At 38.5% G+C, this 72,089-nt stretch overlaps 1 long non-coding RNA gene across 1 annotated transcript; it reads right to left on the bottom strand.

The window, feature by feature from the left end:
* Nucleotides 1-15,148: 15,148 nt before the first annotated feature.
* On the bottom strand, nt 15,149-33,249 carry LOC118523598 (uncharacterized). Its single transcript, XR_013447552.1, has 3 exons — nt 32,925-33,249; nt 16,611-16,789; nt 15,149-15,410 (listed from the first exon to the last, which is right to left on the bottom strand). It is a non-coding gene; the product is annotated as an uncharacterized LOC118523598 (long non-coding RNA).
* Nucleotides 33,250-72,089: the final 38,840 nt, after the last annotated feature.

Below are 72,089 nucleotides of genomic sequence, written 5' to 3'. Positions count from 1 at the left end.
GATTATTTGTTCGGACCCCTGTTTCATGTTGCACAAAGAAATAATAAACAAGGGTGCTGGGTTTGCTACATATAATGCATTCTGCTTTATGAATATAGATGCAAATGTGGGTGGTAATCATCAGTGTTCATCATTTTACCAACATGATATAGTCTGTAGCTTGGAGGCAAACTGCCTTAGAAAAATGGGCCTCTCCAGCTTCTCCAGTCTTCCCAAGAGGAACCACAGGACCAAAGCTGGCCTTTTCCTTGAGCCTTCTAGTCAGAGCATCAATAACCAAGCGTCCAATAGTGAGGGGCCCCCAAAGCAAACTCATCATGGCCTGGGCAATGTGAACCTCATCATTTTGGTGATGCTCTTCTGAGGGAGAATTGCTGTGTGCCCATGTTTCATTTCCAGCTGATCTGCTGTGACTCATTTGCACTGGCCAGGGACATTAGTCAGCTCCTGGAATGCAAGCATTTCATCTCATTCATTGAAATGAGGCCTTTAGGAGCTAGAAATTCTACTGTCTCCATCGCTTCCTGGCTGGGAGTGGTGGTTGGGTAGCGTGGAAAGTAGAGTAATGCCAAGGAAACTAGAAGCTGGTTTAGTTACTACCGTTTCTCCCCTCTTGCTCTTCTCTCTTCTGTAATTCCTGAACCAAGGTTTTTCTTATGGTTCAAACCAACCGTAACTCTAACAATTGCTATTTACTGAGCACTTGATCATGCATCAACCAACCTAAACAGTACAGAGACCCTGTATGGTAAGTACTTTACAAATAAACAGCAGCACAGAGGGGTTAAGTAATTTGCCTGAGGTCACACAGCTAATGAATGAAACCCATGCCTTTATAAATCAAAAGCTGTTAATCTCTATGCTATAGTAGATTTTCATGAGCCATATGGATGTTAGCTCCCGGAGTCTTGACTCTCAAATTTATTGTCTCATTCCTACTTCTGCTTATCTATCATCACAACCCCTTTTACCTGCATACCTCTTTTATCTCATTCTGTTCAATGATCCTTTAAAGTAAATTTGTTTTGCTTTCAGAATTATTCTCAGCGTCTTGGTTACACAGTATCAGCTGCCGCTTCTAAGAGAAACTGACGGAAGAGTGTTCAGTGGGCAGAGGCTGACTTTCCAACCCAGGAGCCCATCTATAATTTTGCATCATAATTTAGAATTATTGCTCTCCAAGTGGCACCCCTGATTCTATTCTAGACCCCCAGAGACCTGGAAAGTGGTAGGCAATGGTGGGAGGAAAATATATTATAATGATTCCCCTGAAGTTGAAAGTCAACAAAAAAGAAAAAGAACATGAAAGATAAGGCAAGACTGAAGTGGAGGTCAGAAAGTGCTACAACTCTAAGAATAAAGAGAAGAGAAAACTAGCTAGAACAAAGGAAGTAAAAAACAGAAAATGTCCATATTGAAGATCAATGACAATGAGAAGAATTAAGTGAGGTCCATTCATTATTCCTTCAACAAACATGCACTGGGCACCTACTATCTTCTAGAACAGGGATACAACGGTCAACAAGCAGATAAACTCCTTGTGCTCCCGTGGAGTCCACAGTGTTAGGCGGGGGAGAAGGCAGATAGGGACCCCAAACTATTAAGTTTGAAGAGTGTTTTTAAAGCTCTGCAAAGCACTTTAGAATCTGAAAATGGAGGGTCCAACAGAAGTGGCTTAGGCAAAGACTGGGGGATAAATGATAAAAACATTGCATGAGAAATGTCCCCAAAAGAGCTTCATAACACCCTTTATCTCCTTATGTTGAGGCCAGCCTAGTTCATCGAGAAGTTCGTTGAGTCTCTACTGTATTAGATTGTTCTATTTAATAACCATCTTCTGTAGAGTCCTTTGGAGTCTGTTTAGGGATCACAACCTATGATAACTTAGAAAAGAAGATGATAGTATGTCTGTGTATTTTTTTTTCTTTCGCCATTAAAATGTCAGACATATTTGGGTGCACAATAAGCAAACACAGATGTGAATGAAGCAAAATAACGGAAGGAAGTACTGATGGAAAACTGAAAGTGAAAAGGCCATGCAGCAGATTTCACAAATGATTTGAACACCAAAGGTCAGAGCGTAGCAACCCTACGGTTAGGCTCCCACACAAATATCACATTACAGGAAATATACACTAGAGAAGAATAAAAAAGGTGCACGAGAGGGTAACCAAGATCAAAAAGTCTTGGTATGCAGCCGGGTTAGTGACCGAGCTCTGTGGAAGGAAAAGCTGAATGCAGGGCATCGAGGGGTGTTCCTCATCTGGAGCCTCAGAAGACCTGCAGTTACATGGCTGGGAAAAAAAAAAAAAGATAAATGCAAGACCAAAAATTCAAGGAACTACAGAGGCACTGGACCCATGGAGTAATTTGGGAAGTGATTACCAGAGTCAGCAGGAGCTGCTATCCGAGTCACACACTGAGCAAGAGAAGGGGCTGCTGGGAAGCACTGGAAGTGCATGACCGCAATGAGTACCACCGGGAGGGCAGAGAGAGCGAGCTCGTCTGCCTTGCTCCCTGCGGAATGCCTTTTTTGGTTTTGGGTAGTGCAGTAGAGGATGCATACAGGGCTGTCAGTGACATCATGAACTCTCTGGGCCTGAGGAAAAATGTCACCTGTTGACAAACAGGTGTGGAAGCTGGAGAGAGAGATGGCAACACACACGGAAGGTGAACCAGGGCAGGTCTTCTTAGAAGATCAACAAGAAGCTTATCATGAAACCAACCGAAGTATCTGCTGACTTGGCAAAACCTCCATTTTCTATGTCACAAAAAGAAGAGTTTTACTATGGGTACAGCTAAGAGAACGGCGTAAAAGTCCAGAAGCTCCTGCTCCTTTATGGACTGACCCCGTTACCTCCCCTCTGCTTGTGTTCTCTGTATAAACTGCCCTACTTCTTAGACAGTGGTTGGACGCCTCTTTCCAGTGACTGTCTAGTAGGGAATCCTCCTCCAAATTCTCTGGGCCTCAGGAGCAAGTGCTTCAAGCATCACTGCTCTGGATGATATTCTTTAATATAAAACAGTCTTGTCATTCATTCTTTCATTCGCTGGCCAACTATGGTTTATGTGCTGTCTGCATGCCATGTACAGTGTTTAGAGCTGGTCATAAAATAATAAGTGATAGTCTGGAGAAACTGTTTGGGTTAACATTGATTCAGGAGTGATGCAGTTCTGAAAAAGATGACACCCGTCCCCCATCCCAGCACCACGGGCTTTCTGATTATCAAAAGGACCATTTAATGACTCCCCAAACAAACTTTTTTGGTTTTAAACGTGTACTCAGATCTGACTGCCCCTTAAGGGAAGCAGCAGGTGACGTCATAAAGGAATGGTGTACGACATTCTAAACTTGCACACAGCTTGAGTGGAGGCCAGTTCTTATACCCAGTCTTAGTGGTTTTGTTTTTAACTGGTTTATTACCATAATTTTGGTCCTGATAAATGGATACAGGATAAACCCCCGGGCTGGAAGTCTGAACAGAGTATACAGCTAAAAACTGTGGGGCACCTGGCTGGCTCAGTTCGTAGAGCATTGTACTCTTGATCTTGGGGTTGTGAGTTCGAGCCCCATGTTGGGTATAGGGGTTACTTAAAAATAAAATCTTTAAAAAATGTAGAGAAAAAATCATCATTAATGTATGTCATGCAATTAATAAAAAATATAATGTGATTTTTTTTCTCATTCTAAAGAAATATTTACTTTCTAATTTTGTATTGGTAATGCTGTCTTTCTTTTGTGAAGATGTTCCCCCACCCAAATTGTATATGCTTTAGGCCCCACAAAAGCTGGACCTGCCCCTGGTAGACAGATGTGGATCCTTCTTTCTCTGTTCTGCTGCTGTCTAGCTGTGAAAATTGGGCTGGTCACTTAACTTACCTATCTATTGTTGTTGGTGTTGTTATTTTACCTCATGTTTCCTTAAAGCATACATAGCAATACTTTCAAGGCATAGTAGTGGTGAGTTTTAGAGAGGGTTATCTATGGAAAAGTATATGGCAAATTAAAAATTCTATACTACTTAAGACATTATTTAGAGCACCATTAGACCTTCTTATTTCAGTTTGGATTGCATTTGCTAATTTAGCCTCAAAAGCCACCCATGGGGCTTACATTATTGTTTGGCTCTGGAATTCCTGTTAATTAATTAATTTATTTTTATGTAGTGAAGCTCAGACTCACTATCTAATCCCAAATTCCTACAAGTGGATGTTGAATTATTTACTTCTTTATAGATTTCATTGGACCTAGCACTGAAATACTATATATAAGTGCTTAATAAAATATTTGTGGATTTGTCAAATTGGATTGTATTCTAAGATTTTGCGTTATAATTATCCATCTATCCACCCATCCATCCATTTGTCCATCCATCCATTTAATAAATACCCAATAAGTGCCTAACGTGTGCTGCTGTTGAAGCCCAGAATGCACATCGATGAAAGCCAGGCTACTCGAGTTGAAGTGGGCTGGGGGACCCTGAGCCCAGCCTGGCTGGCTTCCTCCTGGCAGCATTCGAGGCTTACAGCTGTGGATAGGATGTGTGCAGACTGCTATCCCTAGAACATCACTCTGGCCGGTACCATGCAATGTGCTGCAGATATAACAATTGATGCTTTACAGTGTTTCCCCTCCAAAAGTTTCCACTGTCATGGAACACTACATCAAAAACTAATGATGTACTGTATGGTGACTAACATAACATAATAAAAAAACAAACAAACAAAACAACAACAAAAGCTTCCACTGTCATGGGGGAGACCAAGGGGTAAAGAGACAGATCATAATCAACTTGCCTGAAGGAGTTAAGGGAAGCTACACAGAGGAGCTAGGCCTTGAATGACAGAAAAAGCCAGCAGGCTCAAAAAGCAGGAGAGCACTCCTAAGGTAGGCACGAGCATCCACAAAGATGCAGAGATACGCAAGCATTTGCCAGTGAAGAAGAGGGGGGCCTTCTGGCAGCACACATGGAGATGGAGCAGAGACACTGACAGCAGGACATCCTGCAGAGCTTGGTTGACTTTTTTTTTTAAAGGGGGGGAGGGGCAGAGGGAGAGGGACACAGAATCTTACGCAGGCTCCACGCCCAGTGTGTGAGCCCGACACAGGGCTCCGTCTCACAGCCCTGAGATCATGACCTGAGCCAAAATCAAGAGTCGGACACTTAACTGACTGAGCCACCCAGGCGTCCCTGAGCTTGGTTGACTTTTTAATCCTGAATTTTGCTCTTTATTCTGGATGCAGTGAGCAGCCACTGACGGTTTTAAATGGGGTGGCATGATCAGCCTTGCATTTCAAAAACAATACAGAAACCCCCCATGGATTCTGAGCTTCCAAAACTGGAATCCTATATCCAGATTCCAAAATGATTCGCCACTTGATATATGATGATTGTGGATTTTTCAGGAGGATTCACAGAGGTCAGTATCACAGATTCATCCCCTCTGATATTAATCGAATTTAATCCGAAATGGGAAGCTTCAACAGTGTCGAGGAAAAAGAAAGTATATTTGAAATCTAACTCCCTTATTTTAAAAGTCTTCAAAAAAGTGAGAAATATGGGACTATAACGTTTGCTCTCTTTCTCTAACTGTGCATTTCTTCTAAACAAGTTTCTAAGATTTCTCCATTGATTAAAGTTAGGACTTCACTGTGGGAACCCTTGAGTTTTAGCCAAACATAGATTACTCTTTGGATAATACTGTGCACAGTAAAATGGAATATGCCTACTTTTGTGTATCTAAAAATGATTAAGAAGTCTGTCCTGAATGTGAAAACCAGAATAAAATGATACACATTAGGTGCAAAGCAAAGAAGTAAAATACCACCTGGAAGGCAAAAAATATGGGTTTCAACATGGGCATATCTGTAGGTCTATCAAAAATATGATAAGGCAGAAAAAACTGCTTGCATTAAGATCCACATCTCTGAGTTCTCCAGAAGGCAGGCACCAGTCAAGTATGGGGAGAAAGAGCACTTCCCCGGGCAGGTCCTCCGGATAGAATGAGGTCCCGAAAGAGCAGAAATGTTAATTATTAACCTCAATGTGGGGGCCCTGCATTAAGAGTTCATATTTGTAAATGCTTTTGATCCTCAGATAAGCTGTTTTCTGTACCAGCACTCCCTCAGTAACTCCAAACTTTTTTTTTTTCAATTGAGACCTGGGGTGGGGATGGTGGGGGTTGTGTATGGGGAGGAGGAGAGTTAGAGCCCCTCCATACCTGGGAAAATGCTAATTCCTGTTTTTAAGAAAATAGGCTAAGAAAAAGCTCAAGGGAGACTAGGACATCAAAGAACTCTTCTAAAACAACTTTTTGACGATTTAAATGAAAATGAGGCAGACATATATGGATTAAATTTTCCCCTTAAAGCAGCCTGAGGTTTAAAGATTAAGGGGGAGAGAGATGGACATAAAATGTACTGGGGGTTTATTATCAGAGTTCCGACTAACCTGAAACCAAGTGCATTAACCCATGAGGTGTCCGTGCGCATGCCAGCGGGCACGCCCGCGCACGCGCACCTGCACACGCGCCTGCACACGCACGCGCGCCCGGGAAACAGTCCCCTCACAGTGGATGATTTATGCAGCTTGCCAGGAGAGAAGTAGGCCACGCCAGCCTTGAAAGCACTTTAGTTTAGTTGTTTTTACTCATGAAGGACATGTTGTCCTGTAATTATTCTGTCATTTCTTAAAAGGTGAAATCCTTAACAGGTTTGTGCTTTATGTGTTGCTCTCAGTGTTCTTGTCAGAGCACGCCTAACCGAGTCGGAATCCCCATTCCACATCTCTTTTATGAGGAACAAAGGGGAACTGGACATTTTTTTAAAAATGTGTTAAAGAATCTAGAAGAAAGAATATTAGTCAGGGAGGACGGAGATAAGATACAGAAAAATTGCAAACAACATTCCTGTTTCCTCTTTGGACTCTCAAAACACCTACAAAATGCTTTCTGTCATTAACTTTTTTTTTCTTTCTTTCTCTCTCTGTCAACAAACAAGTATAATTTTGTATCTGTATGTGATAACAGAATAGGGTAGGGTAAAAATAGCTAATGTTTAACCCAGAGACAATATGAAAAACATACAACTCCTACCAAGGTAAATGTTAAAGTTATGTTTTAATACTTAGGAGAATCTGAAGGAGATGTTGGCATTGATCGGGTGAGTTATTTGTTCTCTGTACTCCTGATAAAAATTGCAAGGTTAGTGAATTAAAAAAAAAAAAAAGTTTTAGAGCCTCAAATTTTACTGTCTCAAAGATCAAATGCAATAGGAATGCAACTTGTTTTTTTTTTTTTTTCCATATCAGAATTAATCTTTCAGTTCGAAAGGTCTAGCACTGTAAAATGTTATAGGGCATTTCTGGGCCAAGTCAGAATGAACAGTTAGCAGGCTTATCATCAACTTAAGAATGATGTTCTAATTTCATGAATTGTAAAAACTCTTTGTCTTCTCTAACTCCACAGGGAAGTCAGATCAATAGGTGAAATGTCTGTGCACTATATGGTTTTGTATGATTTGGAAAACTCTGTATATGATATAGGCAGTTACTTGCTGGTGAATTCTCAAGGGTAGGCCTCCTCTGGAGGTTCTTAAGCTATGATCATTAAACACAGCTTCATTTAGACCCAATTCATAGCAACACAACCACTGATCATTCTATCAGCTACCTGCCCTCTGCTAAGGCATTTTAATAATTAAAATTTTCTTTTGTCCTCTAACCTCCATCCTAATGCTCAGAAATCTCTGTTAACTTGAACTTTTGAAACCATGACCCAAAATAATCATGGAAGTTAAAGCTGAGATTCATCCAGTGCACAATGACTCATAGCTACAGTGTTGTTTATGTCTGGAGTCTTTTCTGATTTTGTGGCAACAAATTTGTTGGTCAGTATTCTTCCCAAACTGGTTGTTACATGTTTTGAATATTATCCATGAAAGGATGCACAGTGTCCTAAATTCCCCAGGTTAGTGTTACTACGTCTCAATTAACATTGCCATCGACTTGTTTCAGTCCCTAGTCATATCTTGCCAAGAATATTGCCAAAGGCCCTAATAACGGCGTGAGATCACTTGTGTTCACCACAGGATACAAGCATGTGGAGATAGGTCTAGGTTGGCAAGGCTGCTTACAGGGCTCTATTATTATGATAGATTTAGTACATTCAAAAAAAATAAAGAGAAAGGATTTAGGGAAGATAGAAACAAAGAAGGTAGTTTTGGTTCAAGAAAGATGGGCTAACATCAGAGGAAAGAGATGATTCTGAAGACGACAGCACATCTACAGTCCGTGTCCTGCAGCCAGCCTTGCAGACTTTTGTCTGAGTCTCGTGTGGCTGTGGGTGAAAACCACAACTTAATTTCACCTCAATCCCAACAGAACACTGGAAGGGTAGCCCTTGGCAACATTGATTTCAGCATCTTCTGCCTCCAGGGGAAGACGTGTCCTTGGTAAAGACCTCAGTTCCATCAGTGACCTTGGTGTAGATGCCAATGGGCAGCCACAGAAACAGCAGGCTTTGCCCCTTGACTATGCATTAGCAACAGAACAGTCTTTTTGGACATTGACAACAACCAGGGACATGACCACAGCTAGCCAGTGTTCTCATGCATCCATTCACTGATCCCAACCAATATTCATGAATTCCTGCTATATTCCAAGAACTAGGGGTTATGGATAAAGCAGTAAAAATAACATATCTACCTTTCTGATCATTAAGTACAGTGAGAAATGTATTTTCTCTCCCAGTTGAGTACACATACATGCATATGTACACACCTACCCATGTATTCCGAAACGAAGTTTCATGAAACAATGCTGACCCTTGCCATACAATGCATTCTGATATTTTCTACATCCAACTGATACTTTCTATTATATTGTATCCGATTTTCTTTTGTGTTAAAAAATATGCTGCTTGGTCCTACTAAATTGATTTATGGACCATTAATGGATTCTGACCCACAGTATAAAAACACTTTCCTAATAAGAATTACAACTGTTAGATTTAATATCTATTAAACATTTACTATGTGCTAGGCACTGTTCTAAGTACTCTACATATACTAACTTATTTATTCCTTATAACTTGACTGTATTCACTTAGCTAGGAAGTGGAGGAGGCAGGACTTAGTCCCAGGCAGCCTTGCTGGGACACACTTAAACAGGGAAGAGGTGGAATAGTGAATATCACAAAATGGCCAAAGGGACTTGACCATAAGGAGACACCTCTGATGATTCTCAGATCTATTTGTGAAAAAAAAATTAGTGGGAGTGATCTGTGCATGGTCAGGAAAATAATGCCTTGTGAATGTTCCTGCAAACCTATTTTTACCCCTGGGGTGTTAAGGCCTGGAAAATACAAGTGATACTTCACTCCATCTCTGCTTCTGCTAGAGTTAAGTGTTGTCAGTGCAAGTCTGATGTTTTCATCCCCTGATTTCAGAACTTTCAGCGCATCTCCAGGGTCTACTTGATAAAATCCACTTGCCTTAGTGTGGAGTGTGTGTTTCTTCTGCCCCACCCTTGGCTACCAAACTGGAGGTCAGCAGCAGTTCCCTCACCCTCCCAGCCAGCAGTTGTGTGGAATACCATGACAGTGGGTAAAGCATTCTGTACATCCACAGATAGTAGTTTTGACAGAAGCATTGTATACAGGGAAAGCAAATTCATACTCAGGACAAGTGTCCATTCCAGTAAGAATAAAGCATTGCCTCTCCCATGATAAAAGCAGTGCAATGCAATCAACCAGGTAGCTGGTTGATCACCCTAGAGAATGGTGCCATATCAGGGACACTGTGCTGGTCTCTGATGCTGGCATATGATGCATTCAGCAATGGCTGATGCCAGGTTGGTGTTGGTAAATGGAAGTCTATATTGCTGAGCCCGTGTATAACCTGCCTCCCTTCCAGCAGGGCCACAGGGTTCATGAGCCCCTTGGTCAGTGACAGGCGTGGCTGTGGGAAAAGAGGCTGATGGATATCCACAGGATAGTTCATCCTGTCCACTTGATTATTAAAATCCTTCTCTGCTAGAGTTCCCCTTTGGTAATCATCGACATGGGACACAAATATCTTCACATTTTTTTTTTTGCCCATTTAGAGAGGTCTATCCACATACCTCTTCTCCAGATTTCTTTGTTGCCAAATTTCCAATCATGTTCCTTCCAATTCCCTAACCATCTGGCTAAACCATTGGCCACCGCCCATGAATCTATATGAAACCCTACCTCTTGCCATTTACCGTGCAGTGTATCTAGGTGTCCTGCTTGAAGTTCTGTCCACTGGAGGATTTCCCGTTATCGCTGTCTTTCAAGGATGTCCCAGAAAGGGCAGTGTTGTGCTGCAGCTGCTCAGTTTTGGGTGATGCCTGAATATCATGCAGAAACATCTGTAAACTAGGCTTGAGCTTTCTCTTCCTCAGTCAACTGGTAATACAAAATATACATGTGTATATATTTGTGTCTTATATTCAGTCTGATTTGCAAATAAATAAAACCCAAAAAATCAGTTTTTGGTCAAGCTGGATCTCATGAGGTAGGTCAAGCTGGTATGTAAATTAAAAACTGTATATCATCAGAACCCTTAAATTTCAAAAAGTAACAGTAAGTATAGTCTAATTTATCACTAAGTTCCACATAGCCAATTTTCCTCTACCACTGGACTAGATAGTTTCTTTGGTTGAGCATCAGATAATATGGTTAGCTTGCCAGACAAGTAGCTAGAGAGCGTGCTACAAGACTTACATACTCTAATTTTAAACACCAGAGAAACAATGGCAGAGCAAGATGCTTACCACTTGAGAGGCACGTGAGAACTGAGACCCTAAGACAGAATAGAAAATTCAAACCTCTCGGGGCACCTGGGTGGCGCAGTCGTTAAGCATCTGCCTTCAGCTCAGGTCATGATCCCAGGGTCCTGGGATTGAGCCCCGCATTGGGCTCCCTGCTCCGCGGGAAGCCTGCTTCTCCCTCTCCCACTCCCCCTGCTTGTGTTCCCTCTCTCGCTGTGTCTCTCTCTGTCAAATAAATAAATAAAATCTTGGGGCGCCTGGGTGGCTCAGTCGGTTAAGCGTCTGCCTTCGGCTCAGGTCATGATCCCAGCGTCCTGGGATCGAGCCCCGCATCGGGCTCCCTGCTCAGCAGAGAGTCTGCTTCTCCCTCTCCCTCGGCCTGCCTCTCTGCCTACCTGTACTCTCTCTCTATATCTCTGTCAAATAAATAAATAAAATATTAAAAAAAAAAAAAATAAAATCTTAAAAAAAAAGACAATTCACACCTCTCATCTCATACTTAAATAAAAACAGAAATAGGAAACCAACCAGCCAGTCAACCCAGGGTAGGGTTTATTTTCAAAGTCAATATTAAACTCTACTACAATAAAAACAACTATTTATTGGACACCTATTCTCTTCTAGAAACACGCTAAGTTCTGGGGATATATAGCTGCCCATATCTTGTCATTGTTGACATTCTGCATTAAAGACAAAACACATATCTTCACCCTGAAGGGGCTTACATTCTGAAAGATATAAAGGATAATTACCAACAGTGTTAAATGAAATTCATAGAAACACAACTCTCTTTTTCTTTCTCTAGTCACTTAATAGTTACAGAAAAATCTATGGTTATTATCATCATTAAACAGACAATTGTGACTTAAAGAGATCACTTAACCAATGTCCCTAAACTAGTATAAGGTAAAAATGAGATTTCTGTTTGGGTCTAAATCTCTTCACCAAATGAAGCTCTTACAGAAAGATAGCAAATGAACAGTTCAGTTCCTCCTCAGTGAGAACCTTTTGAGTTGACCCCTTTACCTTAGTTACCCATCCACAGTTTATGTGGTGTAAACAATAAAAAGTGCTGGGTTCAAATTCTGACTTCTTTATTGCCTGATTGTGTGACCTTGGCAAAGTCATTTAATTTTGCTCATCCTCATTTGGTTAAATAGTAAGTAGCTTATATTATTGGCAAGTCTTAAATATTCAAGTATTTTGTAATTTGAAGAGTTGAATCCAAATGTAAAATGCCATCCGCATTTCTTGGTAATGTCACAAGAGGCTAAATGGAAGTTAAAAAGAGTAACAATTTTGAAAACTCTCTATATCAGTATTTTACCCAAAAATGATCATCTTCATTATAAAATATAAAATCAAAAGGAATCAAAATAAAATTCAAGAAAATCATTAATTCCTGAAAGAATCAGATGGGAGAATTAGAAGATCTCTATCTGAAAGGCAGGACAGTGAGCACCTATGCAGACCAGCAGAATGGTGTTAGCCTTGTCACTTACCTCTTCAGGCCTCGATTTCCTCCTTTATAAAAGTATGGGGTTGTGCTAAATAATCTTCAGGTGCCCTTACAGGCCTCACGTTTTGTCAGTCAAGACTTTCAGGATCCTCTGTGACTGCCTCCATCTACTTCATTCTGAGCAGACTGGAGAATCTTACAAAATCTTTCACCCAACTGATCGAGTGCATTTTAACCGCAGAAACTCTAAAGATAGTGTGTGTTTGGTCTGCTTCTCCGAACCGAATGACCTCTCAGCTTTGTAAAATGTATCTTTCACTGACTTCAATACCAACCTCTTAATCCCTGGAAATTAATTGAGGGAATTTGAGTTTGAATTTCCTTGGTGTTATTGGTGTATGGAAAATCTTGTTACTTAAATCTCACTGTTGTGTGTTACATTGTAATTTTTAAGAGATCATCATAGCAATCTCCTATTTCTGTTAACTCTCTCTGAAAATCCAAATGGGTTTATTTCTTCAATTGCTAATAACCTTACCCAGTCAGACAAATTATCAAGTATATGGACTATGGTTGAACACAAACTCATTTCATTTGATGAAGGCAAGAAAAATATAAAGATTTCCATTTTGAGAGTAAAACTGCCAGGGTGAATTACTTGGAATGCAGTTCAATGTGATGAAATGCCATAAATTATACTGAAAATTTCTTTGTGTAGGTATTCAGCTCTGTATGCTTTTATTGATAAAACAGCTTTTTTTTTTTTTTTTTTTTTTTTACAAGGAGTAACAATTACTTTTCCCTGGAAGAGGACTTGACTTTTATTAGCTGACTACAGCACTAGTACAAAAACTCTTATTGTCTTATGCTCATTTTAGCAGAAAAAAATATCTCCCTAATAAGGCCGGCCTGGTATCCTCAGTATAATGTCACCTGCCTTGTGTCCTTTTGGTCTCTCCCGTAAGAGCAGCTCAAGAGAGCAAGTCAGTTCACTCAAGTTAAAAGCAGGAACCAAGGTGAAAACAAAGTATTCTCAGATACAACATAACAAATGTACTGCTTCATAAAGATGCTTTTTCAAACAAAAGTCTGGCAGAGCTCAGGAATCCGAACAGAAGGTAATACAGAGTTCTACCAGGCTGCACTTGTAGCTCTTGAAGTATGCTGCATGATTCCCCACATACTTTTCCCCGACTGGGCATGCGTTTTGGCAGTCGGTCTTCTGCTTAGATTCTGCCATTTGATTTTCAAGAACTTGCTAGAGTATACAAAAGTTAAAAAAAAAAAAAAAAAAAAAAACCACACACACACACACACACACACACACACACCCACCAAGGTTTTTATGTTCCATATCCTTGAGCAGAGTCTTCAACAGCGACCAGCTGCATTCCAAAGAGACCTGTCTGAGAACTTGGACGAAACCTCTACGAGTCAGAGAGGAAGGGGCCTCATTCCCTGTGCATTAGTCACTCTGTAAAAGATTAATCCTAATAAGCTACTTTCTCCAGGCAGGCACACCCAGGCTTTGCATTACATACCTATGATTTCTCAATATTTAGGCCAAAATGTGTACACTCAGATGCTCACACATATCGTCTTTCCAGAAACCATTAACCACAGTATTAACTGTAATAACTTAGTGAGGTTCAGGAATGAGGCCAAGCAGGGGGTTGTTTCGAGTTGCTGGGGAAGCACTTGTTAAAGCGTGTAAAAGAACACGTTGATGGAACTTATGTTTCTAAAAACACAGCCCGAAGAAAAGCCGGCTCACTATCTTTTTGTTTCATCTTTTCTACACTGCCCTCCCTTCCTGCGTCTTTGCTAGGTCAGTTTCAGCAGGTAGTGCTGCTCGCTTAATTGATTTCATCAGGTAATGGCAGCCACCATGATGGAGTTTGAAGTTTTATACTCAAGAAATCAGCATGGAGACAGAACTTCCTGATACCTTTGCCAGACCCTGGGAGGACAACTACACACAGGGCCGCTACGCTGACCCGAGCCTTTGCCGCAGTTCACTACCTTTGCACCGTGACACCACCCTACACTGGCCCACCGCTGCGGAGCTGGGGGACAGGCTTGTTGCTGTGGCTAGGAGTTCAGAGTTTATGCCTAGACGCCCTTATTCCAGTGCAGTTCCAAAATTAAATCTCATTTAGATTCCATGACTGCTTTGCCTTATGAAAAGGGTTTTTTAAAATCATTCTTCTCACCTATCTCTTGGGACTTTCATGACTATTGAGATTGAGAAGACAAAAAGGTAAAGAAACCGAAAGAGATTTAAAAAAATCGAGATAAAACAAAGAGGGATGTGAAGCAGAGAGAAGCATAAATCTAGTGGTAGGATCAAATATGAATTTGAACTTAATGAATTTGAGAATAAATGTTAATTTTACTGAGACACACATACACACACGTACACACACACACATGCGCACACACACATATCGCAGTCCTACGTGATGTTGATTTATCAAGCAGATTGTGACACGCTCTCTCACCTTCAAAGGCTTACATTTCAGTGGGGGAAACAGGTCAATGATATTTGCTAACATTACTTTTGTCATCTGTGTCAAGCTTTGAGCAATACACACGGTAGGCTGTTATCACTTTTAATCCTCTGTACACTATATGGCTAAGTACTGTTAGTATTCCCATCTCATAGATTAGGAATCTAAGGCTTGGAAAAATTAAGTAACCTTGCCTAACATCACACAACTGATACAGAGACCACCCAGGAATCAAGCACAGATCTTCTAAACTCAGGAATCATGTTCGTTAGGATCATGATATCGTGTCTCACCAAGAACACAGTGAATAATAATAGAAGCAGATTGGAATAAAGACTAAAGAAAAGGTAGGAAAAAGTTGGTTGGGAGAACAAAGAAAGGGATACTTCATTTTAAGCAGCTTTATTAGGAAGTTACTGTTGATCGCTGTTGATCCATGGCTGTTTCGATGACTTCAAGATGTTACAAAGGGTCTTGAGCGTCAGTTTCAGGTGCTTGGGTGTTGTTGCAGTAACCGACCGAGGTGCCCTTCTCCCCTTTCTGATTCAGAGTAAACACCCCAGGCTCTGTGCACATCAGACCCAGCACACTTTGTTTTGTGGGAAGTAGCAGAGCAATCGATGTGCTCTTGCACCTGAGGTGAACAGCCTGTCAAATCAAAGAACAAGAACCAACAGAATATGGTGTTAGGACCACAAGAATTTGCAGAAGCAGCAGGAACAGCCAGTTTGTGTGCACACAGCCTTCCTTTCCCCATGAGAATGTAGATTCCATGAGGTCTGGGACATTCCATACCTTGCACGTTGCCACAGTGTCAGCAACTAACATGGTGCTCTGTGAATGTAACCAAATAAGTCGATGAGTTGAAGCAATGTTAGCAGGCTCTGCGAGAACTGGGCCTCATCATAGGCTCTCCCAGGTGACGTTACCCATAACTTTGCTCACCATTCCATCTTACGCCTCAGACCTTCCTTCTGGCTTTATGTTTCTTTGACCGGAAGTATATTCTTCAATCCTCATTCCTTCACTGAGATTCTACTTATGATAAACTCAGTATTTTTTAAGAACATTGACTTTATCCCCATTCTTGAGTAATAGTTAATTAATTATATATGTAATAGTCTGGTTCCATACTTGATGTTTGACTGCTGGTCCCTTTCAAGTCTCACCACTTGCCCATCTCCTCCTGCCACTCATCTGTGAAAGCTGTTGAGAAAGCCTGGGTGCTCCCTCTTTTAGAGTCAACAGGAAGTTCAAACCATGCACACATGGTCCACACAAGAGAACTCCTAACCCATATACAGCCCCTAACCCCACCATAAACTCCAATCCATCTGCCTCCCTCTGCTATCAAACCATATATTGGACCCGCTGGAGAACCTGCCCCGTTCTCCCCATATCCTTTCCATATCCTCTTGGTGTATGTGTGGCATTGTTAGTTTCAACATCTGAACCATATTTTGGTTGAGAGTGGATCCATTCTGTCTTTGAGGAGTGACCATGGCAATTGGTGAAAGTATCTGAGCAACGACTTCTTCTCTCACTTTGGCTTGCTAAATGACACTGCTGCCTGCTGACTAGGATGTTCTTTTAGTTGTGTGGCTGCCTCCTGGAAAGTTTGTGCCTTGAACTGTGCTTCTTCATACTGGGTTTGCTGAGTCCTACTAAACCTAAGTTGGAAGCTTTGCTGATTGGCATTTAAGGACGGGGATGTGGGATTGGGACCCTTTACAGGGACCCTGAATTGTGTGCTCAGCACAGACCTAACTGAATGTCTCAGATTGAATTGTTTTTCTTGATTACATCATAAGCCATGACTAATGCTAGTATAATGGGAACAACTCTTACCTTGTGACTGTTGGTTTTGACTCTCAAACAGGTATTGGTTCCCATCCTATAGAGCTCTCGGGAGAAAAACAGATATCTGGTATATGATACAGGCCCATTCGGTGGTCACTCATACGGAGGAAGAACAACATTCACCATGTGGGGAGCTGGCATCCATGCTCCAACAAGCAGATTTCTCACTGGGATCCAACAAAATGCCAGTGTTACTGCTGCTAACTATGCCGCTGTCACCAAAAAAGATTTTGATACTCAGGATTATAGGGCTAACAGCCATGACACCCCTGTGGCACAGCCAAGTCATTATTAATTCAGCCGTTGCCACGGGGGAGGCCCCTAACCCTGTTGAAACTAACATGAAATTCAAAGGAGGAAGAAATGTAAGTATAAATATAAAATATAATATATAAAATATAAAAATAAATAAAAGGGATAAAGTCAAAAACAAACAAACAAACAAACAAAAAACCCCTAAATTTAAAAAAATCCCTGAATACAGGGTAAAGGAAACAAAAATATGAACACAAAAGTCTATACATTGACCCAATTAGAAATCCCAATTTACTAAAAGAAATTATCTTACAAAAAGACAAAACCGATTGGTTTTTGTGCCTTTATAACATAGGTTGTGAATTAACTTTAACATCTACTGAGATATGTCAATGGGCACACTTCATGACCTTAATCAATACTGGGGCTCAAATTACAGTTATCCTTGGAGATTCCACTAAATTCAAATGATATCCCACCTGTAATCTTAGGGGAGTTGTTGAACATAATGTAGAGCACAAACAGATATGATACATCTTAACCGCTGGAACTATTACTTTGCTTTAATTTCCCATAGCCATATTACCCAGTGCCCTAAAATACCCCATAATGAAGACAAATACTCTGCTTCAGTGATAAATAAACTAAAATTAAATTCTTTGGGACTTAGAGTTGGCTTGGCAAAAAAGATCTGATGAACATTTTCACTGCCCTGCCCCCACTTAAAACAGTCAATATGCCCACTATAAATTAAAATAAGGCTTGTAAGGATTGAAACCTATTATATAAGACTGATTTAGAAAAGGGTGAGCATCTTCACCATTTTTCTATTTAAAAATCCGATTTGGTCGTTTTCAACCTGGATAGAATGAATAGCATGATGGATTACTATATCTTATGATGGATTACTACAACCATAACACTGTGGTCCTCATATGCAAAAAGCTTAAACCATGTAAACCCTGGATCATGCAAGGAAATCCTCACTTCAGCCCCGAACTATGTAACCATCATAAGACAGTTCCATACCATACTCTCTCAGGTTCTTTTCAGAACTGCCTGGGAGTCTATTCTCTCCATAAAGCCACATTGTGTGATCAATAAATCTTTTCATACTTTGTTGGTGTTTGTGTGGCACCATCAGTCATGATATTTGACCTGAAATTTGGGTGGAGACTTCATCCATCTCTGCAGGGTGATCACAACAGCATAGTTTCAGTTGATGACTATTTGGGTTCAACATACTGAAAGTACTCTCTTTGATTGTTAGTATTGCTATTGATAATTCTGTTGTCAGTATATTTTTATTCTTTCAAAAGTGTTCTTTCTTTTCTTTGGATACTTTTAGAAGCTTTTTAAAAATTTGATGTTCTGCAGGGCCTGGGTGGCTCAGTCGGTTAAGTGCCTTTGGCTCAGGTCATGATCTCAGGGTCCTGGGATCAGCCCTGCATCAGGCTCCCTGCTCAGTGGGGAGTCTGCTTCTCCTTCTCCCTCTGATCCTTCCCCTGCTCATGGTCTCTCTCTCTCTCAAATAAAAACATAAAACCTTTTTAAAAAAATTTTGTGTTCTGAAGTTTCAGTATGATGTGTCTAGGTGTGGATTCAATTATATTTATTATGTTTGAGATTAGTTGTACTGCCTGAATCTGATAATTCACATTCATATAAATTTGGAACAATTTCTCAATTATCATTTCAATATTGTCTCTTCTCCATTCTCTCTGTTCTCTTCTTCTGGACTCCTTCAGAATATATGTTTGACTTTTTAATTTGATCCTCTATGTCTCTTAAACTCTCTTCCATTTTATCCTTCTCTTTATCTTTCTATACTACATCATGAGAATATTTTCCAGAGATCTATCCTCCTGTTTCCTAATTCTCTCTTTAGCTAGATCTAATCTTGTGTTTAAATGGATCATTAGTTTTATATTTTTAAGGACTATCTTTAAAAATTTTACATGTTCTATTTCCCGTTTCAATAGCTGTCTAGTCTTTTTTATGGTATCTTATTCCTGTATCATGTTCTCACTGCTTTTGAAAGTATTTACTTATTTTAAACATAATTATTTTATAGTATCTAAACTTCTTATGTGAGAGTAGGATGCATATATAAATATAATCCTCTTATTCCTGCGTGTGATCACTCTTGTTCATGGTGAATTATTTTCTCGTATGTTTTGTAAATTCTGAATTGTGAGAGTTGGTTTTGAATAAAGATTTATCTGTGAGAATCGTATTTAGCCTGTTGGGAGGGTCTAACCCTTCATCATTTTTTTGTGTGTGTTTGACTGTATACATCATCCCAGCTTAGACCCATGACATGTAAATTTCTTAGTTTGAGAGGGTTCTTGCTCACACTGCTAGTATAAATTTGAGAGCACACGTGCCTAATGGAAAGAAGAAGATTGTAAATTCTCAAGTGTGTAATTCCTTCCCCCTCCCACTTAGAGCTTATGTTTATACAGAAAAGCATCCTTATTTTTATGTACAGGTGGGTAGGGTTCTTAAACTTATGCTGCCTGGTTTCAGATTTATAAATAAGGTCTCAGTTATTACTCTCTCCCTTACTATGGCTTCTACACCTTGCCTCTTATTCCTTGGTTTCTGAATCTGGTAACCTCTTCCTACTAGCACTGAAGTACCAGCTTCAGCTCACTGCACTTCTTGTCAATCAATTTTCTGGCCTATCCACTTAAAAGGATGTATGTTATATATTTGTTTTGCTAAAATTTCTAGGTGTTTCATTGCTGGGAGAGTTTTTAGGCTATCTGATTTGTCATTGCTTAGAAATGGAAGTTCTCAAAAAAAAAATTTCTTTCCTTTGTTCTCTAGTATGTACCTAGTGTACTTTGAAACTGGAAAGCACAAGAATGTCAAATTTCGTAGGTGTCTGGATGCATTTGGAGTATATAAAGGAGTGGTATTTCTACATATTAGCCTAGACCCTTTATGGCACCAATTTCTCTGATGCAAGATGGAAAGTAGCTGTGTTGTGTTGGTATATGTGCATACTTATCATAAATGCATATTTATTTGTGTACTTAAATGGATACATATATAGCCATAGATATTTTACTTTGGAAATCACTGCTTGTCAGCCTCTGATTCTGTCTTACCCAGCTGTGTTTCTTAATTACTTCTCCTGAGGGGTGACACTCACCATAGTTCCCAAAGCCGTCAATATATTTTTTTCCCTCACAATCCTAGTGCAGCAGAATCTGATCACCTCAGCCCTAACCACTGTGCTCTTACATTTTGTGTGCTATTAATTAGATCAAGGACCCAGTGCTCCTACAATGGCCATTGAGCTCCTGAGTGAATGCCTTTCTTCATGTGCCCAAAGTTCCTCGACTGAGGTTTGTATGCTTTTGTTTTAGTTTCTGCCCACCGTCTGGAAAATCCCTATTCTGAGATACCCTAGCCCTGAATCTGATTCTGCTGGCCAATGTCTTGCCCTAAGAACAAAATACTTCCCCTCAGCTGCTGATATGATGATAGAGGTACTACAACCGTCTTCAAGCCTCTCGAAGGATTCTCCCAAGTATTGTTTACCTTGTGTTCTCTACCTCTATGAGCTTCCTATTGACCTGAGGCCCTGGGGCCTCCTCTTGGGAAACCTAGTATGTCATATTTTCTAAGTTGTTTGTACTAGCCATGTTCTTGAGACACCACAGCCTACATATCTTTTCCCTATTCATGAGAGGTATCGTGAGTGCTTATAACCAAGTTTCCAGAGAAGTTATCTACTACTTATATAAAGCAAATAAAAACTGTAATCCCTATGAGTGACTAAATATATATTTATACATATTCTCTTCATTTTATAAACAAAACACATAAACAGAAGCTGCAGTGCCAAAATATTAATGTGGGCTAGTAATTTTGAAATTTATTTGCAAGGTTGCCTTTGCTATCAATCCTTAAAGTAGACCTAAGACCTCTTTATCTCTGAATTTTTATTTTTACAATATGATTATGCTTTCCATGAGTGTTCTTATTATGAGCATTCAATTCCTATTCTCTCAACAATTAGCTTAGAGTCATGATACAAAATGTGCCATAAAAATTGGCCACTTGAAATGTTCAACCTCAAAACACAGATACTCTCAATCTTTTAGTAATAGGACAAAACTCTTATTTTAGTCCTCGATGAATATGAGAGAGAAAAAGAACTCACAAAATTAGTGGATGAGGGAATAGAACCAATTAGAACAGGAACATAGTGCCAACAAGGGTTTTAAGAGAATGAGGGATGAGCTATGAGAGAACATGGGGATGAGGACAAAATTGCAAGGAAATGAAGAAGGAGCTATTCAAAGAATGAGAAGAAATGGTCTGCAGAGAAGGCCAGAAAGGACTGGGAAACATTTTCAATTACCAAGACAAAGGAACTGGGCAAACACTTCTAAAATGGTAGAAAAGAACAAAGAGCCTGCTGCAGAGAAAAAGGCCCCCCCTTTTTTTTTCCGGGGGGATGGTGTTTGGAGGTAGAATTTGGTGGAGTCCTCTGGCAGACATTTATTCAACTGAATCTTGTAAAATTTATTTCTGGAATTTAGAATTGGAAAGTTGGATGTAACAGAATATTTATGTAAAAAAAAACTATGTAAAATATACCAATAGCAAAAATATGAAGTCTTATATAACTTTTAAAACATTAATCTTATTTTTCCCCAGGAAATGATTATAATTCCATCCACAACCATAAGAAAGATTAATGTGAAATTTAAAAAACCTTCACATGCTCAAATTATTCTTAATAATCTGGAGATAGAATGTGTTTTGTGGGACTCAGAAATAAAAATAAAGTATATAAAAGTACACCATCAAGTAAAAAACCAGCTGAGGCCTATTTTTTTTTTAAAGTCTTAATATCTACTAAGCAGCCTACATAAAAGAACCATGTATCTTAACATATTTGTCATACTCAAACATATTAGTCATATTCAATACATTTTAAAATACCACCATATATATACCTCATAAATGTAATTCAGAAAAACTTTGCTAATTTTCACTTCCCTAATCTGCAAACCCCCAATTCTCACAAAGAACCCCGCAGCCTCATTTCACTTCTCAGCAAAGATTTAATAGCTGAGAGCTCTATCATGTTCTCATATTACTGAAACTTCATTATTTTTACATGCCACACTACAGGACATTTACTAATATACTATTAAGTATTATCATAAATAATTAAAATGCAACCACACTTGACAAAACGAAAGAACAAAGTGTATTTTGTGTTGCAGTCAACTGGTGTGTAGGTTGGCCAGAGTGAGTTAAGCACATATTTTAAAAATAGAAAATCAATTACTAAGAGCAACCTCCGTTGGACTGCAATGGGCCTACCTCTCATTAGTGTGAGTTAGTGAGGTCTTTTCCTAGCTCCTACCTGCCAATTAAATCAAACAGTCATTATATCATTATCACTGTTAAGCTGGAAAAAAAATATGCTTTCCATTCCTTGTTGATTTGGTATATCCAGCTTTTTTACCACTTCTCCCTTGCCTCTCACACTCTGAGGCAAGAATTCACAGTCTTATTAATTGGTCACCATATATTTAGAAGCACGTACCAGGTGGTCAGCACTATATGGACAATGCTCAGGATACGTAAGTGTAAGTAATAGTCTTTGCCTTCAAGGAGTTGACAATATAATTTGGGAAACAAGATTAGCATAGAAGAAGAAGAAAAAAAAAAAAGAGTGACCTGCATCAGAACACATATAATTAAGTTTTCAATTGTGTGGTCTTCATCCCTGGAGCTACGTATTAGAGGACGCTGAATCCAGAAAAACTGCCCAGATACTATGAGCCTGGATTAAGTGTTGGTCACTTGTGCTCTGTCAGCATCCTGCATTTAACTGTGTCAAACGTTGCCTGACGACATAGCAATAATGGAATCCATGTAGCGTAACCTAACATCTCTCACCAGACCGCGTGAGTCTTGAAGACAGAGGCTGGATCTCGTTCACAGCACTGTTCCCCTCCCATGGAGCGCCAGGTACAGAAAGTGGTGGGGAGCACAGGGCCAGAGGAAGTTGGAGACATAAGTGGGGCTGCACGCGGGGCTTCCTCGTGGCCCTGCTGCTGTTTGGCCATGAGCGCGCCTCCCCCCCCCCAGCAACGGGGGCAACCAGTGAAGGCTCTGCTACTGGCAAAATGGCACGAGCAAATTCAAGTTTTGAAAAGAGCCCTCCATCCACAGTGTACTGAAGAGGGGAGGAAAATGAAGGCAGGGAGCTCAGATAATTTGAAATAAACATTTAGTTAAGTAAGGAGGGGCAGCCAAAATTAACATGTGTTTGTGGTGTGATTTACCCAAATTTGGGTAATAGCCAGATTTTCTTGGCCAGTAACATGGAAGTGTGGTTATTGCTCTGTTATTATGAATCAGCTCATTATTTCTGAAGGTAAACATCTTACATTACATTACTATCACTTTTGATAATCTTTGATCGTCTGGAATATGTACTGTGTTAGAAGTTAACTATAGAGATTGAAGTAAATTAAAGGTGATACAGAAATAGTCTCAACAAGTTTTACTTGCTATTCTAGTGGGTGGCTCGGCTGAGGTACTCCAAATGGAATATTTTGTTGTCTAAATCTATTCGTAGTCGCTAATCTTGTGAGGTATGCAGTCCAGATCGCCGCATCTTAAATAATAGTTCACTGTCCCCTTTGTTGGGGAATATGAAATTGCTCAATCAGTGTGCAAGAAAATAAAATGATTTGAGCCTTTAGGGCTCCCACGGTAAACTGTTACTCTGGGTTTCTAGGAGATGTGGCTCTGGGCTGGGATTGGAGTTAGGGGGCAGCATGAAGTTTTCGCGTGTTGCAGCTAATTCTACCTGATCCTAGCAGGACAATGGTTTCCGCCTCATGTTACTCTCTCTCCTTTAAGCCTTTCAATAGCTCTCCATTGCTCTTTGGATCACTTCCAAAGCTTTAATAGGGTCTGCCAAGCCCTGCATGGACTGGCTGCCTCCCACTACACTCCAGCTTCATTTCCCACCTTTCCCTCCAGGTGTTCAGGTACACAGGTCTTCAAGTTCCTGAAATGTGCCCTTCTTTCTTCAACAAAGGATGTGTGACCTCTTTGCGTACTCTGCCTGGGATGTTCTCTCCCCCATTCCAAACCCCACCTCCAACTCTGGCTATTTAATTGAGTCCTACAGTTTCTTTAAATCCTAGTTCATTGATGATTTTTTTCTGGCAAGGCTCCTCTGAGACCCTCTTCCCAGGACCTCCCCCCACCCAGACTAGGTAAAACGGGCTCATTTTATGCCCAAGTAACACTATAGGATTATTGTTCACAGCACTTACACTTTACTTTTAATTACTTAATTTCTATCATTATTTGATGGAGGCTTCCCTCTTATCAGACTGTGAGCTCTGCGAGGATAGTAAGCATGTCTCCTTTTGTGCAACATCATATCCCTAGAGGTAAGCACAGTACCCAGTACATCCTAAGTGCTCAATAAACATTTTCGAATAAATAAATGACTGAGTGAATGAGTACCTAACTCTAATAATAGTATGTTCCTTACCATTTTCCCCTCTCTCTGTGATCTCATAACCATGCGCTGGAACTTGGATTTTTGTCTGTATTCACTTTGGGTCAGTCACTCTTTAGGTGCAATTGGACACGCTCCCATTGTCCTCCACAGAGTGGCAAGCGAGGGTACGATACCCACCATGGCAGAGGCTTAGTTCCAGGAAGTCCAATATAAGTCCATAGGGGGAAACATTTTGATTTCCCATTGTGCTCTCTAGCAGCTGAGAAAAGACAATAAAACAAAAACACAAAAGGGCCAAGAAGCCTTAAAGAGATCTCCGATGTACTAGACCTTTTGGCTTATCCTCTGTCATTTAAAAGAGATACTCTGGATGTTATGAGTCTGTATATTTTATTTTTCTAGATAAAAAGGTAAGATTTAAACAGAGTTGGCCTCAAGTAAAAAATAGCAATGGCACTAAAATTCGTGGATAATTAGACCCTCATAAATTCACTTAAAAGTTCATCTTTCAGGCTCTTCCGGTGGGATTTCTAGAAGCATAAATAGCGTGGATGTTCCTCACAACTTGGGAGAAGCACGGTTTGTTTCTCTCCTTTCCTGTCATGTGTGTGTGGGAATCCTACCATCCCCATAAAGAGAAACTACTGAAGGGCAACCATAACTTTTGCCTAATTGTGCATGCCTTTCATTCCATCCTTACTGTTCTTTGCACAAAAGCAGCCATCATGGCAGTGGGGACAGAAAGCTTTGGGGCAGATGGTCGCCGGGAGATGGAGAAAGGCAACAGGTCATTATGAAGTAGGGACAACCAAAGTCACAATTCGTCTCACTGTTGGCTCTGCAGGCCAGAGTTCCCGCAATTTGCTCCGGCTTCTGGTTGTCACAGGCACAGCCCTGGAAGGCGCCACCGAGCGCCGCCCCCATGGGAATGGACAGGGACTGACTCCAGCAGCATCAGCTGTAGGAATGCAAACATGCTCTCAGGGGTGCAAGCAGCAAAGCCTGCCAGGGGCCTTCTGGGAGACTTGTTTTTAGACCTCTTTAAAGTTGCAGTAAAACGGCAGAAAGTAGTTTTGAATCCTCTTTTGAATAATTTTATCGTCTGTTCCCTTTGCCACAGGGGGGGTAATGTTGATAAACTGCTAAATAATCAACTTTTGTATATTTCATTTGAAAACTTTAAAATTTTAAATACTCACTTTATGGCCCTGATAAAGCATGACAGGGACTCAGTGCTGGCCTCCATGCACTCCTCTGGTGGGTGGATTTGAGATGCTTGGTTTAATAGCACACTAAGGGATTGTCACTGGCCCGAATCCCACCCCCAGCCCATGACTCACTGATTGGAGAGGGTTACTATGCCTGGGAAGCAAGTTTCACATATTTCCAGGGAAGAGGCTGGGCCCGAGATAGAAGTAGAATCTAGTCTTCCAATGTTGATTAGGGGAATACATCATATTTATTGGGAAAGAACCACACAGATGGAAGTGGATCACAGATTGGGGTGGGAGGAACCCAACATCATTATTTAATGCTTTGGTATATTCATGTATTTTTTGAGGTGAGGGATTGGGTCTTATTCATCTTTGTATCTCCACTGTTTTGTGCAGTGCTTGGCACATAGTAGGTGCTCAATAAATAGATGTTTGATGAATGAAAAGCAAACTGAGTAAGCCTAAAATACAATTGGCTTCTGTCTCAGTTTCCTAGGCTTCTTGTAAGGAAGTGCCAGAAAGTATGTGACTTGAACAACAGAAATTAATTGTCTCACCATCCTGGAGGCTAAAAGTCTGAGATCAAGGTATCTATAGGTTCATGCTCTCTCTGAAGGCATGAGGGAAGATCTGTTCCAAGCCTCTCTCCTAACTTCCTGGTAGTTCCTTGGTTTGTGAAAGTATAATACCAATTTTTACATGGCCTCTTCCCAGTGAACATGTCAGTTTCCAAATTTCTCCTTTTGACAAGGACACCAATCATATTAGAGGAGAGGTCCAACCCATGCCCATATGACTTCATCTTAATTTAGCTAATTACATCTGCAATGATTCTACTTCCAAATAATATCACATTCTAACATACTGGAGGGTAGGACTCCAACATATGAATTTTGGGGGAGGGAGGATACAATTCAACCCACTACACTTTCCTGTGCAATGAATACATTTGAATTTGAATTTATCACACAACAATTCAAAGAGCACTGATTGGTTAGGTACTTTCCTAGATGTCAAGTGATGTGTGTTATGGACTCAACTCAGCCATCAACCACTGTGTTAACATAAACAAGAAATTCATTCTTCCAACAAGGAGGCTGGGATATAAGATCTTTAAGGTGCTTTTTAGCTCAAATGCTCTATGATTTTCTTAGCCATCCATTTGAAACACACCGCTTATATGGCCTTTCCTTAGTGCTCTTTGCTTACTGCTGCACACTTAAATTAGACTTTCAGAACTCTATAGCAATTGAGTCCAGTGATGTTTCTCTAAAGAACTTAAGAGCTTGGTGCTCCTGTTTCGAAGAAGTCAATGTCCAGAATTCAGGAAGTCGGGGACCATGTCTGTTTCTCTTACTGGTGAATTACAATAGCTAACACAGGGCCTGGCTCTCAATAGCAGTAAACACTCAATGAATAAGTGCTGGATAAATGTTGAGTGAATGAATGTACTTATTCCAATATGATTTCCATAAATGTGCTAGTTGTGCTCATATATGTTGAAACCTTTCTTCCTCACTGTTCATATTTACCTCTGACAACCAATGCCAACATATCTTAGAACTCAGAAATCTCACATTGAATGTCCACAAGTCAATGGCTATCTATAGATAAAATCATTTCAAGGTATCTAAGGGATTATATGAACTATTGGGGGGCATTTTGAAGAAATCAAGATAGACGAAATAGTCATTGTATGAAAAGTGGCAGGAAATGGCATTTGTCAATATCCTCCAGTGCTCTCTTGCAGAGGAAATCAGCACCTCTCCATGGACTTTTCTCAATAAATCTTACTGTCTATATTTCTGTACATATTTTAGATCATTTTAGGTAATGGGAGACCCATGTATACACGAAAGAGAGAGCACAGCAGAAAGCTGAGAATATAGGAAGCATTAGTTTCTGTGTTAACTCGATGTTTGGGTGCGATAGATCACACACGGTACTCAACAGGAGGTACATGTCAAGAGTCAGGAATAGTTGACTCCGTGAAGAGTAAAAATTATAGGGCGCCTGGGTGGCTCAGTTGGTTAAGCGACTGCCTTCGGCTCAGGTCATGATCCTGGAGTCCCTGGATCGAGTCCCGCATCAGGCTCCCTGCTTGGCGGGGAGTCTGCTTCTCCCTCTGACCCTAACCCCTCTCATGTGCTCTCTCTCTCGCATTCTCTCTCTCTCAAATAAATAAATAAAATCTTTAAAAAAAAAAAGAACTTTAAAAAAAAAAAAAAGAGTAAAAATCATAAAGATTTTTGTTGACTTATTATTATTTAAAACCCCCAAAGAGTCAGTCTCTTTTCAGGGCTTTGACATTATTTCTTGATTCACCAGTTCCGGGATTTAAACTTGTCCTAGGGAAACGGAAGAAGTATTATTTCTGAAGCTGTTGTGTCACTGTCCCTTCTGTCTAAGCCCAGAGGCCTCGGTACCACCGATCCATCCCACCCATAGCAGGACTGTCAGAGGAGGACATAATCTACTAGAGCAATAGATAGCAAACTTTGTGACATAACTTGATTCTAAAAACATTTTCATAATTGGAGGGAGAATTTGAAGTTAGAGGAATAGAATCTAAGGAGTATTTCATTTCCCCCTTCTATTTCTACCTAACCCAAGTAACCCCTTGCTAGTCAAACTGCAACAAGCCATTAACCTAGAATGGGGAAACTGTTTGAAAAATCTTACAGGGTCCAGAGGTGCCTTCGTCTTCTCTAACAGTAAATGGAACAGGTCTCTTCCAACGACAACGCTAGAAAATTATATCTAGTTTAATTTTTCTCCTACATCCTGGCTTCTTTTATGAGACTGTTCAGTTCTCCAGGGCTGTAGTCAAAATCAGGAAAGCTTTTCTGCCAAAGAGGAAAAGGTTTCCATTTGACAGAAATACTGTTCAGAGTGATTGATTTAGAAGTGCTGAACTCATATTCAGAGCCTGGAATCCAGGAACCGCCAGCTGGGCTGGGATTCAGAATTGCAAGGATGGAGTGAGTTTCTGAGTTGTGATGCATTAAGCAGTGGGGGCAATTGCTTTTCTCACCTATCTCACAAGGAATGGAGGAAGGGAAACATTTAAGAATTAAGCAAGAACTTTTAGAACTGTTGAGTTACTGCATCTTGCTCTGCTAGAGGCAGAATCACAGTTTGCATTCAGTAGGCAAACTTTGGTGAGGAATTTAATACATCTTTGGGTAACTAAGAATTGTTTGAAGGGAGAGTTGGGGAAGACAAAATAAATAATAGAGAAGGAAAACCATATAGCTAGTTTTACTAAAGCCGGACTTTAGTAAATATATGGGTGTTTGAGAGCATAATGGACCTATTTAAAACCAGCAAAGCATTTTCAGGGTGTGAACTAAAAGGAATTGGTCTACTGGAAAAAATATCTTTTGAATATTCCACAAGAAACAGTAAGCATGAACCATGGCGCTAGGGGATTAAGACATATAATGTTAACTTACTCTTTTAATTTGTGTACTGTGGTTTTTAACAGATGGATTTATCAGTCGTTTGTTGTTTCTTCTTCTTTATTTCCCCTAATGCATGCTGAGCTATTTCCTTGCATGCCATTTTAAATAAAAATATTTTTAAAGGGGACACAGTGTTAAGGGAGATGTATAAATAAGACAAGTGCTAATTACAGTGTCTAAAAAGAATGTCTTTACCCTGTAAATCGCGGCACAACTGCTTACACAGGGAATGAGGGAGCTCCATGCTGGGGCTGCACTTTCCTTCCATCAAGTCATGGAGCATAAATCTGGGCAATAAATGATCAGAAGGTACTGTACTGTGTAACTTGTACAATGTTCATAAAACAAATTAATGAACAAATAAATATTCTCTGATGGACGAGCTGGCAAAAATAGATCTCACAAAAATGCCTTCCTCTTCGGTTGGGGGAGAACGGTACGGACGTGACATCTCTTGGAAGAGTGTGCCTGGTCTCAAAGAGATTAACACTCAGAAAGGAATCTCGGTGTCTGATCCGAGAGCCCCAGACATAGGCCAAACCCCCATGGCTGTCAGTGGGGAATCTGCCTGTGGCGACCAGTTAAGATCAAGCTATTCTCTCACCTTCTGGTCACCAAGCCACCAACCCACTTGAAATTCTTGGGGACCCAAGTATTTATTTGTATCCACAGAGAGAAGTCTTCATTTGGAATAGAAGTAACCCTACAAGCTTGGAAATCTGTTAAAAAAAAAAAAAAAAGACTTTTCTTGAAGAAATACGCAAAGAATGATAATGTCAGTGGCTGTCCTCTGAGTTTCTGTTGGCTAGGATAGAAGTGTTTGGAGTCGGTTTTGTTGACCTGACTTAACAATGAATGCCACCAGAAACGCCACTCTCCTGATGCCCGTTTCTTGGGCAGGCATATATGATGGCTCCATACAGCCCGTGACAGCGAGCTTACATTCTATGCTGTGAATGTAATTCTCAGCTTTACAGTCCTGATCAATGGGACTGCTTCCTGTTCATGATCAAGTGCCATGATTTTCAAACAGAAGGATTTCTACTTTTTCCTTGCGTTCTGTGTCACCACTGGCTTCTCCTACCCTCGTTCTTGTTTTTGTTTGTTTGTTTGTTTGTTTGTTTTGGTCCAAAGTTTTACGCATGCTGCTTCTCGTTGGCCTTAAATTCACCCTCCTATCCAAGTATGCATTTGCAACCCATTCTACAAGGCACACATTAAACCCCCATTTCTCTGAGAAGCTTTCCCAACCGTTCCATCACACGATTTCTCTATGCTTTAAATTTTTGGTTTTAGAACTTGATAGCACACTGAATCCATTTTCTTGTAATTGTTCCACTTTTGCTCATATTACCCTTCCAAAGGAGGCCTAAGCCTTCTGAGGTCAGAGACCGTTATCAAGAGAATTATCATTTCCTTAAGTTATCTCTCATAATGATGTAGTTTCCAAAGCCTTTACTAGTTTTAGTAATTATTCTCAGATATCATTATGATTTGACATTGTATAGCCTTTGAAGAATACTGTTGGATAAGAATCTCTTTCCCTCTCTCTGTCCCTGTCTCTGGCCCTTTCCCTCTCCTTCTCCTCCCTGCCCTACCACCACTGACCTGGACACATAGTAGATATATCAATCATATTTCCTAAGACCTTCATGAAACTTCCAGCTAGAATCACTCTATCTGTTATCTGTGTCCAAATGCATTTTGTGCTTTTCCTTGGACACAGATTCTTATATTCAACAAATGTTTATTCAACACCTACTGTGAGCCAGACACTCTTCTAGGTTTGGGAAACTTGTGAGGAGTAAAGGAGACAAAGGTCCTGCTTTCATGGACTTCCCATTCAAGTGGCAGAAGGCAAGACATAACCCCCAAATTACATAGTTTATCTGCTGGTGATACATAATCTGGAGACAAATAGAGCAGGATAAAGGGGATGGAGGTAGCAGTGGGTAATCGGAGCTGTTCTGCAGAAGGTAGTCAGGGAAGGCCACTTTGATAGAGTCACATTTTAGCAGACACCTCTAGAAGTAAGAATAGAAGCCACTCAGATATCTAGGGTAATAATATACATGCAGATAAAAGGAATCACGAAGATAACAACCTGAGGTGGGAGCATGCTTAGTGTGAGCAGCAAGAAAGCCACTATACCTAGAATGGAGAGAGCAAGGTGGGAAGGAAGGAAGAGGAGAAGAAGGAGGTATCCTGGGGCTGCATTCAGGTTATTTCTGAGCAAGTCATACCTGGAATGTGAAACGATGAACTCTTAGGGCAAGGACTGTCAGGAGAATGTGGGCAATACTCTTTGAATATGAGGGTGATCTGCCTGGGCCATTTATTTCTCTGTGGATTACAGCTCTGATTTGGCAGGAGAAAGAGCTGGGGTTGTTTTTCTTTCCCTCACTGCCCTACTTGCTTTCCTCCTAAAGATGAAAGCTTGAATGATTACAGTGGGCTTCCTACATCTGAGGGAGATGTCCTTTGGCTGAAGCCACATCAGCAGGTGCATTTTCTGGCTAGAGCAGCCAAGGGAATTCTTGCCCCAGTGTCAGTTTTTGTTTCTTCAAGAGTACTCAGAATTCTGCCTAACACATGGTAAGTCAGAAATAAATGTTCACTAAACTGAGCTGTCAAACCACTTGATCTATGTTTCTTTACCTCTGTTCATTAGGTTGATGCTATTGGCAACTTCAAAAGTCTCATCAATTTGGTAAGGATGGCAGTTTCCTAACTTGTCCTATTTCACATGATTCATTTGTTGACCTGTTCTTCTCCCAGATGTAACACTTTCCCGAAGATTCTTCCAATTTTTTAATTCAAATTGCATCAAGTGGTCATCATGAATGGCCACTAGTGATGCTTTCTTTAATCTAATTCCTTTCTTACCTCACTGCTATCATGGCAGATGACACTGCTATTAATAGGTACCCCTGCTATATTCATTTGTTCTGCTGTCTTCTGTCTGTCACCATTAGGTACATCTTGACTGAAGAAACAAACAATATCTTGGCCCCATCTGGCATTTATTTTGTGCATGGTTACAAAATCCCAAGTTCTGAATGCCTATAGCAAGGTAACTATCCTTGACCCACTGGTGAGCTTCCTTTTCTCTCCTCAAGACACCAATCAATTCCTGTAAATTCCAATCTCCTTAACCTCTGAACTGGAAGCCTCTAGAATATCCCATAACTTTCCTCTGTCACCCCACTCACTCTTATCTAGTAAAATTTCTTTTAATGTCTCTCTTCTACAGGATTCCATTTCTTCTCTGTATATTGTCAGAATGCAGTAAATGAGGATTGAGTGACTAGTTTGTATGTGTCACACTGTCTTACTTTCTTTATTTAAAATTTTCTCAAGCACCACTTCCTGGCAGACACCTATTTTGATGAGCTATCTCCCCAAAACTATCATCATTAACACACTTGGTCTTCATTGGCAAATATGCTGAAAGTTATAAACAGAGAGATGAGGTGGGGTTTGGAGGATGAGAGAGTTAATTATCAGAAAATACTCCATTTGGTGAGGCCAATGAATGTCCCATTTAAGTTTAAATTCACATTGTGAGTCACAAAATCTCTACTTCCTAAAAGGTTCCTGGTCTGTCCCACATGACAGATGTTCAGCAGATACATTTTAAAAAGCTACCATGTCTATAATCCACAAAGCTCTTTCTCTTTTGGTAACATTAGTCAAAGAAAAACACATTTATTCTCCTTGCTAAGCTTAAAACAACAACAGGCAAAGCAAGCTAAGGTTTCTTCCTGCCCTGCCCTGACTGTCTTTCTCTTTCAGCCGAATTATAGTCTTACTCATGCTCTGATTCAAAATTAGGATGAACAGTTACCTGCAAGTACAAATGAAGAGGACCAGGTTGGGACTTGGGGGGCTCACAATTGTTCCCCAGTGGCCAGTTCTTTCATTTCTGGAAACATGGTCTTCATATGTATTTATTCTTCTGCCCCGCATGGATGTTCACGGAAAACCATTCTGTGGGTCTCCTCCTTTCTGTGTTTCTCCCTGAATTCTACTATGGCAGTCTGGGCACGCATCCAACATCAGTAAATGAAAACCTCTTCATGCAGCCCAGCTTCAGCATTGCATACCAGCAGTTAAATGCTGTCTTTCTTGTCCCACATCCAAACGTTAGCATATACAATATCAATAAGCGATTCCTTTCATCTTCCCAACACTGTAGAGGTGTTTATATTTGTGTGGGACATTTAAGCAATCCCAGCCAATGGACTTGTACATCAGGCTAGGCCCCAGGCAGAGAGCAGGCTCAATTGGAAACAGGAACTGTAAGTGTTCTTGGTAAAACCCTGCCTCTGCCCAAATGTAGCTGTCTCATTCAATGCCTGACCTTCTTTAAAGAGGTCATCCTCAGAATTATGGGGCAGTTTGATAAGCTGGAATATACTAATTTATTGGCCATTAAAAAAAGAGGAAACTTTATTTGGATTACTCTGCTTTCTTAAAAACTTTTTTTTCATAATTAAAAACATCTGGAAGGCATTTTAATATATCATAAACAAGAGGAAATCCAAAGCACGTGACTTCTAAGAAAATGATGCAAATAGAACTCCTTGCCAAAATTTACTGTAATCTGTTTTTCTTTTTTTCCGGGGTGGGAGTTGGAGGTGGGGGATTCGAGAAAGGAGGGCAGATGAGAATAACATTGAGAATTCTACAGAGAAAACAGTTATTTCAAAATTAGTCTACTGCTATTTTTGGCCAGTGTTAGAAGACATTACACATTGGCAGAGCCTCTGAAATCTATTTGGTTTCTTCTTAAAAATTAGTCATTTTACTGGTAAATTTCTTTCTGAAATGGATAAATAATTAAATAAACACAAACTAAATTAAGAGGTTAGAATAAAAAGTAGAACCAGAAACGAGACATCTTCCAGGATGAACTTGGGTAAGGAACAAGCTATTTGCTTAGCATTATATTCTTCCCTTCTATATCCATCTTTTCTTTGGATAATAGTATAATAAGGTTACATGCAGCTCTACTAGATATCACCCAAAATTGATGCCTGCATACAACCTTTCAAATGTTTCTCAATTTGTCTTTCATCAGGTAGAGCATAGGCTACTTACTATATAAATGATGTGTTTTGAGGACCTTCCTCCTTTCTTAACCCTAGAGATAAATGAGAAATAATCACTGATCTCAAGAATTGAGCTCTCTTAGTATTGTGGGTAACACACCACACACACACACGCACACACACGCACACACTCACACATTCATCGCCCCCCTCCATAAAACAGACCTAAAAATATCAGTGTGCCCAATGGTTGCCTTACTTGGCTTCCAATTCTTGGATGCACTCTTAATAATTTCATGAAAATAACAATGTACTTGATGTACTTGGTGCACACTATATTTTTAAGTATATAAATAGTTTATAAAAACTCATTGAACTGCTGTAAGTCTGTAATTATACAAAGCACACGTGAAAGTATCAATGCTATTTTATAAGATGCAGGAACATCTTATTTTCCTGGATAAATTCCAGATTCAGTATTGTGGAAAAGCTTGTGAACTAAAGGAAGACAAACCTGGGTTCAAATTGTAGCTTGGTACTTCATAGCAGCGACTTCTCTGCATTTCAAGTTCTTCACCTCTAAAACAGAAAAATACGATCTATTTTTTTCTAAGAATTAAACAAGGTAATATATATAAAGAATCTGGCACAGTTTCAGGGATATAATAGGACATTGAGTGAGAGCTATTATTATTATTATTGGTATTAGTTTATTGTTATCCAAAATATTCCATAAAAAAACCAGCTGGTGGCAAAACTTTTTGCTGGTTTGTTTACCGTTCTCCTTGTAGTTTTAGGAGGGCTGCTATTCTGCTTTGCCTCTTACTGCCCAAGAAGTTGATCATTTGATTGAGTGATGAACTCATCCTTTCCTTACATTCTCCCATGTGGGTGTGGGCGCTGGCTCTATCCCTCTAGGCCCTGAGGCAGACACATTAGAACCCTTAGATGTGGTCCTGACACTGGAGGAGCTCTAGGTCTATGTAGGGAAACAATTAGCTACAAAACACCCATTCATTTAGTGCCAGACATTGTGAGAGATGCTGCAGATAAGAAATGAGCGAGACAAGCTTCCCACTTGGCCAGAGGAACTGGAGGCTGCATCTGTCTCTCCAAGCACAGGTAGAGATATAAACAACTGGCCCACTGAGAAAGAGGTCATCCGTGTTCACTGTGGGAATTGAGGGATGGGTCAGAGGTCAAGATATACTTTGATGGAATGTGGAAGACTGAAATAAGATCCAAAAAAATGAGGATTTAAGGTCCTATTTAAAAATATCTGTAAGAGGGGTGCCTGGGTGGCTCAGTCGGTTAAGCGTCTGCCTTCGGCTCAGGTCATGATCCCAGGGTCCTGGGATCGAGCCCCGCATCGGGCTCCCTGCTCTGCGGGAAGCCTGCTTCTCCCTCTCCCACTCCCCCTGCTTGTGTTCCCTCTCTCACTCTGTGTCTCTCTCTGTCAAATAAATAAATAAAATATTAAAAAAATATATCTGTAAGAAAAAGACTGGTTTATAGAAAAAGACTTACTTTTTTTTTAAAGATTTTATTTATTTATTTGAGAGAGAGTGAGAGCTACAGAGAGAGAGAGCACACACAGAGGGGGAGGGAGAGGGAGAGAAGCAGACTCCCCGCTGAGTAGGGAGCCTGAGGATTCCAGGACCCTGGGATCATGACCTGAGCTGAAGGCAGAAGCTTAACTGACTGAGCCACCCAGGCACCCTGGAAAAGACTTATTTATAAGTGAACTAGGGAGCATATAAACTCCATTAGGAATTTTACATTTTCCAAATTATGGGAGCTGGCTGTATGGAAGGGTTTAGGGGTGGGGGTCAAGATATTCAAAGAGGATGGGCATTGAAGCCAGAGAGACATGGCTCTTATATTCCACCCTCAGCAACTTTCCAAGATGAAGTATTGAATACGTTATATAGCCTTTCCTCTCTTTGATTTCCTCACCTGCAAAACAGGAATAATATGTATTCAGAGTTGTGAGGATTAGTGTTAATTTATGTTAAGAATTTGGCAGATGGGTAGCACTCAATAAATGGTGTCTATTATTATTGGTCATTATTATTAATCATCATTAAGAAGGCTGAAGGACTCAACTAATTTACAATCACTTTCTTTGCAATGAAAATTAATTCATATCATTTATAGATTTACATGTTTTTCCTGTATAGGTAGTATGAACATTAGCTAGTGTTTGGTCATTGGCCATAGAAATAAATGTCTCCTATATTTTAAAAAGTACCTTATCTACCATGATATGTGTTGGAAGTTTTGATTATTTTACCATCTTCCAAGAAATTTATTAAAATAAATGTACAGTGTCGCTCTTTCAAAGATGAGAGCCAACCTTTTATAAAGTTTATGTTAAACTAAAAATAAATCATTTAAAACCCATATCTGAAGTAGATGATAATGGGTTCTATTTACCATTCTTCTGATTCCTCTGTCTTTAATAGAAACACAAAGCAATAGTCTGAATAATCCTCAGCTACAGATTAGGTGAACAAGAGCAGACTTTTATTACAAAGGAAATCACAAGGCTAATTTGCACTGACCTGTTTAAGCAACAGTCTACCAACCACACTAATCTGAGAAGATATTACCCAGAGACAGAAAAGGAAGGGACTAGGCTAAGATAATGCTTTTGCTTTTTACATTCATATTTTACAATCATGATATCTTGAAGTAGGTTGCCAGATGGGTTAATGGACCTTACTATTTCATTTTAACACTAAATATAAAAAAAAAAAAATGTTTATGGAATCTACACTTTGAAACAAGCTTCCATAAGCCATAATCCAATAATTATTAGCTACACAAGAGGCATTAAGGACATTAAAACCTTCCATCAGGAGGTATGTTCAGTAGACTAGAGCTTTCAACATAAATATTGCTATGGGGGTATAATATAACAAAAATTAAAATAATCAACTGCAGGGGACAATATTAATATTATAAAAACATATGCTGTATTGAGAGAAGGATATGGGTAAGCAAAATAATACATACTAGTATATATAGAGAGAATATGAATAGCTGGTTCACCAATTCTGGCTAGGCCTGGCATGTTATCTCTTACCGTCATGAGTTTCAGAAATTTCTTTTTCTCATTTTGGATCTTGGCCTATGGTGATATTCTTTAGATTGCAATATCTACTCATATGGTTTACCAATTTGTATTGTCAACCAGTCTGTGTACACACATTTTGAAGAGATATTTAGCTTTTGCTAGTGGAACCATTTCCAGATCAGAGAGGAAAACAAAGGGGAAACCTCTCAGTCTAATGTTAAGAAATAAACAAACAAAACAAAAGCTAGCAAACAAACCCCAAACTCCTGACTTAGAGCAAGGTAAATGTATTTAGAACAAGATAAATATGCTCAATGATCATTAACTATAACCTTATGCACTTAAGGATGTCAGCCATCATCTAATAGATAAGTAAGGGTAAAAAATATTTAGAGATGTTATTCACACTGCCTATGTTAAAGTGTTACTGCTGTAGGAGGTCATCAGTAAATTTTAAAACAGTGTCCGATTACTCTTCCTCTGTGCTCAGTTACTGATGCTATCTGCCAAGCTATAGTCAAACTCTGTAAATAAATAAACCAATAAAGCCCTTGGGGAAAAGTCCTTAATCTACAACACAGTGAATTTGTAGCTTGGAAAAAAAACTTTGGAAAATAAACTTTTGCAAAATAATACTAGGAATGGTATTCAACCTTCTACTTATAGTGTTGAAAAAACACAGGCAGTGGGGTTCATTAATTTAACCGAATAATGTTGAGCCAAACTGGGTACTGGTGTTATTCTAGAGAATAAAACAGACTAGGTCTCTGTCCTCATAGAGCTTATAGTCCAGTATAATATTTCCTTAAAATCCTTAATACCTTTCCTTTCACATCCAAGGAAGATATTAACCAACCCATCATCCAAGCATATCAACACCACCTAGAATGTAAAGGGTGTGCATGGTAGGAAATGATGTTGGAGAGGTAGGAAATCTGAAGTCTTGGGCATAAACTCATCTTAGTAGTAATCCTCAAGTTCCCAGTGAGTAATATTACAAATGAGATACATTTCTAATTTCTTCTTTAATTAAAATATTGTAAAAAATGAGAAAGTACAAGATAATTTTTGAGATGAAATATGTTACGTAAATCCTAGGTGTTTTCATTCATACCCATTTATTCGACACATTTTGGTTGTATGCCCATTAGACTCAAGAATAAGCTCACCACGGTCCTGCCCACTTAAAAAAATAGAATGTAGTATATTCACTTACTAAAAGGCAGAAAATGTTAATGATAATGTGATTATAAAAGTAAAATGCTCAGAGATCGGGTCCTCAGATGATGGAAAAAGATAATTTCCACTTGAAAAGTGGGCATTCAGCTGAATCTTAACATATAGGTAAGATTTAGGTCTGTGGAAATGGCAAAGGAGGAATTCAGGAGGAACAAAATAGGCACAGAGTCAACAAGGCTCCCTCATTTGGTCAGTTAGGCAATGTCATCTTCTGGGGTTTCCTAAGTACTTATGATCTAGGCACAAACTAGGAGCTCAGCATCCTGAAGTATGTGACGTTCTGGAGTACTGACTTGACTGAAAATTAGTGACTAAACTTTAGTAAGCAAGGAACATCACTGGTAACTTTTGACTATGATCACAGCCTTTCCTTAGAAAGATTAACTTTGCAGAATTTTGCTAAGTTGGTTAGAGATAAGAGAAGGCCTGGGAGAAAAGTCTAGCAAGAAATTGGTCAGGAACCATGAAAACAGTAAAGTTTGGAGTGATCTAAGCTTTAGAAGACTTGACAGTTGAATGGATTTAGGGTATGAGGAAAAGAAAATTGTCCAAAATTACCCCTATGTGTCAAGCTTAGGTGATTGGGAGAATGGTATGACAATAATCAGTGGTGTGCTAGAAAATGTTCTCAGAAAAAGAAAGGAGGGAAGGAAGGAAGGAAGGAAGGAAGGAAGGAAGAGAGAGAGGGAGGGAGGGAGGGAAGAGAAAGAGGGAGGGAGGGAAGGAAGGGAGAGAGGGAGGGAGGGAAGGAAGGAAGGGAGAGAGAGAGAGAGGGAGGGATGGAGGGAAGAAGGAAGGAAGGATGGATGGATGGAAGGAAGGAAGGATGGATGGATACCTGGGTGGCTCAGTCGGTTAAGAGTCTGCCTTTGGCTCAGGTCATGATCCCAGGGTCCTGGAATCTAGCCCCACATCTGGCTCCCTGCTCAGCGGGGAGCCTGCTTCTCCCTCTCCCTCTGCCCCTCCCCACCATTCATGCTCTCTCTCGCTCTCTCTCTAATAAATAAAATAAATAAATAAAATCTAGGAAGGAAGGAAGGAAGGAAGAGAGAGAGAGAGAAAGAAAGAAAGAAAGAAAGAAAAAGAAAGAAAGAAAGAAAGAAAGAAAGAAAGAAAGAAAGAAAGAAAAAGAAAGAAAGAGAAAGAAAGAAAGAAAGAAAGAAAGAAAGAAAGAGAAAGAAAGAAAGAAAGAAAGAAAGAAAGAAAGAAAGAAAGAAAGAAAGAAAGAAAAGAAGAAAGGAAGAAAGAAAGAAAAAGAAAAGAGGGGCGCCTGGGTAGCTGGGTAGGTTAAGTGTCTGACTCTTGATTTTGGCTAAGGTCATGATCTCAGGGTTGTGAGAACAAGCCCCAAGTCAGGGTCCACGCTCAGCAGGAATCTGCTTGAGATTCACTCTCTCCCTCACCCTTGCCTCTCCACCCCCATCACACACCCACTTTCTCTCTCTCTGAAATAGATAAATAAATCTTAAAAAAATAAAAAGAAAAGAAAAGAAAGAGAGGAGAGGAAAAGAAAACAAACCTGCAATTTGTAGCATTTGCCTTTATCCGTGGTGTAAATGCTCATAGCATGGCCAAACAGGAGTTGGGAACATGGGCTCACAGTGAGCCCTCATAAGCTGGTAAGAGCCAGCTCCAGCACGTGACTGCCAGTGGTGGATACAGAGGAGCGAAGAGGAGGAGACATGAGAAGGGATGTGAGAGTTTCAGGTTTGGACACATTGAATTTGAAGTGACTAGTATAAGTATCGAAATAGCGATGTTCAGCAAACATTTGGAAATCCTGGATTTTAGTCCAGTTGGAGAAGTCAGTCGGAGGTATCTATCTATATCTATCTATCGATCGATCTAACATATATATATTTATAGGTATATCATAGAAATATATAAATATTATATGTAAATATAGAAATATATATTTAATTATAATACATATTAATTTAAATTATATACATATAATATATTTAAGGGTTGTCTGCATAGAAATATTTTAAAGGTAAACAAGATTACCTAGGTGTAGAATTCAATGGGAGAAAAAGCAGAGATAAGGATGGAATCTTAGAAAATAGTTGCATTTGGGAAGCAAGAGGAGGCAGAAAAGGAATAGTCTGGAAAGGTAGGAAGCAAATCAGAAAAGTGTTCCATTCTAGAAACCAGGATAAAAACATTTTAAGAGGGCTTGGTTAAAGTGCCAAGGGTGGTGGCGAGGGCAAGGGTAATGAAATGGAAATAAAACTCTTTGAGATGGGTCTCCTTAGGCCCCTGGGAATGTGGAGGAGACAGTGTCAGCAGACCTGTGGGTGGGGGGAGAATTTAGCAGTGTATGTCTTCTCATTTTCCCAACATATCTGCCAGGGAAAGGAATGAGAAAAGATGAAAGGGTAGGATCTTTTTTCTTTTTTGGTTTTTTGAGCTATTATTATTTCAATGGAAATTTAGCTGCAACATAAGGAGAAAAACAAACTCTCAGAAGTCTCACTAGTAGCAAAAATAGCTTTCCTCCAAAGTTAAAAGCTTGCAAGCCCCGCCGGGGCTGACCCTTGGGCTGCCCATTATTTGCTACGAGCCTCGCTTAGACAGACCACTTGGGAGAAGAAAGATTCTCGTGGACAGCTGTGACCAAGCAAACAGAAGCAATGGAATGAACGACACCAATTCCATGAAGAGGAAGAATATGTATGACAAAGCGTTTGCTTTATGAAAAATATGGATGTGGGGAAAACAAGGGAGGCAACGCCAAGAACAAATATCTGAAAAAGTACATTCTTCTAGAATGACTTGTGCTGTTCAGTCAATTTAAAGCTTAACACAACAGAACTGTCCTCTGAACCCACAATTCTTTGTCAAGTTGTTCCCCAAGTTGTTTTCTTCTTGCTCAGAACAGAGGATTTCCTCATTTCCACATTTCCAGATTCTACCAAAAATGTGAGGTCTAGCCCATCTCACTTCCTCCTTAATGTCCTCTGTAACTCTCATTATTTGCAAGTTGCCCAGATGGCCTACGCTGTGTTGTCTATACAACACATAATAAAGAACAGTGAATATCTATTAATTACCTATCATAAACAGTTGATGTGTGTTGATACAATTCTTCCTAGTCTTGCATTATATTCTGATTATTTCATGTATGCATCTGGTTCCTTACATTTGAGGAGCTATAAACCTTGTCTTTTCCTTTTGTAAATTTCTCTTTCCTGTATGATGCATAATTATAGGCTGGTTAAAAAATATTAACTGATGCTTGTTGAATTGGATTGAATTTAAAAAAAACAAAGAAGTTTTCATTGAAATCCTTATGGGTAGTACTACATGGGAGCTATTGTGTAGCTGAAGATAAACTATAGTATATCTTTGTTTAAAAATGCTTTGTTTTTAAAAGTAGGTTCTGGAGAAAAGGAATGGTTCCTCTAAAATGAATTTGGAAACAACTGGAAGATAAAAGTAATTTATCAATATCATCAGTTTCAACTATAACAGGGATAAGACTTTTTGAAATAAATTAATTGACCCTCCCCCTATTCAGCCAGAGGCATCCATTATCTCAGGCAGGATTTGGATTATTAAAGCAGGAATACAAAGAGGAAAAAAGGCATTGTTCAAGGAAGGTTGTTGTTTTTTATTTTTTATCAGTGTGTAGTGAGACAAAGGTCTTGAGAATCAGGATTTGTGGCAAAAGAAAGGGAGTTTCTAAATTCCAAGAGCTACTTACATACACAAATTAAACCATAGAGGTATGAAAATATGCCTTAGTATAGAAAGGATAAAGAATTTGATGTAGGGAAAGCTCAATTGTAACTAAAAGAAAGCAAAAGGTGTAGTCTGGGCAGTGACTCTGAAAGAATTGGAAGGAAAGAGGCAGGAATCAAAATTAAGTGTCCTGGCTTTCCCCTCAGGAAGATGTAAGAGGTAAGACAGAAGGTTTGAAAAACTTCTCAGTACTTGATGTTTCAAGTAGATGTAGCTCAGGAAAATTACAGATGTCTGAAGAAAATACCTCACGTCAGCATGATGATAGCCACAGGATGCTACCTAAGATGTGTCTAGGATGTCATTTAGAAATTGCTGACCTAGAAGGATTCAATCAGAGAGAAGTCCTGAGAAGAACCTTCACAAGAGAGCTTGCACTGAAATCGGAGTAACCTCTATAGAGGAGAAAGGGCTGTCTGGCATATTGAAGTAGAAAGTGGGAGTGTGGAAGAGATCTAGAATTTGCCTTATGAATCTAAGAGGCACAAGAAGATAGTTGAGTTGAGAAACAGTGGAAGTACAAAGAGACCACCAAAGTGAGATGAGGAGCAGATGAAAGGACGCTGAACAGAGATTCTGCAGAATCAGTAAGAGCTGAGGTAGGGCTGATAGAGTAGTAAAAACCAAGCTGGACATTTCCTTGAAATTCACCAGCCATAAATGTCAATGGCATTATGTCAACACCTTCCTCCTCCCCCCCAAAAAAAATCAATGGTAACAACGATTCAGGGGGCGCTAGTGCTAAATGCTTGGTGACTAAAAAGGCCAGATTGGCTTTGTCACATCATAAGACCAGCAAAGATGTGAAGGACAGCATGCAGACTTCCTTCCTCTTTGAAAGGAGGATACGGAAGCTTTTCCATGAACCCAGGCACCATCTTGAGATATAGGAAAGGAATGAGAGAAATAGCACTAAGAAGAAGCTATACTCTGAGTTAACTGAATATTTATCCAAAAGATTGTTTAAATGTACAAGTCTGGGATTCCTTTACTTTCCAAAGTTTGTGTTCCCCAATATGCAATGGGATGGAATGCTTGAACATTTCGATGAGTCATGGCAAATGAGTAGCAACATTTCTTTCTTGCACATTTTGAATCACGGACTATACGTTTTGAGATGTAAACTAATAGAAGAAAAACAAAAATGTTGGAAAACGTGGTTTGGGGGAAACCATTTTTAAATTGGCATGATATTTTTTGGCCATTTCTAGTCTTAAGTGAAAAGTAGAGAAAGAAAATAATTGAAGAGAAGGCAATTTTTCCTTTGTACAAGGACATAGAGAGACTAAGAAGTGAGATCTGAGTACCAGTAGTAAAACAAGGCACAACCTCAACATGGGCCTCAAGCTATTAAGGCTAATGCTCCTGCTAGGAAACTGAGCACAATCCACATTTTCAACATCTGAAGCACAAAAATGAAAGGAAAAGTTTGTTTTCTAAAACAAAAAAGTAGGATTAAATAAGTAGATTAGGGTAAAGTTCATTGACAAAGGTATAGTATCTAGAAAGTTGTGTTCATTTAAATCATGCTCTGAAGGTGTGTCCTTTTAATAGACTGTGGAAATGTAAAAATGTAGCAATGTACTTATATTATTTAACAAATGTTCTATTTTATGGGAAAAAGCTTGAGAAAAAAATATGTATCACATTGAATTCAGAAATTTATGACTGCACACTACCTTGCAGAATGGGCTTATGTTCATTTGTAAGACATCACCAATAACCTGTGGGCAGTTACCCAGACAGGTGGTGCAGATAATCTTGATTATCATACAACCTGAAGAAACTTTGTCAAGTTAAGGTTTTGTTTTTTTTTTAAATATAAAAATAAATCTACTTGAAACTAGGTCTTTCTGATTGAAACTGAATTTCAGTTTATTAAAAACAGAATTTTGGTATAGTTACTGGAAAATGTATATTTATTATTGCACAGTATCTTCCAATGCTAATGAAAAAGTCATTCATATATATTGTCATATTATTCTCCTTAAGAAAAAGTTTCCATTTCATAGTTCTGCAGATACTAAATGCCATAATTTTTTTTTAAAAATTAATAATATAAATATTAAAATAACTTGGTAAATGCATCTCCTTCTTTATAAAATTCTCCCTCCCAATCCACATTCTGCCCCCTCCAAAAAAATAGCACTAGGAAGAATTTTGAAGATTAAACTTCCCCACAGTTGGACCCTGGGTGAAGAAATGTTTTAAAAGTAAACTGGAACTGGAGCACCTGGGTGGCTCAGTTGGTGAAGCATCTGCCTTCGGCTCAGGTCATGATCCCGGGGTCCTGGGATCGAGTCCCGCATCGGGCTCCCTGCTAAGCAGGGAGCCGCTTCTCCCTCTCCCACTCCCCCTGCTTGTGTTCCCTCTCTCGCTGTGTCTCTCTCTGTCAAATAGATAAATAAAATCTTAAAAAAAAAAAAAAGCAAACTGGAACATTAAAAGAAGATACAAATGAGTTATATGGATTGGCAAACGTTTTCAACTTAACTGGTAATCAAAGGACAGTAAGTAAAAATGAGATTCAAATTTTTTCCCGTTAAATTCAGTGGAAAAGTTTTGTGTTTTGTTTTTATTGTTAATACTCATGCCTGCCACTGTGTAGTGAAAGATGCACTCTCATCCGTGGTTGGGGGAAGCATAATTTGGTGCAATCTTTCTGCAAAGCACTTTAAAAATATGTATGGAATGTCTACAAAGTTGATAGGATTTGAACTATAATCTCCATACCTGAGAATCTAACCTAAAGATACAGAGGTAACTCAGTGAACCATGTGCAAGCATTTTTATCAAATACTTGTTGTAAGACAAAAAATGGAAATAATCTAAATGTCCAGAGATAAGAAACAAATCAAATAAAAAACAGAATTCTTTTTGCTTGCCTCAGTTTGGAGACAGCCATATGGGCTTTTGAGTTCAGTTCTCCACTAGTCAATATCACACTGGACCCAAGGGACATTTAATTCTGGCATTAATCCATTTGCTAATAGTAGAATAGGCTGTTGATTAAGAATATATTTTCAAAGGCTATGTAAAACAACAGCAAAATTCTCACCCTAAAATTTTTTGCTGGTGTGTGTGTATTTGGAAGGGAGGGGAAGAAAAATAGTCCAAAATGCTAACAGAGGTTCTCTCTCAGTGGTAAAATACTGTGTGGTTTTATCTTATTTTCTTCTTTAACTTTTTAAATTTTATAAATTTTCTACTGTGAAAGTTCATTAGTTTCAAGATCAGAAAAAAGGTAAAATTATTACAACTGAAGACAAAATAAATCCTCAAAACATCAGGCCTGTTATATTTTACAAATAAAATTCAAGTTTCCCAAATTCATCTATTTATATACAATATTCTATTGAATATTTTCATAAAAATAGAAATGAAGTTCAGAAACTTTCAAAAAATGATGTTAGACTTCTGCCCCCAAATCCTGAATCTTAAGAATAGTATTTCACATTTTTATAGTAATCTACATTTTTCAAAGCAGTTACATATACATGAATCATCTGCCTCTACTCCTCCCTCAACCTCTTCATTATAGAATCAGAATTTGAGCTGAAAGGAACCCTAGTAGCCCAGTTGAATCCAGCTTAGGGCAAAGGAATTTATCATAACACCCCTGAGAAAATCTTCAACCATTTGACTATTTCTAAAGCTTATGACACCACAAGACATTTTCATTTTCTGGACAGTTTTAGTTGTTACAAAGTTCTTCTTATACTGAATGAAAACAAAAGAATGTAATGGCGACTTACTCCATATTTCTGGTGTAAAAAGACATTGACCATTCCCAGCCCTGAGCTTCCATGTTTTTAAAAGTATGGTCCTCAGACCACCTGCATGAAACCACCTGAGAACCTCTTTTGGAAAAAAGGGTTTCCAGCCCCCACTGGAGACCTGCTTAACCAGAATATCTGGAGGTGGAGCCCAGGATTATTCATTTTCCCTAACTTCTTAATTGATTCTTGGACATCTCTAGAAGATGTAGAAGGCTCTGCTGGGAAGGAATGAGCCTTTCTTCGTTGTTTGCTTTGATTTGAAGACCACAATAGGGGCTTGGACGTTCAGTCCTCCATTGGTCAACCTGACACATGATGTGAGGGCCACTTCATCCCAGTGTTATTCCCCTCGCTAAACTATTTGGCATTCAACATTCATCATGTATTGTGTCAGGCATGATGCCAGCTTCTGAGGACACAGAAATGAAGTAAGTGTGATCTCTGCTGGTGAGGAGCTCATTGCCAGGCACAGTATTTTGTGATCTATATAACTGAGTGGTTGACCTTTCCTGGTGCCAGAATTTGATTTTTTTTCTGATATCTTGCTCTGGAAGGTAATATCAATTGGAAAGTTCCTGTCATAAGAAATAGACACTAGGATTTATTTTTCTAATATTTAGGCACTGGTGATTAGAATCAGTACTTGTCCCTTCTTTATGTCCCAGTTAAGCCTCTCCACATACTTGGCCTGGATAATTTTCAGGGTCTTTACACATTTTTGTTTTCTTTTTATCCAACGAATGTGGTGTGTGTGTGTGTGTGTGTGTGTGTGTGTGTGTGTGTTTACTAAAGTGAAATTCACATAACATAAAATTAGCCATTTTAAAGTGAGCAAACAATTCAGTGCCATTTAGTACATTCATAATGTGCAACCATTGCCTCTGTTTAGTTCCAAAACATTTTCATAACCCCAAAAGGAATCCCCATACCCATTAAGCAGTCACTCCCCATCCACCCTGCACTCTGTGAATATTTTTGATAATTTCTTTTCTATTTAATTTTTTATACCTTTTCACTTTTTGCCCGTTAAGTCTTTTTAATACCGAGAGATTGTTTCTGGCTCTATCAGCATTTATTCTGTGCAGTGTTCTATATTGTGGGCAGCTGATTATCATCTCATCTTTTTATTTTTTATTTCTATAATGAACACTTAAATCCCAGACTGTCTGATGTGAAAAATCATAGCTATAGCATAAATTATTTTAATTATAAAAGTAATATGTATTTATTGTGAATGGTGAAATAATATATAAATAAAATAAAAATTAAGAGTCTCTCATAAGTCCCCCACATTTACCAGAGTAACTATTAGTTATGATTTACTTGTGTAGCATTCCAGACCTCTCTATTCAATTACATGCATATACTCCTCCCCAAATTATATCACATTACTCATATTAGATCAATAATCAGAGTTTTACCACTTGTTCATTAATTTTATATTTATTTATTCTTTTAACCAATATCTACTGGAAACTTATTAGATGACAAGAATTCTAGGAGATGAGGATACAGGGGTGAATAAACATCCATGTCAGCCTCTGTCAGGTCATTATTTGAAATAAGCATACATCATTCCATCATCTCTATGTACCATAATTTAACACAATTAATGTAACCATTCTTCTACTAATGGGCAGCAAAAATTCTTTTAACCAGCATGTATTGACTACCAGCTACCATAGACTAGTGCAGACTGAAATAAGGAACATATTTATTTCTTGTTTTTGTAAGTAAATACAATTAAGTAGTATTCAGCTTCACTTTTACAATATTAAGATAACCTTTCTTTTGTATTTGAAGTATAGTTAGCTTTTTGAGGGAGTTGTGGGTAAAGCAGACTCAGTGATTCCAACTGTGTGCTCAAGAGTATAGGGAATGTATTTATCCCATCCTAAAAGCCTTACAGCAGAAGAAATAATCACAATAGTTAAAACCTTTCTGGCAAGGGTATCAACCGTTCAAATGGACACCTGACCAATGAGAACAGATATACCATAAAAGATGGATGCCTGCCAGCTTTGGCAGTATATACCTTGGTATACACTGTACGAATATCCAATCCTCAATTTGATTGAGTCCTTCTGCACCTCTTTTATGTAGTGTGCTTGTATGTTTTGTTTTTGTGGGAAATGGGCAATATTTGTGCTTTTTCATTTACATATTTGGCTATGTGGAAACCCTAGGGAATGAATCATTCTGGATAGCTGAAAATTTTAATCATTTTTGATGGAAATCTTTCTAAAATGGATTTCACACTTCCCTGCCTTCTTAAACAGAGTGGATGGAATGTAATTAATCTTTTTTTGATGACTTGGTTTTATCATTATGAACATTAATGACTGTGCTGTGCTATCCAGAGATGGCGTCCTCAATGCTGATTGTGGGATGTGGGATGGCCTGTGGTCCTACCAGTCTTTTTGAATATTTGTATCTAGGTTATATTCTTCCCTTACTGTGAAGCAGCACAGTGTAGGTGCAAAGAGGTGGGCTTAGGTGGAAAGAATTCTGTGTCCAAATCCCAGCTATTGATTTGAGAGCCAGTTCCTCTTTTGACCTTAGTTTCTTCATCTGTAAAATGGTCACAGTAACTCACCTAACAGAGATGCAATAAGGATTAACTAATGGGTCTTATGTGTAGTGGAAAATAAACCAATGTTAGTTTCTGTCCCCTATCAGGGTGCTTACTAATTAAAAAGCATTTTTCCTGATTATTTTGCAGTTTTTATTATGCTGTGGAACTGGAAGCTGGGTGGTGGAGTTGAAAGTTGTGACATTGATGTCAGGTGCTTAGATATCCTAGGTACTAGTAGCTAATTCCTAACTGTGTAAGAACACTTCTGCCTCCATGAAATAGAGTTTGGGAGGGGAAATGCAAGTTGGAGATTTTGAACTCCATACATAATGGGGAAAGTGTTTTAAGTCAGTCTGCATATCCTCTTCTAGGTTATAAACTTGGTAATTTCCAGAAAAATGATCATTTAAAAAATTTAATCAACTATATTTACCAAGGACCTAACATAAACTAGTTATGTGTCTAGGTTCTGGAGATAAAGCAGAGAAAGAAAGAGAGAAAGAGAAATAGAATGAGAGAGAGAGAGAGAGGAACCTCTGTCCACATGTAGCTTCCATTTTAGTGAGAGAGACAGAAAATAAAACACATAGATAATAAAATGTATAGTGCATCATTTTATAAGTCCTCTTGAGGAAAAAAATGTGGAAAGGGGACCTATATAAAGCCAAAGAGTCGGGGAGAGATTCGGATTTAAATACAATAATTAATGACAACCCCATGGAGAGGATGACATTTGAAGAAAGGCTTAAGGGAGACAACTATAGATATATTTTGCTGGCAGACTTGTTCAAGAAAAGACAATAGTAAATACAAAAGGAGGCCAGAAAGTACCTGCTGTGCTCATGGAATAGAAAGGAGTTCCAGAGACTGGAATAGAGTAATTATGTCAGATGATGATGAGAACTAAGGACAAAAATCAAGCACAAAAGGATATTAGGAATGTCTGGATTGAGGTGGTGGGTGGTGGTAAAACGCAACTTTATATAGGTAAGATGACACATGTGAGAAAAGACTGAAGTTGGCAAGGGAGCAAGCCATACAGGTTTTTGAGGTAATAGCCTTCCAGGCAAAAGTGGAAAGGCCCCAAGGCATTGCATGTCTGAGTGGCTCAAAGAACAGCAAGGAGACCTGTTAACTAAAAAGGAGTAACCTACAGGGAAAGGAATTGGAGATGATATTAAAGGGATAGCAAAAGCAAGATTATATAGTGCCTTAGGCCATTATATACATTAACTTTTACTACGGGTGAAATGGGGAGCCATTTCAGGGTTCTTAGCATAGGAGTGGCTCTCTTTTTTTCCTTTTCTTTTTTGCCAAAGCTATTAAAGGAATCATTCTGGTTACTGGATTGACAATAGACTGTAGGTGGATAAGGGAAAGATCAGGGGGAACAGTTAAAAGCTCCTGCAATAAATGATGGCTTTCATGAGGCTACTTAAGAAAAAGATACAAAGATGTGGTTGTATTCTGAATATATCGAAAGCATAGCCCAGAGCCCACTACCTATGGAATATCAGAGAAAGGAGGTAAGACTGAGCAACAGAAAGTATTAAGTTGAGGAAATTAAAAAAAAAAAAAAGTCTGTTACTTCAGCCTAAAATGAGTAACAAGAACCAGTTACCCTTCTATGTGAAACAACCGAAAAATTGGATGGAATACATAAAATAAAAGCTTTCAAGATATTTCACATCAATAAGGAAAGACAATGATTCTTGACAGAGAAAAAATAAAATGAATCATACATTTGCCCTGACTTACTGTTGTTGTTTTTTTTTAAGATTGTATGTATTTATTTGAGAGAGAGAGCAAGAGAGAGCATGAGCAGGAGGGAGAGGCAGATGGAAGGGGAGAGGCAAACTCTCCCAAGCAGGGAGCCCAATGTGGGGCTCAATCCCAAGACCCTGGGATCAGGACATGAGCCAAAGGCAGATGCTTACCCGACTGAGCCACCCAGGTTCCCCTGTCATGACTTACTGTCTTGAGAGAATTTCCAGGTTGTACCATAGATGGGGGAAACCTAGACAAAGTCTGATAGTTTCCATGAGTTGAGGAAACAAAACTGGGATTCTAGAGAAGGGTAATAGAGAGGAGAGATCTGCATAGAGAGGAAGATCCAGAGATTGCTACAGGGTCTTCTGCTATGGTCAGTACTGATTGGTACAAATGTGTGAGGACATTATCTGTAGCTAGAAAAAGGAACTGTCAGAAGAAATTAAAGGGAAGAGAGACTAAAGCTCACACATAAAGGAATAGTTTCTGATCTCACCTAGCAGAGTAGAAAAACCTCATAATTCATGGGGCATCAGTTAGAGCACTCACAAGGATTTTGCCTCAGTATTAGGGCCAAATTAATTCTACATTGAACATTTCTCGGGTTCCACCTAAGAAAGCTTAGAAGCAAGACCCAAAAAGGTCAAACTTTCCAAATAACTTTACTGCATTGTAGGTCATAGCTCAAGGATATTTTTAGGGATACAAGAATATCCATCACCCAGCAAGCCAAATTTTGCATTGTCTAGCATACAATCAAGCATTACTAGGCATGCTAAGAAGCAGGGAAACACAATTCCAAATGAGGAGAAAAATACATTAATCAAGAAATGACACAGATAATGCAATTAATAGAACAAAGGCATTACAACAGTTATTTGTAATCATATTCTATTTGTTCAAGAAGCTTACGGGGAAATTGAGCATGTTAAGTAGAAAGAAGATAAAAGAAAGACCCAAATAGAACTGCTCAGGCAGAAAGTACAATGCTGGGATGAAAAACAGCAACACTGAATTGGGTTAATAGCATATTAGACATTTTAGAGAGATAAAATAGTGAACTTGAAAATATAGAAACAGAAACCATTCAAAATAAAACTCAAAGAGAAAAGTTACTAGAAATTAAAATAAAACATAGCCAAGCATTAGGGAGTTGTAGGACTACTTTAAAAATATAACATACATGTAATTGGAGTCCCAAAAGAAGGGGAGGAGGGAAGGCAGAGGGAATAAGAAAAAAAAAATTTGAAGAAATAATGGCTGAAACATTTTCAACTTTACTTAAATCTCTAAAACTACAAATTCAATAAACCCCAAGCTTAGGAAACTTGAAGGAAATTATACCAACACTCATAATAAAATGGCTTAAAACTGGTGATATATAGAAAATCTTAAATGCAGTCAGACAAAAAAAAATGACATATTTTATGCAGAGGAACAAAGATAAGAGGATTTATCCAGACTTTTTTCTAGGGAATAAAGAATGCAAACCTGAAGACAATGGAGCAATATCTTTAGAGCTTTACAAGAAAAAAATCAACCAAGAATTTTATACCCAGGTGAAATATCTTTCCCAAATGAAGCAAATGTAAGACTTTTAAGACATACAAAAGTAGAAAGAAATTATTATTATAAGAAATGCTAAAGGAAGTTCTTCAAGCAAAAGGAAAATTATACCAGAAGGAAATCTGCATCCAGGACTGAAGAACTCCTAAAACAGTAACTATCTAGTAAATAAAAATATGTTTTCTTATTATCTAAATTCCTTTAAAAGATATTTGACTAAAGAAAAAATTTTTAAAAAATGTATTGTGGGGTCTATAACATGAGTAGAAGCAAAATGTATGAAAATAATAGCACATAGGCTGAGTGGGGATACATTGAAGTGTACTGTTATAAGTTTCTTATACATGAAGTGGTATAATAGCACTTGAAAATAAGTAAATAACACATACTATAAACTACTGAAATAACACCAAAAAAGAGTTACAGATAATAAGTCAAAATACTCAATTTCTAGGAAAAAAAGGCAGATTTTTAAAAAGGGAAAAAAAGAACATGAAATAACTAGAAATTGGTAGAAAGATGGTAGATTTTAACCCAACTACATCAACAATTACATTAAAGGTAAATAGTCTAAATGCCCCAACTAAAAGGCAAACATTATCAGATTGGATAAAAGAACAATACCTTGCTTGTACCTGCAAAAAACCCACTTTAAACATATAGACACAAACAAATTAGAAGTAAAGGATGGAAAGAGATATATGTACTATGCTAGTACCAATCAAAAAAAAATTGGAGTGGCCATATTAATATGAGACAAAGTAGATTTTAGAGCAAAGAATATTACCATGGATAAAGAAACACATTTCACAATAAGATATGGGTGAAATCATCAAGAGGACAGAATAATCTTTTTTTTTTTTTTTTAGTTTTTATTTAAATTCCAGTTAGCATACAGTGTAACATTAGATTCAGGTGTACGGTTTAGTGATTCAATACTTACATACAATAGCTGGTACTCATCAAAACAAGTGCACTCCTTAATCTCCATCACCTATTTAATCCATCCCCCCCACCTCCCCTCTGGAAACCATCAGTTTGTTCTCTATAGTTAAGAGTCTGTTTCTTGGTTTGTCTCTCTTTTCTCCCCCCATGATCATTTGTTTGTTTCTTAAATTCCACATATGATTGAATTCATATGGTATTTATTTTTCTCTGACTGACTTATTTTGCTTAGCATAATACTCTCTAGCTCCAACCACATTGTTGCAAATGGCAAGATTTCATTCTTTTTTATGACTAATATTTCACCGTGTGTGTGTGTGTGTGTGTGTGTGTGTGTGTACCATATCTTTTTTAGCCATTCATCATATAATGACATAATAATTTTAAATGTTTATGATTTAACAACAGAACTTCAAAATACATAACACAAAATCCATAGAACTACAAGAAGAAATAGATAAATATATAATTATAAATTGAGAGTTTAACATTCCTCTCTCAATGACTGATAAACAAATAAGGAAAAATCAGTGAAGATAATATATTGGATCAACGATGAATTGGCCAACCCAAAAGCTGGTTGTTTGAGCAGATCACTAAAATTGGTAGTTCTTTATCTAGGTGATCAGAGAAAAATGTGGAGGTAGAGATACAAATTAGTAATATCATGAATGAGAGAGGTGATATCACTACAGATTCCACAGATACTAAAAGGACCATAAGAGAATAGTATGACAGCTTAGTATTAATAAATCTGACAACTTAGATGGAATAAATTTCTTCTAAGAAATCATAAACTATTGAAAGATCACTCAAAAACAAATAGATAACCTAAATGGTCTTATATATAGTAAAGAAATTGTTATGTAGTTAAAAATGTTCCCACAAAGAAAACTACAAGCCCAGAGGGCTTCACTGGTACATTTAGGGAAGAAATGACACCATTTCAACACAAACTCTTCCAGAAAACTGAAAAGAAGGGAATACTTCCTAACTCATTTTGTGAAGCCAGTACTAACACCAGGTACAAGGAAACAACAACAACAAACAAACAAACAAAAACAACTATAGACCAATACCCCTAATGAACATAGATGCAAAAATTCTTTACAAATTTTAGCCTTCAATCCAACAATATGTAAAAAGCAAATGCATCATAACCAAGTGAGGTTTATACCATGGATACAAGATTTGTTTAACATTTGAAAATCAGTGTAATACACCTTATTAGCAGACTAAAAACAAAAAAAAATCATATAATCATCAGTAAAGGAAAGAAAGCATTGGACGAAATCCAACATCCATTTCTAGTGAAAAAAAATACCTGCAAACTAGGAATGTATGGGAACAATTATTAAATGGCATCTATGAAAAACCTTCATCATTACAATCATTGATAATGGTGAAAGACTGAATGTTTTCCCCATAAGATGAGGAACAAGGAAAGAATGTAGGCTACCCTTGCATCTATTCAAAATTGTACTGGAGGCTCTAGATAGCAAAATAAGACTAGAAAAATGAGGCATCTAGATTGAATTGGAAACAGTAAAACTCTCTTTAATTACATGTGATGCAAATGTCTATTATAAAATTTTATGGAGCCATGAATTAATTTAGGAAAGTTGCAAGATAGAAGATCAATACACAAAATCAGTGTATTTTTATATTCTAACACTAAACAACTTATTTTGAAATTTAAAAATCAGTATTATTTACAAAAGCATAAAAATATGAAATATATATATATAACCCACATATTGAAAACTTGAAAACACTGTTGTAGAAGACTATATAAATAAATGGAGAAATATGAATTCATAGATCAGAATACTCAGTATTGTTAAGATATCCATTATCCTTCAAACTGACCTAGAGATATAATATCCTAATCAGAATTGTAAAGTGATGTTTAGTGGTGAAATTAACGAGTTGATTCTAAAATTCATGTGGAAGTTCAATGAACCTAGAAAAGGTAGAACAATTTTGAAGAAGGATAAAGTTGGAGGACTTAACACTACATGATTTCAAGATATTTTTATGAAGATATAGAAATCAAGAAATAGACAAATGTATCAATGGAATGTAATAGAATTCAGAAATAGACCCACAAACATATAGTCAATTGATTTTTGACAAAGGTACAAGGTAATTCAGTGGTGAAAAAATAATCTTTTCAACAAATAGAACTGAAATAATTGGTATCTACATGTCAAAAAATAAACTTCAATCTACCTCACATTATGGACACTAACTGAAAATGGGCCACAGACTTAAACATAAAATCCCAAGCTATGAAAGATCTAAAAAAAAAATAGGAGAAACTCTTTCTGCTCCTAGGTTATGTAAAAATTTCTTAAATATATTAAATGCACAATCCATAAAAGAAAAAAATGATAAATTGGACTTAATCAAAATTGAAAACTTCTCCTGTTTGAAAGACAGAGAATGAAAAATAAGACACAGACTGAGAGAAAATGAAACTCAATAATAAGGAAATAAACAATAGGAGCAACAGATAGAGACAGACATTTCACCAAAGACAGAAATTATGTGGATGGCAAATAAGCACATGAAGCTATGTTTAACATTATTAATCACTAGGGTAAAGAAAATCAGAATTAAAGTCATATATTCCTAAACACCTTTTAGAATGTCTAAAATTAAAACTTTGATCAACCCAGTGTTGGCGAGCACATGAGACACTCAAATACTCCTGGTGGGAATGTAAATCCTACATCTTTGGAGAATAGTTTGGTGGTTTCTTAACAAGTTAAACATAGTAATATATGACCCAGCCACTCTACCTGTCTGTATTCACCCAAGACAAGTGAAAGTACATGTGGCCATATAAAACATAAATAAATGTCCATAGCAGTTTTATTCATAATTGCTGAAAAGTGGAAACAACCCAAATGTCCATCAACAGGTGAATGGATACACAAATTGTGGTTTATCCATACACGGTGTATTGCTGAAGAATACTACTCAGCAATAAAAATGAATAAGCTAGTAGTGCATGCAGAAACATGGATTAACATCAACATAATTCTGCTGTATTGAAGAAGCCAGACTACTCCCCTGACCAAAAGTGTAGAAATTGTGTGATTCCATTTATGTACATTTGTAGAAAATGCAAAGTAATGTATAATGAGGAAAGCATTTAAATGTTTGCCTGGGGACAGAGGGGTGGAAAATAGAAAGGGATGTGAGAGATTGGGGCAGGAAGAAATTTTTGAGGGTGTTAGATACGTTCATGATTTTGACTGTGGAGATGGTTTCAGAATTTTGTGTGTATGTGCATGTGTGTGTGAAAATTGGTTACATTTTACACTTTAAATATGTGCAGTTTATTATCAGTAATGTGTCAGTTATTCACAATACAGCTATTAAAACTTAATGTAAAAATGCTAATAAGGAAGTTAATTTTTAAATTTACTTGATGAGAGACATCTCCATACCCATCTTACATATGAAGAAATTGAGGCACTAAGAGTGACAAAGTTCCTAAATATGAAGCTTGGATTTCAATCCAGGTGGTCTGGCTTCAGGGATGTAGCTCTGTTTAATCTTGCTTATAAGGAGAGAGTTTATTTTGACTACAGATTCAGTAACTATATCGGATTTTATTTTCATTTTCTTACTGTCCACATTTCTTGAATAGTTTTGGTTGTTTTTTTTTTTTTTTTTTTTTGCAGACAGGTTGGATTCTTTCCTGCCTTTTTATAAGATAATACTTTAACACATACTAAGTGCTGCTTTCATTAGCATATCCTGTTCTGCCCACCAGACCTCTGCTCTAAAGCCTTCCTGTCTCCCTGTTCCTCACTTCTTTTCCCAATTGTTTCCATCCTAAAAGCACAGCCCTTCAGATTTTGAAATAAATATAGCAGTACATCACCTATCCTCGTCCCCACCCAAACCCATTTGCCCCATTGTGAAATTTCTACGGCATTTATTATCCATATGAAACCACTGAACACTTATTTGCATATCGCTTATCATGATTCTTGTTTTAAGAATGTAAATTTTTTGACAATTAGATTATATGTCTTTCAGATCAGAAACTGAGCCCTTATCTTGCAAGTGTCATGCATATGCAGAAATCTATATATTGGACACAGAATTGCCAACTCCTCTGGACTCACAGAAACATACATGCTCCACTTGGAAAATATTATCACATTGTCTTTTTAAAGCCCTCATATAGAATAAGCAGCTCAGAATATGAGAGTTGGCAATACGTCTCTCCCCCCATCACTATCTCCAAGTTTCGTCTTGGGTATGTAACGAGAGACATCCACTCAGGCATGAAAAATAGAGGCTAAATGAATTGCATTTGGATTGTGAAAATGGTGCACTTTATGTGGTTAGGGCACATTCCACATTTTTTTCTTCCTTAATGAACGTGACATTTGTGTCAACTAGTGGAGGGTGGGGGGTCCTCTTGGTATGGATAAAAATTCATTAAGCCAGTTCAGCAGGGAACACCAGGATCCACATCTTACCCTGTCCTTCCTTCTCAAATAGTTTTCATTAACTCTCCGAGTTCTAAAACAAGTCACTCTCATTTTTTCATTACATGTTTCATATAATTTATTGTACATAATAAATAGTTTGCAAGAGTTGGGTTTATGAATAGCTTGAAACAGGTTTTCCGTGTCCAAATCAAGCTGCCATAGTAACCATTTTTCATTTCTGCCAAACGTATGGTCTTTTCCTTTTTTTTTTTTCTGCCTTGAAATATGTTGTTTAAAAAAATCCCAAATTATTCAGGAAAGTTGATCAGGTTTCATTAAAATAATGACTTCATTGTTAGCAAATGCTTATTTCAATCTCTTATTAAGTGATTCTTTCTTGCATTATGAGCATCAAACTGAAAATAAAAATATATAGCTTTAAATTTTGATTTAACGATATTTATCATAAAAGTAAATTAAAATACATTTCTGTTCTCCTCCCGTTTCCCCATAAAAGAATCTCTGCCCTTTTCAAACAATAGAACAGGAGCAAGGCCAGGTTAAATTTCTGCCAGATAGTTCCAGATAGAAAGTCTAGGAGGACACTAGTCCGCTGGGTATTTTTACCCAAATCCCCCTCACAGAACTTCTAATTTTTTGGCTAGAAGAATTTTTAGAAAGGTGGTTTCCACAGGTGTTTTTCCAACTTCTCATCATTATAATATTTTGACTTTTAAGTAACTAACATCCAAAGTCAGAACCTCCCTCAAGTAACCAGTACCTCATAGCTAAATCTATAAATTCTAAAAGCCAGCTCAACTCAAAAGCTTGCAAAAGCTGCACTCAACAGCCATTTACCCTCAATTCTCAAATAAAAGACTACCTTCAGAAGTCATTGTGAGATATGATCCTTATGATGACTAGTTTTATGGAGGTTGAAGGGAGTGGCCGTGTTACGGCAAATAGAGAAAGATCTGTTTTCATGAAGATTCTTTTTATGTTAGGAACCCATCTACTTTTAGGGGTTTTTTTAAGTATAATTTTTAAAAGTTATCTTTTCTAATAACAGTATTTAGCTTAAGAGAGAAAATTATTAATGAGTCTAGGTTTGGTCTGTAGCTCAGTGGCACCATGAGATGCACACATTTCTACCACTGACCATTAAAATACCTTGCTTTTTTTTTAATAAAAAGATTTTATTTATTTATTTGACAGAGAGAGACACAGTGAGAGAGGGAACACAAGCAGGGGGAGTGCGAGAGGGAGAAGCAGGCTTCCCGCTGAGCAGGGAGCCCGATGCGGGGCTCGATCCCAGGACCCTGGGATCATGACCTGAGCTGAAGGCAGACGCTTAACGACTGAGCCACCCAGGCGCCCCCAAAATGCCTTGCTTTAAAGCACTTTCCAAAAACCTAATTTTTCACTACAAACCTTAGATTCTTACTTATCGAATCTAGCTTTATGTCCTTCTCAAGTTCTTCCATTTATTCAACATATGTTTAATGAATGACTTCTCTCTGGAATACCATACAGGTTCCATGAAGCCATATATTCAAGAGTAAAATCTGGAACCTATCACCAAGGTTAGAAATAAAACATAAAGGTGAAATAAACATAAAGATTGGAGCCAGACTGTGTAATGCATTGAGTGAGAGACCAAAGAGTTGGGATTACATGATCCCTATTACTCCTAGTAATGGTGTCACCTTTACCATTACAATGACTACTACCAACTACAGTTAGAAAAAAAATAATGTAAGCTTTAGAAACCAACTGAAGCTAATTTAACTTAGAAAACAGATGGTATGGGGATCTACTGGAAGGATCTAGAGTATCTCATAAAATCCAAGGAGATCAACAGTCAGTTTTCAAAACTACAGGAAGTAGGGAACCTAAATTTTGGGAATCTGAACTGCAAAAGTTTTTGAACCTTGTCTCTTGACTGCCTTGACACGGAAAACCTTGTCTCTGCCACTAAGGTGAAATCAACTTCCAGCTCCTATTCTAAGACCCTGGGTTACAACCCAAAATTCTCAGAGAACAAATCTAAATCGCTTGAGTCACTGTCCATTCCAACTATATATGGTTAAGTGGACAGAGTCAAGTATTCCTGGCATTGCTGTTGAGGCCCATTCTTGGTTACTGGGGGCAAGGGGCAATTCCGGAGAAGGTGAAATCACAATGGGGTAGAGAGCAAAAGGCGCCTTCAGTAACCACAACTAGCATTCTCTGGGTTAGACATCGTATGAAGTACTTTTCATGCATCATCTCAAATAATTCCCAAGAAACCTATTGCAATAGATACTACTATTCTCACTTTACCTATAAAAATTTGAGGTTTAAAAAGGGTGAAACCAGTTAAGTAGTGGAGCCAAGATCTGTAGTCTGCTCTTTCTGGTTGCAACACCTATGCTCTATCCTTAATCTTGTTGCTGTCAGTCTAACATATTTACGTGCAGATTGAGTCTGGTGCCTCTGTCCCCATAAACTTTCTGTCCTCCAGTCTTCATTTTGAGTGGGTGAAGAGTTGGTTGAAAGAATCATTGAAGGAGCTAATAAATGTCTTGTTAACTGGTACCCCAAAAGTACCTACCTTTTCTTGTCATGTTCTAAAATGAAAAGAAAGGGGAATATGTTCCAGATAAACATATGTGTTTTCTCATGGACTCTGTGTGATATATGGTGTTTAGACATAGGTGAACTGATACCACTAGTCCTATAGTCCAGAGTAAATATATTCTATAGTAAAATAGTTGTGTATATGTTGGGGGGCTGGGAAATAAACCACTAGTTGTCATGATATTTCTACAGGAAATTTTGAACATTTCACTTAGAAATAAAGTGTGAGCACTCCTGACCAGTCAGGGACAGTCTGTAGACTATTTTTTTTTTTTTGGACACAGTCACCCTGGTAGAAATAAATTATGCACTTCTCTAATGAATGAACTTAACTTCAAACAAGGGAAATAATCTCTATCTCCCTTCCCAGCAGAGGAGAAGAAATCCCCTGGGATCTCTTGGATGAGGAAGGGGAACTCTGAAGTTGGGTGAGATAAATCCAGACCCAATAATAACTTATCTGTATATGTTTGCATAAGAGAGGTAACACCTTAGGCCTGGCACTCTGACTTTTGAAACAAAGCCCGGTTCCTTACCCCTGCAGGGGTGAAGTAGATGGCATGGCTGGTGGCCGGGAGCGGGAGGAAGGTGAAGGCAGAGCAAAGTTCTGGCCACCACTGCTTATTCATATTCTCAGGTTATTACTAAGTCCTAACTTTGCAAGTTTGGGACTTTCTCTGTGACAAGTCACATGGCACTTAAATATCACAATAAAATGGGTGGAAATCACCATCAGGGTGAGTATATAAAAACTTTAATAAGGAATCATGATGAGGTTTTCACATGCAGTGGGCCTGTTCTTGATAATAAACACTTCACCGAAGTGCTTCAGTTTATTGACTCTCTTTTGGGCCGACCAGAGGAAATGAGCTCTTTGACAAAATGAGAAAGTTTGGTCCTAGATGGGTGCCAGGCCCCAACTTTTGCAGTGGAGTTCTCAGCAACGGGAAGATGAACTGGACCCCTGGGGCAGATGAATTAGGGCGGCCCTAACAAACCTGATTGCCTCTGGTAGTCGTGATGTCTTTATAAACACTGCAAAAGAGTTAAGGAAGAGCCAAGAATGCAAAAATACCCAAATTTACATTAATGAATGAATTAATGAGGACACGACTAATTCAAAAATTCTGATAACAGAAATAGGAGCCCGTGGGAAAATAAATTACCTCTCCTCTGTCAGAGAGGGAAACACATGCAGACCTTACCATTTTAAATTCAGTTTAAATATAGCCCAAGCACAGTCCAGATTACTTTTTGCGATCATAGAGAATATGCTCTTGACTAACTCATCTGGCTTAGGTTTCAGAGAAGATTCTGGCACAATAAGGAAGACGTTGTCTGAGGGGCTGCACAGAATGTACCTAAACGGCTTGGTGCTCCATGGCTCGGGCAGAAGAGTAAGGCATCTCCACTTGGAAGGAACAGCGTGCAACTGCCGACATTCTCTCACTCCCTGCCCTGACACAGGCATGGGGCTAAGGTTGACAGAGGAGAGGGAAGGCACAGGGAGAGAGGAAGGGAAAAATGAGGGAAGAGAGCAAGGAAACAAAGGGATAGAAACCAAGACAAAATTTGCTATGGACACTGGATATTAAATCAAGGTGATGTGATACAGGAACACTCCTCCCCCACTCCCCCAAGGTTGAGGATGGTACCATTTAAGAGAGAGAGAGCAGCTTTCTGAAAAGCTAAAAACATCTCCAAAAAATTGGCTACAACTTCCTTCACACAAAGACAAGTTTGAGAGATACGAATAGTCATGGGAGGAATATTTTATGGGAACAAAATATTTATTCTTGTTTCGCTTATGAGGATATCAAGACAGAAAATAGTCTCTGGAGGAAATCACGCCTGTGAAAGATATTTTTAAGATCAAAGTTTACCTGACACATAAACCAACTCACTAACAATGAAAAGCATGAAATTCTGTTTTGAGAGGCACTGATTTTTCTTTTTTCCTTTATCAAATCGGCCCTTTTGTCTTTTACAAAATATATGTGCAACTATAACAATGTGATCTTTTTTACCTGTTAAAACTTGAAACTTGTAATATGATCAGAGAATTCAAGCCCCACATAGAACGCGAGGTACTTAGTTTCCTTGACAGACTTGTGATAATTTTTTGAAACAATGAAATTTATCTCATAGTAAATGCCATCAATCTTCCCATTTATATATACAATGCATTCTAAATTTTTGAAAAAAATGGTTCAATAGTATAATACCTTTTTTGTGGCTCAATTTCTCTTCAGTTGATGATGAGAAAATCAGAAATACATTATTCTTACTAACTTGAGTTGAATGAAAGTCTTCATTTAAAGTAACTTAATTATATACAGAAAGTATGTAATAATATAATGACCTCTATTATAAATCATAAGTAGCAATCAAAATAATGATCAAATCAGATAATAAGTTTGATTATGTGTAGAATTTCACTTTCCTTAGGTATGTTATTACTCCCAGAACAGGATGGAAACAAAAGGACTTGGCTGGAAATAGGCTCTCTCTTGATCACATGCCTAGTATAGTTTTCTGCACCCAGTGGGTTCTCAATAAATATTCAGTGATGATTATAATGAGTTTCTAGAAACATTGCAATTCGCAGGTATGCACAGATCTAAGATTAGAAAAAAAATTGTCAGTGTAATTGATTGTGTCAAAAGAGAAACAATTCTACATCCAATATCAATCACATAAACTGTGGATCCAGACGAACACAATTGCTGTATGGCTTTTTTCTTTCAATTTCACTTTTTCCTGGCCACCCCACACACTAAATGGAGACCCACTGGACACATTTGTCACTTGACTAAATTACCCAGGGGTAAGGCAGTATGGTCATACTGTTGCCAAACGTTTCTGGAAGCTTTACCTTGCTTCCTGAATCAGGTCCTTGATTTCTGACTGTCCTCTTCAAGGGAATAGTTCTATGGATCACAGGCCTTTGGAAGGTCCTAGGCTTACTGTCATTGTGGCAGACTTTAGGCCATTCTGAAGTCAGAGAACAAAGGTGCAAGTGCCATAAGTATTTATGTTATGGAAAAAAATGCTGAATTAAAACAAAAAATCAGATGTGAAACATGGCTCTGGTTCTTTGCAGGTTGTGATGATGTCTGGGACAAGTTAATAGTAGACCAGTGGAAAAGTGGGCCATTTATTTTTGTTCCATTTCCACAGCCTAACCACTTCACCTTTAAAAAAATGTAGGCCTTTCATCCCCAAAGAGAAAGGGGAAGAACAGATAGTAAGATTGCTCAGGCCAGGAAGCTGGAAGTCAAGCTTGACTCTTTAGTCTTCTTTACCTCTACTCCCTTCCATGTCATGTATGGCCACATTTTTTCTACCCTCTAAAAATAAGTGAAATCTTTCTACTTCTCTCTAGCCTGCTATCACGTTCATTTCTTATGTAGGATATGCAATAAACATGTACTTTGCTGCCTACACACCTTTAATCTTTTCAATCCATTTGCCTCTCTGTGGTCTGAGTTCTTTTTTTAAGTATCTGGACGTGGTGTACTTACTTTGTATAAGGCAGTATGAAAGGCACTATGGTGAGGACTTTATACCCATATGTATATTTTTTTCCTCATTCCATCCTCTTAAAAACTGAATTTGATAAATATAATTATGTTAATTTCTCATTGTTTCTGTAAAAACATGATGAACTTAGTGGCTGAAAACAATAGTGTTAGGGAAGCAGCCATAGTGCTGTGCTATGTATTGGCAGTCCCTGGGATTGCCTAATCAGTGCCCCGGGTCTGGAACATTCCCTTATATGGAGGCCATTGCCAAGCAATAGTTCAGATTGTCTTTCCTTATTAGGAGGAATCTTTCCCTATTCTGAGTTCACAGTAAACTTCCTTGTACTGCTTAAGTGTTGTTATTAGATGCACCTGGCCAGCACAGGAGGCTATCTGCCTTCTAAGGGGAGGAAACGGAGATTTCACCTGTAGGACAAGAGGGGTCCATGCAGTCCGTCACACTGTGTGGGCTATCAGGAATGTCCTGCTGACCCTGCGAGACAGGCACACGATGCAGACCCTAATCTTGCTGTGCCTTTTCTCCTTCCTGTGATTAAAGTCTTCTTCCAATCACACTTTATGAGCTGCGTTCTTGGTGACTCTGAGCCCATTGGGGATGCAGTGGCCAATATCGGTGAGCTCCAACTTCTGGTGGCTGGAGTGTAATTTTCTTTGCTGTTCTCCAAAAGGGGGGAATTCTCACCTGAGATTGGTAGCTGGATGTTCCTGCTCAACAAACAAATTTATTCTCTTTCCCTTCTGGAGGCTAGAAGTCAGAAATGAGTCTATGGGGCTAAACAAGTTGCCAGTCATAGGGCTATTTCCTTTTAAAGGCTCCCAAGGATGATCTGTTCCTTATCTCTTCCAGTTTTGATGGATATCAGCATTCCTTGGTTTGTGGTTGTATGTGTTCATCCTCTACTACATTGTCATTGCTTTCTCTGCTTCTGTAGACAAGTCTCTTTCTTTGCCTCACTCTTGTAAGGACACCTGTGATTAGAGTTAGGGTCTGCCTAGCTAATCCAGAATAATCTCTTCATCTTAAGGCCCTTAATTTAATTACATCTTTTTCCAGATGAAGCAATTTTCACAGGTTCCAGGAACTAAGACCTGATGAATATCCTTGGGACTATTATTCAGCATAGCACCATAGTTCTTTCTTCTCACTCATGACAAAAAACTTCAGTGGGTTAAGTAATGTGCCCAAATCTATACACCCAGGAAGTAGCAAAGCTGGGGCTCAAACCCAAGTCTTTCTGACTCCAGAATAAATGTTTATGTATAATGAGGAAACTAGACATGGTAAGCTCGAAGGAGAAAAATGAAAAATAGGCAAAGAGAGACATCATAATTATTTCCAAATATCTGAAAGACCCATCACATGAGAAAATGGCTAATAATGATAGCTAACATATATTTAGAGCTTATACATGCTAAGTGGTGTTCTAAGCTCCTTTACAAGTATTAACTCATTTAATCTTTACAACAACCCCATGAGGTAATTTTCATTATTATTGGTACTTAAGTTAATTGTTAAAAATTACACAGCTAGTAAGTTATAGAGTTGATATTTAAGGCTTCAGAGACTGTGGTCCTGAGTCTTCCCTAGATAGACTGATCTCATCTTATAAATTCTGACAGGAGGAACTTGAATCAAAGGAAGAAAACAGATGAAGACAAATCTTTAGTTCAATATTGGAAATTCTGGGAAGAAATTATTTCTTCACAGACTGGGAGAAAATATTTGCAAAAGGCACATTTGATATGAGACTGTTAAGCAAAAACGTAAAAAGACCCCTTAAAAGTCAACAATACAAAAACAATCCAATAAAAAATGAGCAAAGGACCCAAAAGACACCTCATCAGGTATTTGTGGAAAGGAAGATATGGATAGGTAGAGTAGCAAAACTATTTTGTGTGATACTATGATGAATATATGTCATTACACAGAATGTACCCCACCAAGAGTGAACCCTAGTGTAAGCTATGGACTTTAGGTGATAATGATGTGCCAGGTAGGTCCATTGATTGTAAACAAACAAAGAAACAAACAAAAAATAAAAGGGAAATTTAAGTGAGACACTGTAGAGACAAGACTCTGAATTTTAGTCCAGTCAAAAGATTAGACATGTTGTAGTGATTTGGATAAAAGTGCCAGAGGTTTATGCCTTAATTCTGGACAGAATGGTGATGACATTGGTAAAAATAGAGAAGTCTGAAAGAGACAGAGACAAAGAGAGAGAGAGAAAGAGCCTCAGTTTAGATAAATGGAATTTAAGCAAGACAACTAAGTAATCACTATAAGTTATGGACTAGAACTTGAGAGGATGCCTATGGCTAGAGATAAAGATCTGTTATTTACACAGATGAATAGCAATTTCCTGCAGCAATTGGCTTTGGAATTGGACACATTTCATTTTATAGATATCATCTCATTTAATTCTTACACCAATTCTCTAAAGTAGACATCCTTGTCCCATTTCATAGGTAAGAAGACTCAGACTAAGAGAGGTTAAAGAACTTGCTCAAGGTCACATATCTAGTAAGTGGTGAAACATGGAGCTACCCATCTGATCTCAAAGCCCATACTCTTCATCACTTTGTTAAACTATCATAAGAGTACATGTGATTGACCTGGGCGGACCACACCTGTGACAGCCTATTCTACTTATGCCCAAGTGAAAATGGTTGGATATTAGGGAGTGGACAACTGTCTCTCAAGTAACATAAACTGGAGGGGCAACTGGTGGATACTATTGGTTTCTGGAGTTAGTAGGAGGAAATAAATATGCTGGTTCAAGCAAAACCAGAAACACAATATCAGTTAAGGTGTGTCTGCTGCTTGCAATGCAAATCAGTTCTGCATAACCAAAACAAAAGAGGGATGCAGTAGAAGGCCATAGGGTAATCCTCAGAATCAAAAGAAAAGCTAAAGAATCAGACATTGGAAAGTATAGGGACCAGATTAGCTCCAATAGGAACTGGTAAATAGGAACCAGTGAACAATTCCTGCAGAACAACGACATCCAGCGAATATATTTCAGCCTTTTTCAATCCTTGGGTTGCATTGGCTCAAGTTCTAAATTCCAGGGAGAGCATCCGAGTGGCCTAGTTCTGCTCACGTGATCATCCTTAGCCAGGGAAGTTCCATGTCCTTGAATTACAGTTTATCTACTAAGGAAAGGTTAGTTCCTTAAAGCAAATCTGGAGAATGAATTCCAAAAGGCACAAAACTATTGAAGTGTTGAAAACTAGAGGCAGTTCTTGCTTTGCACTGTACAGTATTAGCTGAAACGCATACATACGGGCCATGATTCTTTACTTTGCACAGTTCTGTACTACATACATTTGAGCTCAGACACCATGGGATATTGCAGTGAGGAATAGGCACCAGCGTGCACCAATTTTGGGTAACAAGATACCGTGGAAAGCAAGGACTGCCTGCATATATGACCAAGAACAATTGGGAGATGCAACGCTAGGTGGGTGTACCTCTGACCCCGACTCCCATGTGCACCCCTGAGGGCCAGGCTAGAGGGTTAGGATGGTTCCTTGGTGATCTCCATCTCGTATGTCTGAATGTTGACCTTAAGATAAAGATAACTGTTGTAAAATAAATGTTTTCACTGCAAAAAAAAAAAAAAAAAAAGAACAATTGGGAGAATATGAGACTTCAAAGATAGATTTGTAGAAAGAAAATATAGTAAAAAAGGACTCTAGAGATCATCAAATCCAGCCCTTTCCTAGTACAGCAAAGGAAAGAGACCAGGAGGAGACATTGACTTATCCAAGGCTTCCCTCTTGGAGAAACAGAAATTATATTAGCAAAAGAAGTATAAAGGAAAGGAGTGGTTTCCAGAGCTGGCTACAGCTTAACAGGGAAAGCAACCTGTGGGAAGTAAGTTCGGAGCGAGGGTTTGAAGGACTTCTGAAATGTGTTTCCTCAGGCGTAAATTGAGGAGGGCTGGCCTAAATCTCTCAGAGCCTTTTCAGCTCTGACATGCTATGATTCAGAGCAATAGGTACTAAAATTAGCAAGTCATACATGGGAATAGGAAGCAGGGTGGCTTGATTGGAGCGAAGAAGCATGTTAGGGACTAATGACAGCTCCGGGAGGGTCAGCTGATGGATGTCTGGCTGGGAGTTCAGGGTTAATACTCCCCAGCGTGGGTTAAGGGCATATGCTACCACCCCTGATGTGCTGCAGTATGCCCACCATTTGTGAAGCAATGAACCCACACACTTGTGAACACAATAGCACCCGATATCTTCCCATGGAATGTGATTGAAACAATACTGGGAGAAATTTTCCTACAGGGCTGTAATAGCTGGGATTCCCTATTGTCTTATTAGATGAAGCAGCTATAATTTTTAATTCTGATTCTCATAGAGTATATGTGACTTCCAGCAGATGTGTGCAGTCCCTAAGGCCAGGGCCTGGGGACATACAGAATGAACATACAGCCTGAAGATTGAATATAACTCATTTTAGTAACCATCTGACAAACCTGCTCATAGATGCTAAACAGGGTTTGCTGAGTGTTTTATTCCCTAGCGGAAACATTTACTATTCATATGTATAGAAGTTAGATGATATAAAAAAAAAAAAAAAAAAAATTACCCTAATTCTTTTTGCTCTGTTATCTATTATCTTTTCACAAACCCATATGCTTTTTGATAAGATTACCAAATTAATGGACAAGGAAATATATTCCGTTCTTTTACTGAAGTCCGGTTGTATTTTGATATCTTAATACATCAAAAAACCAACATCCTATGCTTGCCTCTCTGCCTGGCCTCTTTCTTTCTTTTCTTTTTTCTCTGTTTTTTGCAAGTTTTGCCATCCTTCTCTCATTTCCTTCTTTCTTTGTTTCCTTGTGTATTTATCTCTGTCTCTCACTTTCTACCACTCACCCTCTGCACCACATTAGCGTGCATACTCTGAGCTAATTAAGATGCATTGTCTTCCCCTCCTCCCCTCTATCTTGGGCCACTTATGCTGAGCCTCCACTATATTTTTATAAATGGGGTGGGGATATTTACTTTGTCCAAAACTGCCAAATGGGCTCATTTCAAATCAAAGTGACTCTGGAAGTCATATGTGAAAAATGGGACAGACCTGGAGTAGCTGAAGATAGTATTTTTTTTTTTTTATTTTACTTGAAATAATATACAAGAATATAGTGTGCAAAATTTAGGGGCAACATCATGAAGAAGTGTAATGAACTGAAATCAATTTTACAGCTGTGATTCCTAACCAGAAACACCACCTGGTAAGTAACATGAAAAGCCATGACTGTAGCTCAGAGCAGAAGCAGCTGTCTTGCCAATGTGTGTCTTATCTAGCTTCTCCACCCTCCCTGCGGACTGTGGAATACCTGCTCTCTTATTGGCGGCTCTCCTATACTCATTATTGCCCTCAAACATTCTATTTCCTGACTTTGACTGAAAACAAACTTTATTTTCCTGATGGCCATCAGAGTCCATCATTCTATTCCTTGACCACAAGTGTAGGGGTGAAAAAATTTCCCTTCTTCCCTTCTAGGTTCTTTGGCTGGTCTAATAATTAAGTTGATATAAGACAGACTAACAGGAGAAAAACCAACACATTCTGTACATATGGGAGCCCCATAAAAATATGAGACCTAGTGCTCGCTTCGGCAGCACTTATACTAAAAATATGAGACCTAAAGGGCAACCAGGTAATTGAGGCTTCTATAACATCATGAGCTAAGGGGTAGGGGTCTGGGGATTGAAAGGGGAGGAAGGCCACTCACAGGAAGGCAGTAGGGATGTTTGGAAAACAGTTTGCCTTGTTATGCAGATAAGTTTCTTAGGTAAAAAGTTATCTCTGGTTATACCTCTCTTCCTGATACAGGCCCTCTTTCCAATATAAATTTAGACAGTTGAGGGGGAGTTTTTCCTGAATCTGCTGGGCTTTGATTGCCTTTAGCTCAATATAATCCTCATGCCAGAGGCATATTTGGGCATGGCAAAATCTGTTCCCCTTCACCAGCCCTTCACTGATTTGCTCAACTATTTTCCCATAGTCATCCCCCATCAACCTCTCCCTCCCTCCTTCCTTCCTCCCTTCCTTCCTGCCTTCCTTCCTTCCTTCCTTCCTTTCCTTCCCTCTCTTTCTTTTTTTCTTCCTTTATAGGATGACATAGCACAACTCTTCTTCATCATCAATAGTTATCACTCTCAAAGATTTGAACATCTAAACAGGCTATATCCTGACCTCAAATTTCTTCTGTTCCTAAACTCCAATGATCCCCAAAGATAGCCACATCTCAGATTGCATTTTTACAGAATTATCCAACTCCATACCTCAAATTCTAAGCTTCCATTCTCTAATGTTCACTTCCTTCCTTTCCACTTTTCAAAGTCTCCTTTAAAATGTAAATTAGATTTTATCATCCTTCCCCAGCCCCCCACTAAAACCCTCCACTGACTGTTCCTTGCACTTGAAATCAAATGCAAATTTCTTACAAGACTTGCTCTAGGAACAGATCTGGCTTTGTACCCTTCTCTGATACTATCATACCCTGTCTTCTCCCTCCTTCATGTTTCTGCAGCACAGGCATTCCTTCTTTTCCTATAACAAGGCAACTTCAGGCACCTGGGTGACTTGGACTCAATGTTGCCTCCTAGGAGAGGATTTCTCTTACACCCTTTCCAAAGAAACCACTTCGCCTGCTTTACTTTCTCTTGTTTGTTCATAGCACTCTCTGATTTTTTTTTAAAAAAAACTTATTTCTCTATTTGTTGACTCTCCAGGATGGCAAGTTGCTTGTCTGTCCAGTTTGCTGCAGTATCTCCTGGGGATATTACAAAAATCAAGAAGTACTCTTTGCTTTCTAAGATTTTTCAGTCAGGAACAGAAATCGGACAAGTAAGCAAGTAATTATAATACTGAGCAATCGTCCTGAAGTAGTACAATACCGTTATTAAAAATAAAGACTCTGCAGCCAGGCTGTCTGGGCTTGTCTTAGTTTTCCTGCTTACTGGCTGTGAAATGTAGGTGACTTAATTATGTGGTGTTCAGTTTCTAATCATTAAATCGGGATATCAAAAGTATCTATTTTATAGGGTTGTTATAAGGGTTATAAATGAGTTAATGCAGAGTACTTAGAGCAGAGCCTCGGATGTAGTAAACATTCAAAAAGTGGGAGGTATCGTTATGAATCAAATCTTGTTTTTCTCCTCATTCCAGGGATCACAACTCCAGTTCAGCCAGTCAATATCTCCCTGGACTACTGGAAAACCCTGGCCTTAGTGTTGTAATTTATTCCCAAATCCACTGTATATGTTGTCTACACATTGGTCCTTTCCCTAAAACACCCCAGTGGCTTCCCATAACCTTGGATAAAGCCCAACTCATTAATGTGGCTGACAAGGCCCTTCGTGATTAATCTCTGCTTTCTTCTCTAGCCTCTCTGACTCTCACTGGCTTCTCCACTCTTATGTTCTAGAAATGCCAAACTTCTTGCAGTCTCCCAACCACACCCTGCTATTACTTTACCTTATGCTTTTGCCCATGCTGTCTCTTCTGCATGGAACATCTTTTCCCTATATTACATCTGATCTAAAATTACCTTTATTAATCCTTTAGGACCCAGCTTTGAGTTTCATACTAGAGTGTACAATGGTTCCCAAAAAGTTGAGAGCTCCTAAATACCCAGAACATACTATTACTATGGTATTGAACAGACTGTCTTAGCATCTATGTCTGACTCCCTGAGTTCTTTGAGGGCAGGTACTGCTTCTTGTCCATTTTCATACCCTCAGTGACAAGCCTGACACACAGAATTATTTTTGTGTTATTCAATTATTGTCATAATGATGCTATGTAACAAACAACCCCAAATTTTAGTGGTAGCACATCTATTTCTTGCCATGATGGAGAAGCAAGGACCAGACTTAAATTGCCATCATAATGATTAGGTTTGACAAAATATATGGAGTAACTTTTTTCAGACATTGAACAACAGACAGTGCAGAACTGTGATCCCCGAGAAAAGGGACATAAGTAATCCCTACAATTCCCCTAGATTTCTACCTGGAACCAATTTCTGGCCCATGGGTACAGGGAAGGAAGTTAAACACAGCCTAGAAAATCAGTCAATGGAAACATACTCAGAAATGATAGCACTAGCAGACAAGGATGTTGAGACAACTCTTATACTATGTAAATTATGGAAACAAAGGAAGAGAAATGAAAAATATAAGAGACTAATAATTAAAACTTCCAAAAATAAAATACAAATCAGAAATGAAAATTTTCCTTGGTGAGGTTAATAATAAATTAGATACTGCAGATGAAATGAAATGTTCAGTAATTTTTGAGTTTATAGAATAAAGCAAAAAGTGAAAAAAAGACTAAAAAAGAGAAAGAGAACAGAGTCTCAGTAATCTACAGAACATTATGAAGTGGTTTCAAATATGTGTCATTGGATCCTACAGAGGGAGCAGAAAAAGATTTGAAGAAATAATGGCCCGAAGTTTTCCAAAATTGCTGAAAACTATAAAGCTAGATTCTAAAAGGCTCAATATAAACTGAAAGCAGGATAAACACATACACATGTGTGCACAGAGCAAGGAAGAATTATATTGAGGAAAGTAGTGTTAAAGATAAAATCTTAGAAATAGAGAAAAAAG

The sequence above is a fragment of the Halichoerus grypus genome, chromosome 5 (assembly GCF_964656455.1).
Source record: "Halichoerus grypus chromosome 5, mHalGry1.hap1.1, whole genome shotgun sequence".
Lineage (NCBI taxonomy): Eukaryota > Metazoa > Chordata > Mammalia > Carnivora > Phocidae > Halichoerus > Halichoerus grypus.
The sequence above is the reverse complement of the archived record's forward strand: the minus strand, read 5'-3'. Positions and strand labels throughout refer to the sequence as shown.